Source organism: Callorhinchus milii, unplaced genomic scaffold, assembly GCF_018977255.1.
Source record: "Callorhinchus milii isolate IMCB2004 unplaced genomic scaffold, IMCB_Cmil_1.0 Scaffold7, whole genome shotgun sequence".
Lineage (NCBI taxonomy): Eukaryota > Metazoa > Chordata > Chondrichthyes > Chimaeriformes > Callorhinchidae > Callorhinchus > Callorhinchus milii.
The window spans coordinates 6,004,069-6,064,335 of record NW_024704748.1 but is presented as its reverse complement, the minus strand read 5'-3'; the positions used below and the strand labels follow the sequence as shown (position 1 = coordinate 6,064,335).

Below are 60,267 nucleotides of genomic sequence, written 5' to 3'. Positions count from 1 at the left end.
ACCTCGCAGGCGCGAGGCCCCCGGTTCGTTTCAACGGCAACAACAACAACAACAACAACAACTTGGATTTACACAGCGCCCTCCACGCCGGACTGCGACTCAGAGCGCTTTTCGGTCACGGATCCCGGGGGGAGGAGTGGGGGGGGGAGAGGAAGGTGACCAAAGGCGCGGACGAAAAGAAAGGTCTTCAGCAGAGACCTGAAAGTGGGAAGGGAGGGAGCGAGGCGAAGGGAGTGAGGAAGGCAGTTCCAGAGCCTCGGGGCATAGTGGCTGAAGGCACGGCCGCCGAGGGTGGAGCAGAGGACTCGGGGGACGAGGAGGAGGCCAGACCCGGAGGAACGAAGGTAACGGGTACTGTTTTGAGGAGAGAGGAGGTCAGAGAGGTAGTGGGGTGCAGAGGAGTGCAGGGACTTGAATACGAGGGTGAGGATCTTGAAATCAATCCTCTCTGGGATGGGCAGCCGGTGCAGTCTGGCAAGGCCTGGGGTGATCGGGGAGCGGAGCTTCGTGCGGGTGAGAATGCGGGCGGCAGAGTTCTGAATGAGTTGGATTTTATGGATGGTAGTGGATGGGAGACCGGCGAGGAGGGCGTTAAGAGTAGTCCAGGCGAGAGGTGACAAAGGCATGGACCAGAGTTTCAGCGGCTTTTGGGGAGAGGTATTGGCGGAGACGGGTGATGTGTCGGAGTGGAAGAAAACGGTGCTGGTGAGGGACCGGATGTGGGGGAGGAAGGATAATTGGGGGTCGAACCTGACGCCTAGGTTGCGTATGGGTTCAGAGAGTTTTAGAGGGGGGTCGAGTAGGTGGAGGAGGTGAGAGCCGTGAGATTTTAGACGTTGATGAGAGCCAAGGATTATGGCTTCCATCTTGTCAACGTTCAGCTGAAGGAAGTTTGTGCTCATCCAGCCCCTGAGATCTGACAGAACATCAGGGGACTGGGGGTCGCAAAGAGAGGTGGAAAAATAGAGTTGGGTGTCATGTGCATACATGTGAAAATGTAACCCATGTCGATGACATCCCCAAGAGGGGGCATGTAGATCAGAAAGAGGAGGAGGCCAAGGATGGATGGGTGAGAGCGGGAGGAGAAGCCATTTGTGCAGATGTACTGCTGGCGGTTTGTGAGGTAGGACTGGAACCAGGCGAGTGCGGTCCCACTGAGGTGGATGACGGAGGAAAGGCGGTGGAGGAGGATGGCGTGATCGACTGTGTCGAACTAGGCGGAGAGGTCCAGGAGGACAAGGAGGCAGAGGGAGCCCTGGTCACAGATAGAGAGGATGTTGTTTGTGACTTTCACAAGCGCAGTCTCTGTACTGTGGGCGGAAACGGGACTGGAGGGGTTCGAAGAGGGAGTGGGAGGAGAGGTGTGCGCAGAGTTGGTTGGCAACAACGCGTTCTAGAACTTTTGAGAGGAAGGGCAGGTTAGAAATAGGGCGGTAATGGCTGGGGTTTGAGGGATCTAGGGAGGGTTTTTTCAGGAGGGGGGTGATGACAGCAGTTTTGAGGGGGCAGGGACTGATCCGGAGGAGAGGGACTGGTTGATGATGTCGGCCAGTAGTGGGCAGAGGATGGGGAGCTGGGTGACCAGTAAGTTGGTGGGGAGGGGGTCGAGGCAGCAGGTGGTGGGTTTCATGGAGGTGATGATGGGTGAGAGGGAGGAGGGAGAGATGGGAGGAAGGAATGTAGAATGGGGGTGGTGGTAGGAGCAGATGATAAGGAAGGTGAGGGGGACAGAGAGGGCATCATGGTAGGTGACAAGGGGCAGGTGGATGAAGTGCCTGGCGGATGTTGAGTATTTTAGATGAAAAGGAGTCCATGACCTCCTTCTCTGCCCATTTCCTGGGCAGGGCGAAACCTTAGGCAAGTTTCCTTACTCCACACTCCACTGTTTACCCAGCATTAAGTAGGAACCCGGTTGTTAGCAACATTTGATTGCTTTAATCCCTCCAAAAAAATGGGGTCATTCAATCCACGACTGTTTGTGGAACACTGCTGTGTGCAATTGTCTACTGTGTTTTGGCCTGAAAATCCGCAGTCAATCTACAATTTACAATATATTCTGTGAAGCGCTTTGAGACATCTCAACAAGGCGATAAGCCACTATATCAAATGCAAGGGTTATTATTCTAACAATCCCCCAAACAACCTTGGTCATTTACTTCATGACTGTCTGAAGGACTGTTGCATTCGATTACAAATACATAGTCACTATATTTCATGATAAAATCTCATGAAGTGCTTTGAAGTATACTCTTGATGTGAAAGGTGCTTTATCAAATGTAAGGATTATTGTTATTAATTGCCTGTTGGCACTGTTGATATTGACTTGACATCAACACATGGAAGAGCTTATGAACATTTCTGAAGACGTCTAGTTGCACTAGGAGATGACTTCTCTTCGGTGAGGTTTGACTTCAGTAGTATTGGATTATCAAACTCCAGGAATAATTTATAAGAACATCTTGCAATCAGGGGCAATCAGCTACAAGAAGCAATAAAATTGGGTTATGAAATGTATAAATCGGACTATGCAATGTAATTAAATTAGCCAGTGAAATTTTCTAAAAATTAGACCGTAAAATCAAATAAAACTCAGCTACAAGAAGTAATGAAAACCAGGTAGTGAAATGTATTAAAAACTGCCTATAAATAAAATCTGGCAGTGAGAATTAATGCAATCAAGCTGAGAAAGATAAGAAAATGTTCACGAAATAAAATGACATTACCCTTTTCCAAATAAAAATGAGCCAGATCAGGAGATTAAAAAACTCTCTGCGAATTTAAGATAATAAAATAAATGCGAGAGTATTATTATCTGGTACCAATTGCTGTCGGATGACTGCTTGGCTCATTTGGTAGCGCTGTCGCCTCTGGGGCAATTGGTTATGCATTCAAGCCCCACGTCTGATCTTTGAACTCACAGTGTAGGTTGACATTCCCGTGCAGCGCTGGGGGTGTGCTGCACGGTTGGAGGTGCTGTCCTCAAAGACATTAAACCGAGGTCCCATCTGCTTGTTCAGGTGGACGTTAAAGATCCCATGGTATTGTTCAAAAAAAGAAGGGCATTTCTCCCTCTGTCTCAACCAACGATCCCCAGATAAAACTAGTCATTCGCTTCACAATGTCCTCCCGACATGAAAGACACTGTACAAATGTAATTTTATATTGTATTTTGCATTGTATCGGCATCTGCACTGAGAACAGATTTGCTGTAACGGTTTAGTATAATACATGACCTTTATATTAAGTCAGTGTCAGGATAATATATTCATTCATTATTATCATTTGATAAACTCATTTGGGAATTATTACTGCTTTAACCATTCTTGGTGTCATCATGAGAACAACAATTTACATTTATATAAGACGTTTTACATTGGGAGGACATATAGTCTACAAAGTACACAGTCACTACACTTCCCAGTATATCCTATGAAGCACTTTGAGATGTCCTTCCAAGTTAAAAGGCACTAAAACAAATGAAAGGATTATTATTAATCCTGACTAGGAACCTGAGCTGAGAAGGGGAGAGTTGGGGCGTGGGGGGAAGTGATTATGCACAGATGAAACGCACAACAATTTAGAAACCTTTCCAAGTAATCTGTGTAGAATTGCCACTATAGTCAGGTATCTGTCCTCCCTCCAGGGCTGTGAAACTACTTTGGCTAACAAAGGGCTAGTTCACTAATAAGAGGATAATGCCAACACCAGATGCTCAGATTCCAGCTCTGGGTCCCAAGTATAACTTGGGGGTGTGAGATTAATAGATGCGTTTACCAATCAATATTTATGTCAAGTTGTATCATCATCTCAATCTTTCTTAATGACTGCGGTCACACAAAAATCAAAGAACAGCAGATGGGCATTTTGAGAAGAGTTTTTACAGTGTTAGAGACTTATGAATAACAATAGAAAAATTGGTGAGTGAAATTTGCATACAAATACGGCGATAATTCACCGAAGAAGTAACATCCAATTAATTTTTGCAGTGAAGCCGCTGGAAAGTTTTCAGAAAAGAAGTGCCTTCCAGCAACAGAGGGTTAATATCTGAGAGTGAATCCCAGATTCCAAGATCACATATAAAAGCAGAATTAGCTACTACATATATTCACAACGTGGCGCTATAAATGCTTGACTCCAGTGCTGGAGGAAGTGCTGCATTGTCAGAGGTGCCGCGCTTCAGATTTGAGAATAAATCGATGATCCGCCTGTCTGTTCAGTTGAATGATAAAGACCCCATCACACCATTCAAAAAGAGAATGGAGTTTCTCCCAGTGTCGTGGCCAACAATGTCCCGAGATAAAATTCGTCATTCACTTCATAGCTGTTTGTGGGACATTGCTGTCTGCAAATTGTCTGCCGAATTGGCACAAGACAGGAAGATTAGAGGATTTTTTTTTACACAGAATTGTTAGGATGTGGAATGCCCTGTTGGGTACATTGGTCGAAGCAGGATCCACATTAGCTTTCAAGAGGGAACTAGCTAGATTATAATAATAATAATCCTTGCATTTGATATAGCGCCTTATCACATCTTGAAGACGTTACAAGTCATTTCACAGAATATACTGTAAAGTGAATTGAGTGTATATTTTGTGGGGGAAACAGATATTTGAAAAGGAGTCATTTGCAGGGTGTAGGGAAAAAGGCAGCTAGATGGGACTGGATGGATTGCTCATTCAAAGAGCCAGCACAGATACAATGGACCAAATGCTCTTGCCCTTTGCTGAAATCTCTGCGGTCCTAAATGGCACTTGTCACATAATAATAATAATCCTTGCATTTGATATAGCGCTTTTCACGTCGGGAGGACGTCCCAAAGCGCATCACAGAACACACTGTAACGTGAATTGACTACATTTGTGGGCGAACGCGGCAGCCAATTGCGCACAACAATGTCCCACAAACAGTCGTGGATTGAAAAGGACCAATTTATTATTGTTTTTGGTTTTGGAGGGATTATTATTAGGGCTGTGTGTGGAGTAAGGAAACTTGCCCAAGGTTTCGCCCTATGCCTGGAATTGAACTCGGGTCTCTCGCTTGCAAAGCGAGTGCTCTAACCACTGAGCTACAGGACTCGTAATTCAACAAGCACTCTTTGATATTCAGAGATGTAATTCAGGATGACGTTTGCTCTGAAAAGAAAATGTTATTTTTTCCCCCGTAGAATTGTGAAGGTCTTAATATTCTTGAAAGCAACACCGGTGGGAGGCAGTGGCAGTGACTGGGAAAAAAAGTGTAAACACTTATATCTGGGACTGACTGGTGATCCCGCTCGACACAACAACGAGCATGGCTTGGCTAACACTGCACGTTACACCGCTATATTGAGAACGTGGCAAAAGTTGGTCTCTCAGCAGAGCTTCTGTATGATGTTGACAAACTGTTAATTAGTGCACAAAGGTATCAATTTGAAGGGATTAATTAAAACTAATGAATGAGTATGCAGAGCTTTAGCGTTCTTAACAATTAAAAACATCAGACAGAATGATAGGTACCAGTGGGAAACAAGACATTTGAGGTCACCTCTCTTGCTTTGGGATGAATATTTTTGCAGTCTTTTGTGTCATGGCTGTTTGTGGGACATTGCAGTGCACAAGTTGGCTGTGTACAATGGTAACAACAACAACAAATTGTATTTATATTGCGCATTTCATGTCAGGAGGACATCCCGAGGTGCTGGCCAGTCGAGGGGTTGTACCCGAGCTGGGAGGGGTGGGGGCCATGGTGAGATAGGGCTGGGAAGATGACTGAAGGCTTGGTCAAAGAGGAAGGTCATGAGATGGACCTTGAAGTAGGCAATGGAAGGGCCGAGGAGGAGAGACTCTGGGATGGAGCTCCTGAAGGTTGGGGCAGAAAGACTGAAGCCTGACTGCCAATGGTGGGGTGGGAGGGCAGGGAACGTAAAGCAGATCATTGCCTGCAAAGCGGAGGGAGTTGGTTGGTGGGTTGTGTTACAAATACACAATCATTGGACATAACAGAAATTATATTAATATTATCTTTGCATCTGATGTAGCACTTTATCGTATCAAAGTACCCTTCGAAGCGTTTCATAGGTTTACTGCAAAGTGTAGTGACTGTGTACTTGTAGATGGAGGAAGCAGGCAATTTGAGCACAGCAATCTCCCTCAAACAGCGGTGAAGTAAATAATCAATTTATTTATCTGGGATATTGTTGGCCAGACACCGGGAGAACCTATCTCTCTTTTCTTTTCAAATCATACAATGAGATCTTTAACTTGCACCTGGAGAGGCCAACCGTAGACATCAGGCTTTGCGAGCCAGTCTATGGTCAGTGACCATTTAACTTGGAGAGTATAATATTTTACACTTGCAGTCCCTCCTCTATGGGTCTGATTAACATGAACGCCTACTATTAACCTTTTTGATCGCCATATATTTCCAAATTTGCCCAAATTGAGTGTAGCCTCCTCATTTGTAATATCTGTAATATTGTAATAATTGCTTATAATCGCAATCGAAACATCTTAAAATTCGATCTGCATTTCTGATATTCATAAGCTCTTCCCGGACACCATTTCACACGAAAGAGACTTGTTTGCACAAAATATTTTGCACTTGCAATAATTGTATTTGTTCATACAATCCACAGTACATCAAATCCGGGACGAGAGCCAACTTCCTCCAGCTGGCAAGACAGGGGGCCCTCCTGCTTGGCTCCCGACATCGCCTCCTCGTCTCAGCCGCTGACCCTTTCCACACCTCCTCAACATTGCCCGCCTCCGCCACTGCCTCTCACCGCAGGCTGCCGAGACCCTGATCCACACTTTCATTACGTCCCGGCTTGACTACGCCAACTGCCTGCTCACTGGACTTTCCAACGCTCACGTTCTCTCCCGCACCAGGCTCCGGGAACCTATCACCCCCCCCGCCCCCACCCCGGGACTCGCCCGGCTTCACCGGCTCCCCGTTCCTCAGAGAATCGAGCCCAAAACCTTTGCTCTTACTTTCAAGACCCTCCACGGTCGTGCTCCCCAGGACCTCTCTGATCTCATAACCCCATATCAGCCTGTCCGCGCTCTCCGCTCGGCGGACACCGGCCTTATTCAGGTCCCCCGCCCTTTCTGCTCCACCATTGGCGGTCGGGCATTCAGCATCTCTGTCCCCACGCTCTGGAACTCCATCCCTCAATCCCTCCGCCTCACTCCCGGTCTCTCGCCTCCTTTAAGTCCCATCTGAAGACCTTCGTCTTCGATCGTGCCTTCAATCTACACTCACTTTTTACGATGAGATATTTTGGGGACACTCCTACTGTGTGATTTATTCTATCCCGGTCTATCCCCTGTGGGCTACGGGGAGCGAGGAGGGGTTGGGGGGGGGGGGGGGGGTGAGGGGTCACAGACTGAGAAGCACTTTTCTCAGACACGACACGATGGGCCGAATGGCCTCCTTCTGTGCCGTATGATGCTATGATTGTAGAAGGGAGTTTCTCTCTGCCGGTGTCCTGGCCGACAATCCCTTTGAATGAAATTGGTCACTCGCTCCAGGAGCGTTGGTGGGACACAAACTGTGCGCAGATTGGCTGCTGCTGCTTTCACCCGCAAATACTCTACAATGGCCGGGGCCGGGCTGTGGGGGGCGCTGTGCTGTGCTGTGGCCGGGGCCGGGCTGTGGGGGGCGCTGTGCTGTGGCCGGGGCCGGGCTGTGGGGGGCGCTGTGCTGTGGCCGGGGCCGGGGCCGGGCTGTGGGGGGCGCTGTGCTGTGCTGTGGTCGGGGCCGGGCTGTAGGGGGCGCTGTGGCCGGGGCCGGGCTGTGGGGGGCGCTGTGCTGTGCTGTGGCCGGGGCCGGGCTGCGGGGGGCGCTGTGCTGTGCTGTGGTCGGGGCCGGGCTGTAGGGGGCGCTGTGCTGTGGCCGGGGCCGGGCTGTAGGGGGCGCTGTGCTGTGGCCGGGGCCGGGCTGTAGGGGGCGCTGTGGTCGGGTGCGGAGGGTGTGTTGGGGCCGCAGTGCGGAACCAGCGACACAACAGCAGAAGCCGCAGTCACGAGCAGCGGAACAATGGCCGCACTCCTCATCGCAGCACTTTGTATCAGCGCAGGTACAGGAGGGCCTGTGTGTGTGTGTGTGTACAGCAGTGGTGGTGGTGTGTGTGTGTGTGTGTGTACAGCAGAGGGCTGTGTGTGTGTGTGTACAGCAGAGGGCTGTGTGTGTGTGTGTACAGCAGAGGGCTGTGTGTGTGTGTACAGCAGTGGCTGTGTGTGTACAGGAGGGCTGTGTGTGTGTGTACAGCAGAGGGCTGTGTGTGTGTACAGCAGAGGGCTGTGTGTATGTGTGTGTGTACAGCAGAGGGCTGTGTGTGTGTACAGCAGAGGGCTGTGTGTATGTGTGTACAGCAGAGGGCTGTGTGTGTGTGTACAGCAGTGGCTGTGTGTGTACAGGAGGGCTGTGTGTGTGTGTACAGCAGAGGGCTGTATGTGTGTACAGCAGAGGGCTGTGTGTGTGTGTACAGCAGAGGGCTGTGTGTGTGTACAGCAGAGGGCTGTGTGTGTGTGTGTACAGCAGAGGGCTGTGTGTGTGTACAGCAGAGGGCTGTGTGTGTGTGTGTGTGTACAGCAGAGGGCTGTGTGTGTGTGTGTACAGCAGAGGGCTGTGTGTGTGTACAACAGAGGGCTGTGTGTGTGTACAGCAGAGGGCTGTGTGTGTGTGTGTACAGCAGAGGGCTGTGTGTGTGTGTGTACAGCAGAGGGCTGTGTGTGTGTGTGTGTGTACAGCAGAGGGCTGTGTGTGTGTGTGTGTGTACAGCAGAGGGCTGTGTGTGTGTGTGTACAGCAGTGGCTGTGTGTGTGTGTACAGCAGAGGCTGTGTGTGTGTGTACAGCAGAGGGCTGTGTGTGTGTGTGTACAGCAGAGGGCTGTGTTGTGTGTACAACAGAGGGTGTGTGTGTGTGTACAGCAGAGGGCTGTGTGTGTGTGTGTACAGCAGAGGGCTGTGTGTGTGTGTGTACAGCAGAGGGCTGTGTGTGTGTGTGTGTACAGCAGAGGGCTGTGTGTATGTGTGTGTGTACAGCAGTGGCTGTGTGTGTGTGTGTACAGCAGTGGCTGTGTGTGTGTGTGGTGTGTGTGTGTGTACAGCAGTGGCTGTGTGTGTGTACAGCAGTGGCTGTGTGTGTGTGTACAGCAGAGGGCTGTGTGTGTGTGTGTGTGTACAGCAGGGGCTGTGTGTGTGTGTGTGTGTACAACAGAGGGCTGTGTGTGTGTGTACAGCAGAGGGCTGTGTGTGTGTGTACAGCAGTGGGCTGTGTGTGTGTGTGTGTGCAACACATGTACTTTTACCCTTATTGTGCGCTCCTCAAATGAGCGTCTCTACCCTTTACTCTTGTGCCCTTTTTTTTGAAAAAATAATAATGATCCGCTTTGCAGTTTCTCTTTGCCCCGAAACCTGTCTGAATGAATAATCACTTTCGGGATCAGGAAGGTCACCCCTCCGCGGGCGACGTGGGGGCCTTCAGTCAGAGAAGAGAAACGGTCTGTAAGGAAGTTGTGGTTTGGTCGTGGATCAGTGACCTCGACAACATGTTTGTTTTTTGGGCTGTGCCTCTAAACCGAGCTGAGGCCGGGCCTGGAACGCTAAAGCCAATAGCTTTGACTATCGCTTCCCCTGGGGGTAAAAGCAAGGCCGTGGGGGGGGGGGTGGGGGTTAAATGACGCAGGTAGTTGATCTCGTTTGGTCTACGCGCGATCTTAGGGAAGGGGGAAAATCAACCAGGTTCCCCGCTCTTCGTCCCTATCCAGAAACCCATGTGGTTCCCCGACCCCCCTCCCCCCCCTCCATCGCTCAATCCACGAGGGTTTGTGCGGACACTTCTGTGAAGCGTTTCCAGATGCCTTAACGGTGTGATGAGGCGCTACGTCAAACGCAAGGATTATTGTGGTTATGCCGAGCCTGTGGAGAGGGCGTTGGCGCTGAACCTGCGTGGGCGGGTGAGAGGGTCAGTGAGTGGGTGTCAGCAATGCTGGAATCTCGCTTCTCATTTTCACGTTGAATGCGGAGCTGATACTGATACTGAACCGATTCCTCCGGAAGGCGACCCATCGCTCAGAGATGAGCACTTTCACTTCCACCTGAGAGCTAAGAAGTTATTGAACCGCTGTACTGAGCTCCTTGAGCCAGTCACCCCCATCCTTGTTCCCACCTTTAAAGCCCTCCATGGCCTTGCTCCTCCCCGTATCCGCGATCTAGTAAAACTTCACCAACCTGTCCGCTTCCTCCGCTCTGCAGGCACCGGTCTGCTTTATGTTCCCTGTCCTGCCCACCCCACTACCGGCGATCGGGTGTTCAGCTTTTCTATCCCCGTTAATATGTCTATGGCAATCCTTGTATTTGATGTAGCCCCTTAGCACATTGGCAAGACATCGCAAAGCGTTGCACAGGATATACTATAACATGTAGTGACTGGGTATTTGTAGGCGAATGCGGCAGCCAATTTGCACACAGCGACAGCGCAAAACGGCCATGAAGTGAATGGCCAATTTTATCGGGGAGATTGTTGGCCAGGACACCGGGAGAGAGAAACTCCCTTCTCTTTTCGAATAGCGCTGCAGGAACGCGATCGTTTCAACATTCGGAGAAAAGGAGATAATGGGTTAATTCTGCACCTCCGTCGCGGTTCTCCAGAAGATCCACATAATAAGAGCGAGGGCAAAGATTGCGAGAGCTGCGGGAACCTACGGAGGACCGTACCAGGATAGCGAAGTGGTTATAAAAGGGCAAAACTGAGATGAAGAATCCATTTAACAAATTTAGAGGAGGGAGGAACATTGAGGGGTGGGGTGGGGGCAGCGTGGAGCCCGGTGTAGTATTCCAGAGCTCGTGTGACTGCGTTCCCAGGGCAGTGCTGCTGAGCAGAATTCAGTGCTGAGATCCGCTCGGCTGGTGCGATCATATGAAAACTGAGTCACCGGCATGTGACTGCACTGCAGCGTCTAAGCCGAGCTGCAGAAAGCTGGGCCGGACGGCCTTCCAGAATTCTCCCTCGGGAACGTGTTTGGTGTGTCTACTCAGTGCCGAAAATAGCCCGTGCCCGAGGGGACAGGGTGGGAGGAGAGAGAGGCAGGAAATGAACGTTTAATCTTTTTAAACATAACAATCTTTTAAACATAGGAGTGGCCTTAGATTTTAACTAATGCAGGAGATGCACTGGCAAGACCCCAGGGTAATAATTCCTTGCCGTTTCACGTCAGGAGGATAGGATTTACTGCCAATTGCACCCAGCAATGTCCCACAAGTAGACGTGAAGTGACTGTCTGATTTTATCTGGGGTATTGGTGGCCAGGACACCGGGAGAGAGAGACTCCTTTTTCCGAATAGTGCCATAAATCAATAAATATTCAAATCAAGGAAGAACTGAAAACGCACGTACCAATTATACACGGACTTATCTTTATCTCCTTTTTGTTTCACCCATAAAACAGTCAATTCACTTTACACTCTACCCTGAAGTGCTTTGAGATATCTCAAAAGACCTGATAAGGTGCTATATCAAAGGCAAGGATTATTAATATTATTGTTACTTGCAAAGCACATTGCTGGACATGACAAATGTATGTCTCAGAGACTCTCAGGTGTTCTGTTCTGATAAACCGTGAGTTCTAACGTTTAGGTTTGTGTGGCGTCAATGAGTTGCGTCAATGTTACGTATCCCCAGCCATACCCACTCCACCAACGGCGGGTGGGCCTTCAGCCTCTCTGCCCCCAACCTTTTGGAACTGCATCCCACAGTCCCTTCACCTCGCCTTCTTCATGGCCCGTCTCATGATCTTTCTCTTCGACCGCACCTTTGGTCAACCCCCCCCCCCACCCGCCCTCCACCCCTCCTGATCCCAACCCCCAGCTCGGGTGCAAATCAACGACTGTCCAGCGCCTTGGGATGCCCTCTCGGCATGAAAAGTGCTATACAAATGTAATTTGTTTTTGTTGTTATGTGTTTGGGGGGGTGGGATAGAGAGAAAGAGAGACCAACACGCAGTCATGTCACTAAGGAGGGTGCGCGGGGGGGGGGGGGGGGGGAGGGTGTAGCAGGTTTCAGCCGCTCTGTTTTTGCACCGTTAGCCTTCACGTGTGGAATAGGAAACAGGAGCCTCGTGACATAGAGTAAGGTTCAGTGTCCCAGTAATGGTGAAGCTCACAGAGAGCACCCAAATCCCCCTCCTGCCCCACCTCATAACTGTGTCTCTCCTTTCCAGCGATCGCCAGCCCTCTCTTAGACCTGACCCCATGTGCTGAAGGCCCGACCTTCTGGTGTCAGAACATCAGGAGAGCCTCGGAGTGCGGTGCGGTGCAGCACTGTGTACAGACAGCCTGGAAGCAGCCCACAGTGGTAAGTCCCTGGAAGCCTTGGGCTGTGCTGATATCCTAACCGAGGCTGCATTGGTAATAACTCATTCCTTCTCTGTCAGGCACACAGTCCTTTCAAAGCCAGGCAAACTTGCAATATCCTGGACACAATCTCTGGGAATGGTACATACAGACGCCGAGAACCTAGAGGAGGTGGACTTGATGGAGAGAGGGGGGGAGAGAGAGAGAGAAAGCACACTGAAGCAAACAGGAGGGGAAAAGGGACTGTGTTGGGTAATTCAGTCTTTTGCATCAGGTTTTACACCCTGGTCCCTGACTAAGTATTTCTCTGGCAATGCACCTTTCTTGCTGATTGAAAGCAGGATGATATACTGAGGCAGGATGGTGAGTAGGCCTGTTGGTGATTTGAGGGATTATTGTCGCAGCAGTGAGGGTTCAGGGGCAAAGGGCAACTGCAAAACTGTGTCCTGAGCAAGGTCTCCGTGTCAAACGTTATTGCAGTGACTTCAGTCTGGTTTCTGCCAACCTGCGCCTAATACTCCCCGGAATTAGGTAAGCAGCATGCGTCCCTCCAGGGAGGGAGTGCGCATTCCATCCCAATAATCTGTCTCTGGAATTTCCATGTGTGGATGGGATGCGTGGAATTCTCAACTTGGTTCGGATACACTTTAAGCATTGTGATGGGTTTCCGCACGTGTCAGACACCCAACTGACCAAAAATATTGCTGCCAATTTAGAGGCTGCCCTGTATTTGTTTGATGGAGAGATCAGGAAGTCCTCCAACTCTTTATATTGTGTGAAGAGCAAAGTTTCGAAATCTGGTGTAGACCGCAACCACTGACTGTGTCCATATTTATATTACAGAAAGGTCCAGTGTGTGACCTGTGCAAAGATGTCATCGGTGTGGTGGGCAGTCTCTTGAAGGAAAATGCTACAGAGGTAACATTCGTATCTATGGCTTAGCACAGGACTTACAGTTAAATAAGAACTAACATTAGGTGCCCAGTAGCCCCAGTGTGTGAGGGTTTGCGTAGTCAGATTCCTGTTCTGTTCTGACTTGTACTTAGAATTATATAACCTTACAGCAAAGAAGGAGGCCATTCATTCCATCTTGCCTGTGCTGGCTCTTTGAAAGAGCTGCCAACTAGTCCCACTGCCCTGCTCTAAATCCACAGCCCTGCAAATGTTTCCTTTTCAAGTATATATCCAGTTCCCTTTTGAAAGCTATTGTCGAATCTGCTTCCACCAGCTTTTCGGGGAGTGCATTCCAGATCGTAACAACTTCTGGGTTTAAAAAAANTGATTTTGTCTCCCTTCTGGTTCTTTTGCCAATTATCTTAAATCTGTGTCCCGTGGTTAGCAACCCACCTGCCAGAGGAAACCGCACCTGCCTACTTTGCTTCCCTCCAATTCGTCTCTGCTTCTCCCTCGTATGTGTTAGATCCCCTCTTAAATATGTTTTATCTTTTGTTGCAACCACAGTTTCCTCCAGTTATTTCCTCGTCCTCAGCCCACTCTGGGTATTAGTTCCCCTAACTTTCAGCGAGGGAGAGGAAGATACTTTGTTCCCACTACTGGCTATTTATCTATGAGGAGCAATAGTGGTTCGTTCGGGCCATTGAGCCCACTCTGGCCCAACTTACATTTATATAGCGCTCTTCACGTGAAGCAGCGTCTCGGAGCACTTAACAGTGGCGGAGCCTGACGCCGAACTGGGGGAGGGAGGAAGTGACTAAGCATGGTCGAAGAGGAAGGTCTTCAGGCCCGACCTGAAAGAGGGGAAGGAGGGGGCAAGACAGAATGACTGAGGGAGAGGGTTCCAAAACTTCGGGTCGTAGTGGCTGAAAGCGCGGCCGCAGATAGTGAAGCGGAGGGGAGGAGGGACAAGCAGGAGGTCAGAACCAGCCGAGGAATTTTCAGGTCAGAGCCGCAGGAGAGAAGATGTTGACGGGAGCCAAGGGCTATGGCTTCTATCTTGTCAACGAATCTTGAATTGTCGTGGAGAGGATGGGAGAGACTGTAGCCCAGGGCAAGCCCTCAGCTGCTGCAAGGAGTCAGTGAATGAACCTCCAGCCACAGCACAGGGGGTAAACAGTGGAGGCAGATGGGGTGCAAATGAATGCAATCAATATTATAGTTACAATATTTCCTGTGATCTTTAAATATAAAGAGTGAGATATCCTGGACACATGTAAACTGCCAAAACATCCAATCTCATTGTCGGAAATCAATGTTGGATGAGAGAAGGTGCTGAGCAAAGGCGTCAGATTAGCCTCATCACCTGCAGAGTTAGGGGGAGGTTAGAAAATACACCCTCAATCCAGGACTGTTTATGAGACACAGCTGTGTGCAATTGGCTGCTGCATTTGCCCACAAAATATGCAGTCAATTCATTTTACACAGTGTAGTGTATCTGTGAATCTCTTTGAGACGTCTCAATGACGTGATAAGGCACTAAATCAAATGCAAGGATTATTATTTACCGGTTCCTTTCCTGTGACAGAAAGAGATGCTGGATTACCTGGACAAAGCCTGCAAAATGCTTCCAAGTCCCGACTTGACCAAAGAATGCGAGGCACTGGTCGATGACTATCTGCCCGTCATCCTGAATATCCTCAAGGGAGAACTGGTAAGTTGGATGTCCTCCGTTACTTGCCGCTCTCAGTTTAAGGCAGACAGCCTCGCCTGTTATGGCTAGCGCCCGTATTCAACCCCATCTTAATAACAGAAAGTATCTGGCCTCTGTTTATCGCAGCATACTTGAGCCCAATTCCAGTTTGCACTTGTGTAGTGCTTTGCAGCCAGAAGAATGTCTCAAAGCGCGTTAGAAAGACTGAGTGATATCCTGAGCAGGGAGAGGCGGGAGGTGGCCAATATTTGACAATGCCTTGCCGTCTTGAGAATAAATTTTTGCCCACAAATTATATAGTCAATCCACTTTACAATATATTCTGTGAAGCGCTTTGAGACGTCTCGAAAGCGTGATAAGGCACTATATCAAATGCAAGGACTGTTATTCTATTAGATAGGTTTTGGAATGGAAGGGGGTTTCCACCGAGGAGGGGCAATGTTGAGACCTCTCGAAACACTTCACTGGATTTAATGTAAAGTGTAGTGACTGTGTATTTTGTGGGCCTGAATTGAACTCGGGTCTTCTTGCTTGCAAGGCAAGTGCTCTAACCGCTATGCTTTGGGACTCCACTCCATTTCTCCTGAGTCTTTGAATCCTTGTGTGGTGTGCCTCAATCTCCATCGTGTTCCTCTCCAGGAGAACCCTGAGGTGGTGTGTAGCGCCTTGGGTCTCTGCAAATCCCTGCAGAAGGAGCTCCATCACAAAGAAATCCTCTCCAACGAGATTCCCGAGGTGGCCCTACCCGCCGAGGTGGACATGGCCAAGTTGACCGCTCCTTTCATTGCCAACATTCCTCTTCTCCTGTATCCACAGGAGAACATCAAACCCAAGGTAAGGCTGACTGTTCCTGCTCTGCCTCTTTGTGGACTGTATGTATCGGTTTACATGGAGGTGGACGGGCTGATTACAAAACAAGAACACATTACATTTACACAGCTCCTTTCACGTCAGAACGACATCCCAAGGCGCTGGACAGTCAAGGATTTGCACCCGAGCTGGGGGTTGGGATCAGGTGGGGTGGAGGGGACGGAGGGTGGGGATAGGAGGATGACCGAAGGCACGGTCGAAGAGCAGAGTTCTTGAGACATGCCTTGAAGGAGGCAAGGGAGGGAGCAAGGTGAAGACACTGTGGGATGGAGTTCCAGAGGGTGGGGTTAGAAAAGCTGAAGGCCTGACTGCCTATGGTGGGGCGGGCCGGGCAGGGGACATGAAGCAAGCCAGGGTCTGCTGAGCGTAGGGAGCAGACAGGCCGGTATGCGGTTAACAGGTCACTGAGATAGGAAAGAGCAAGGCCGTGCAGGGTATTAACTGAAGAATGGCCTTTGTTATATTTCCACAATGTGAGCGAGTCCGGTAAACTATTAAAAACTTTGTCCTGTGGTGTGGAGTTTTTGGTAAGCACAGAATGACCTTGTGGGCTGTTATGTTTCAGCACTTGCTTTAGATAAGGAAATTTGATTCTAATCTCGCCTTTCTATATAAACTGTCTGGTGGCAAGGAATCCTCCCACTCAGCTCTTGTTAACCCTACAAGCCAAAGCCCTAACGGTTAGGGTAGTCCTAGCTGGACAAGCAGCGGGAAAGCTTGCCAGACAGCGATATCGTTGGCAAGCTATCCGGTTTTAGCTGTGTTTTTTGAAGGGCACTATACTGGCTGAATCAAAGTCCTTCTCGGTCTATATGAGATGTTCAAACTGCCCATGCCATGTAGACGTTTACACATTTCAACTTAGCGACAAAAACTTTCACAAACGCGATGAAAGACATCTGTAATCGCTGCATACGCTCTACCAATGTCTTCCTTTTTAAAAACAAAACAGAATTAATTAAAATCTATGAATAAGGACTGCTGATTCACCCTGTATAAATGTAAATTTATATTGGCCCTTTGTTCTCTTTGTCCTACCCCTGCTCTCTGGCAAAATCCCTTTGCCTTGTGCTTACTCACACCCATCTTAAACCCTCTTAAAAGGCCGTTGTTCCTTTGTTCAACTCTCAAACTGCCCCTTTTTTGCTTTCTGCTCTGTGACGCATTGTCTTTGCGGCTTAGATATTCATCCTGCGTGCAACATTCTTTATAAGCACAAGTTGTTGTTTAGCTGCTTATAGAAATGCACGCAGGCTCTGACACAGTTTGCCTATGGCCTGGCCTCAGGCCCGCTTGTGTAATCTGATTAAATGCAGCGTAAAGCATTTCTCTCGTGGCAGTGACTCTGCCTTCATGTGACGCTGTGTTGTACTGTCTGCAGGGCCTCAGGTGCAGCTCTGTTGAGTCGGCACTTTTCCTTGCATCTGGGTCATAACGCACAGAAACTGAGGCTTCATCACAATGTGTCAGCTCGTGTTCCGCAATAACCTTGTTAATCATATTAAAACTGCCTGTTTTATCGCTGATCTGGCCTCTCGTTCTCTTGGAGGGAGAGTCACACAGAGGCTTAGGAAATGAATACTCTGCTCTTTGGCCCAGTTTTCAGTGAGCTGGGAACTCCCACAGGGAATCTGCAGTGGTTGATAACAACAGCTTGCACTTACGCAGCACCCTTCACTGGAGTCCTGCAGCGTAGTGGTTAACGCACTCGCCTCGCAAGCGAGAGGACCCGGGTTCAATTCACAGGCAGGGCGAAACCTTAGGCAAATTTCATTACTCCACACGGCTATGTTTACCCAGCAGTAAGTAGCAACCCGATTGTTTGTCGAGTGGTGGATTGTTTTCCAGGGGTAATAATCCCTCCAAAAAAATAATAATTTGGTCAATCAGTCCACAACTGTTTGTGGGACACTGCTGTGCGCAATTAGCTACTGCATTTTCCCCAGAAAATACACAGTCAAACCACTTTACAGTATATTCTGTGAAGCGTTTTGAGACGTCTCAATGATGTGATCAGGCGCTATATCAAATGCAAGGATTATTATCATAGTATCATAGTAAGAAATAAGCCCAAGAAGGCTAGGATAGTTTTCACTGCTAATTTTGGGAAGCACATCCTGCTCTGTAATGCTGCCTAAATTAGCAGTGGCAATTACTCCAGCTTTCCTTGGCTTTCCTTATCCCTTGTCCCTGACTGAGGCCGTGCCTGTCGGGGTTTCTGACTATAATGGCCATTAGTTATGGGGGGGGGATTTTAGACTGCTTGTGATGCCCTGAGACTGCCCTCAACACTGTTTGATCTGATTAGGCATTTTTTAGAACTCACATGACGCTGGCTTGTGCGTCTTCATGTGACAGCGATACTGAAGCAATTAATATCCTTCCCCAATAAGCAATGAGACAGATCCCAGCTTTCCTCAGGCTTACTATAAGTGCAGTGGGATTGGTTCTGGTCGGCAACTCCCCTCCCCCATTCCTCCCCCCTGTGCCAGGCAGACCCACACTGTGCCAGGCACAGCACTTCCTTGTCCTTCCTGACAGGTTGAAGTGCAACCTTACCATTGTGCATTAGTTGCTGATAAACTCCCAGTTGAATGTTGTATCCACTGAATGACTTGTATCGTTGCTTGGGAGGCACAAATTTGATAACACAATTGTGTGCAGAGGAGTTTAACCTTCCATAACCCTGTCTGTCGATGTAAGTGGCTGTGACTACTAGTCATGTCAATTATACTATACAATACTGTTGAGAGTTCAGTTGGGAGATTGCTGAGACTCTGTTATAAAAGACAAGAATTTATGTCAGCGGGTGTACAGTATTTTGTAGATATAATAATCCTTGCATTTGATATAGCCCCTTATCACGATATAGCCCCTTATCACGCAGTCTCAGAGCACTTCGCAGAATGTTGTAAAGTGGATAGACTGTATATTTTGTGGGCGAAACGTGGCAGCCAATTGCGCCCAGAGGTTGCCCACAAACTGTCATGGATTCAGCAAGAGTTACAGGGAGAGGCATAGAGACCGACAGAACGTTAGAGGGAGTCAGAGAGATAAAAATGGTGGTGGGGGTGTTTCTGTAAAACATGGCCACCAGTGTCTTCAGTGGTGGTTTCGATCGGGGTCCAACCTTTGGCCAGTACCATTCCCAGGCAGAGCCTGAATCCGTGATTATTGTCTCCTGATTGGATCGGGGTCTGCGTCCTGCCTGTATTTGCTCATCGGACAATGAAGTTGGAAATTGTTCGGGGACCGCCAGTTGGACCACCCTGGTGTAGATTAAGCCGCTTGGTGGGGGGTTATTCAGGAGCGAGGGGGACGGTGTGGGAAGCAGGTAAGGAGAGAGTGACCTTACTCAGCAAGCTCTATTTCCCCTCCCATCTTTTTTTCAGAGCAGTGACGACTTGTGCCATGACTGCATCGACTTTGTCACCAAGGTTCAGGTCGCGGTGAAACTCAACCGATCTGTAGCGGACGACATAATCAACGAAATCAGCAAACAGTGCAGCACCCTGGGCACTGAGCTCCGCGATCTGGTGAGTGTTTGGTGCTGTTGAGAGTCACGTCTCTGTCACATGGTGAGCCCGATGCATCATCAGGCCTGTGCGCAACTCGTCACGTGACTCGCCAGTACAGCCAATAGGTCCTTTTTTTTTGTTTCCTCTCGTTTCAGCCCATGACCGTGATCAGCCGCGTGTCTGATACACGGGAAACCCATCACCATGCTTAAGAGTATCCAAACCAAACAGAGTTCCATGCATCCCACCTGCACGTGGCAATTTCCGAGATATTTATCGGAATGGAATGTGCACTCTCTCCCTGCTTACCTAATTCGGCCTGTTTAGTAACTGGGGTTAAATGCACCGCTGTCTCCCATCGTTTGACCTGTGTCTGTCTCATTTCAGTGCAAGGAGTACATCTCCATGTACGCTCCAGAGGTCCTTCGTGCCCTGATGCAGATGGTAAGCTTCGTTGCGGGAGTCTCATACAGCACTTTGTAAATCAAGGAATCGGACTGGGTTTGGATATTCTGTAAAAAACACTGAAATGCTCTACTGTGTCCTCCAGCTCCTGTGTTGGAATCCAACCCAGGCTGGAGGAGGGGTAGGGTGGGTTTGTGCCGCTGGACATTGCGAATAGAGTGAATCTCAACCCACACAACAGGGTTAACACAAAGCCCACAGGGAATTGAGACTTTCAATGGAACCGGGCAATGGGAGGGTCGCAGCAGAGCGGAGGCAGCTGAGGTCTGTGTCTGATGGGCAGCATTTGTTACTGACACCAGACACACAAGGAAGTCTCTGTTCCGGAGTCATATTGGGCAAGACAAAACCTGTCCCCTCCCAAACACAGACACTGAGGCCACACTGCAGTTCCAGCTGATGCTGTGACGAGCAGTAAATCAGCATGAACCTGCACCTCTCCAGTCCCCATTACCTGGTGTTGCGGCAGGAGATCTCGGGGTGAGTGCTGAGCCCCCGCACTGCCCTGTATGAGGATTGTCTGCCCGCAGTAATACAGCTTCCTTATGTCTTAACTTCATCTGATTAAAAGTGACGAGTAAATCTCTACTGCTTTGAGCAACTCCCTAACCCTGAGTTTCGCATCTTCTTCCCTCCTAAATCACAGCGACAGGTATGTATGTATGTACAGGCGTGTCTCACTGCCCAAGATGATGTGCTGTGGTGTTGTGCATATTGTGTTCACATCTGTGCCTGAAGCAACACTTCAGGACTGCCCAAAACCTGTGTTAGTGTTAGTAAGTCCCTGACCAGTCGCTATGTTATTGTTAGGGTGTCCCTGACCAGTAATAGTGTCAGTGTGTCCCTGACCAGTAGTAGTGTCAGTGTGTCCCTGACCAGTAGTAGTGTCAGTGAGTCCCTGACCAGTAGTGGTGTCAGTGTGTCCCTGACCAGTCGCTTTGTTACTGTTAGTGTGTCCCTGACCAGTCGCTGTGTTAGTGTGTCCTTGACCAGTTGCTGTGTTGATAGTTACAATGTGTAAAGGACAGCTGCTGCATTAACTGCTGTTGTGAAGCTACTAACAGCTAATACACTGGAGCAGGATGGTCCAACCTTCTGGCCGCTAAGGGCTGGATGCCAGATTTGAGAAACGGTGCATAGCAATATTTTATCCCTATTGTCCAGTCCCGTTAGCGGACAGAGCCTGAGCCTCCGGTGACCAAGTCCTGATTGGCTTGGAGTAAATACAGGCAAAAAATATAGCCTGATGCCTTTATTTGCTCATCGGATAATGAAGTTGAAAATGGTTCGCGGGACAGATGAAACATCTCCTGGGCCAGATTCGGCCCGCGGGCCGCTAGTTGGACCACCCTGAGTTAGAGCATTGGTTATCAAGGAGTCTTCCAGACAAGACCCTCTTCCCCCACCATCCCCACCCCACCAGCAGGTTCTCACTCTCTCTGAGCACCTGTGAGCTGCTCGTGCTATTTTCGTGTCACTTTCGTTTCCTCTTTCGCTAGATTTCACAATTTTCTTATCACTTCCTCCAGGAGCCCAAGAATATCTGTGAGAAATGTGGCTTCTGCGAGGAACCAGCCACCGTGCCAATGCTGCTGCTGCAGAAAGCCAAGGTCCTGCAGCCCGTCCGGGTCAGTATCATCCCGCCCCTCCCTCACCCACATGACTATTCCTCAGGCTTCTTGAACCATGTTTGCCAAACACTGCCTGACCACGGCTGAACCTGGGTTAAAGTTCTATCGAAAGGTCTATGATGAGCTGTCATTAGGCCCCTCCCTATGACTGGAGCTGCACTGTACTACTGTATATGTGAATGGGGAGGTGGGGGTGGTGTATGTATGTGTGTGTGTGGGGATGGGGGTTGGGTGTGTGCGGGGAACGGGGTGGGGGCGGGGTGGTGCTCGGGGGTGACGCATGCTAGGGCAGTGCTGCGCGCGCTCGTGTGTGTATGTTCACAGTGTATGTGTCTGTCTTCATTGACTGTATGTTAATGGACTCTGTCCTCAGACGAACATGATGCAGCCAAAGTTGTCACCGCAGTGTGCAATTTGCGAGTTTGCACTCCGAGAGCTCGGCAGCTTCCTGGACCAGAACAAGACTGAGGTGAGGAGCTATTTGTACTGAAAGCCCCTCAAAGTAGGGAGCAATGGGGGGCGGGGGGGGTTGCAAGGGAGAGAAAGAGTAGTGTGAGGAGCTGGCTGTCCAGCCAGCTCAAACCTGCTTCCTCTGGGGGCGGGGGAGAGAGAAGCCAGGTCTTCTTGGGGCTGAACTGGCTTCATGGTGACATGTTCGGCAACAAAATGTTGGAATCGATCCAGTCCTCTGTGATGGTCTCTAGTCCGGTTCCTGAGCCAGGCAGGTCCGCAGTATTCCAGGGCACTATGGAACACAGCACACCCAGCCTGGCTCATCAGAAGGACTTGGAAGGGCAGACCATTCCCTAAGGGCAGAGAATCCTCCTGCAGATCCTGTTAACCCTGCAAAAGCGGGAACGCTTGCCAGGCAGTAGTGCTATCAATGGCAAGCTCTGTGGTTTTAGTTGGTTAAAATCCAGCAGTTACCCCAACATACATCCTCTTGTCAACCTGTACCTATGCTTAGTACTTGAGAATTCAAATGGGACAAAACAAACTGCACTAAATAATCTTATTTAGCTTATTCCAAAGGAATCTACTGTACTTACATTTTTCATCTCTGCTAAGATTTGGAGTTTTTGTCAGAAGGACTCGATAAGGCACTGTATCAAATGCAAGGATTATTATTATGATTATTAATTGGATGGATTGGTTGAATGGTGTCTTTTCCCCCCTACAGGAAGCTATAACTAAAGGAGTGGAGGTGGTGTGCAGCCTGTTGCCTGCCACACTGAAAGCTGAGTGCCAGGCCTTTGTTGACCAGTATGGCAAGGCTGTGATCCAGCTGATCATGGAGGAGATGAGCCCGGATTTGGTGTGCACTTTCCTGGGCCTCTGTCTGGGCTCCGATCATAATGTTGTTGGTACGTGTGGAGAGTCTCCCTCACTTCTGCCAGAGGTGGTGTCCACAGTTGGCTTTAGACAGGCAGGGCTCAGCTTTCTGTGCTAAAATCAGTTGTGACGGCAAAACAACAACAAATTACATTTGCACAGCGCCTTTCACATCGGGAGGATGTCCCAAGGCCTTACACAATCAAGGATTTCGACCTGAGTTTGGGGTTGGGATCAGGAGGGATGGAGGGCAGGAAGGGTGGGGAGGATATAATGATGACAAGAATTCCCACAAGTGTGGTTACAACTCCTGCTATTATCAGCTTCCAGCCAGGTGGGGGCGGAAAAATGGAGAGTCTCAAGACCTTCCTCTTTCATCAGGCTTTCGGCCACCCTCCCACTCCCCCCCCCCCGCCCTCCACCCCTCCTGATCCAAACCCCCAGCTCGGGTCCAAATCCTTGACTGTCCAGCGCGTTGGGATGTCCTCTACATGAAATGTGCAGTGTAAACGTACGGCATTGTTGTTGTTGATGTCTCCACCTCAACATTTCTTTCCCCGTTTCTTGTCCCTACAGAAAAAATTAACCCGAAGGAGTTGGAGGCAGGCCCTCTGTGTGAGGTGTGTAAGATAGTGATGCAAGATATAATCAACCTGCTGGAGACCAACGCAACCGAGGCCGAGATCGAGGCCGCCCTCGACAAAGTCTGTAACCTGCTCCCCGAGGGAATACGGGACGAGGTGAGAATTCCCTCCCATTGACCATGTGAGAAACCGCAACCACCCGCTCTGCCTTCCCCCACCTCCGCAATATTGCCCAACTCCGCCACTACCTTGGGCCACCGAAAACCTCACACGTGCCTTCATTACATCCAGGCTCGACTACACCAACGCCCTGCTTGTTGGCCTTCCCTCCACAAGCTCATGTCCTCTCCCGTACCAGGTTCCATGACTCCATCACCCCCCACCCTCACCCGGCTCCCCATCCCTCAGAGGATCGAGTGCAAAACTCTCATCCTCACCTTCAAGGACCTCCATGGCTTTGCCTCGCCAACCTGTTCGCTCAGCAGATTGCGGCCTGCTCCATCTCCCCCCCCCCCCGCCCCCACTGGCCCGCCCCAACATCAGCGGTCGTGCCTTCAGCCTCTCTGCCCCCACCCTCTGGAACTCCATCCCACATTCCATTTGCGTCGCTCCCTCGCCTCCTGCAAGGCACGGAACAAGACCCTCTTCTTTGACCGTGCCTTCGGCCACCCTCTCTGCCCTCCACCCTGCCTGATCACCCTCCCCACTCGGGTCCTAATCCCTAACTGTTCAGTACCTTGGGACTTCCGACGTGAAAGGCACTTTACAAATGTAATTTTGGGTTATATTATTGCCAAACACGCGAGTCTGATCTAAAGGCAATAACATGGGCTGAAGGTTGGACTGTGCAGACCAGCCACTCACCCGCTCCGTGTGCTGAGCGGATGAGCAGATCTCAGTCCCCTTGATTTCCAGCCTGAGTTTCCCCACGCAGTGAGTTACCCTGTGACTGGCTTTGTTTTGCAGTGTAACCAGCTTGTGGCTCAGTACGGTTCGGCAATTCTTCAGATGCTGATGCAGGTTTTTGACCCCGACTTTGTCTGTATTGTGAGTATATCAATCCCTCTCCTCCTCTGAGCGAGTCTCTTGTCTCTCCTGCTGTTTGCTCTGGTGGATGTTGGATCGTCAAATGCAGTTACACATAATAATCCTCACATTTGACACAGCGCTTTCCACACCAGGATGCTGTCTCAGAGAACTTGGCAGGATTTATGTAAAGTGCGGTTACTGTGTTTTGTAGGTGAACCCAGCAGTCAGTTTTGCATAGTGACATCCCACAAACAGCCACAAAGTGAATGACTGATTTTACCTGGGAGATTCTTGGTCAGGAGAGCGAGAGAGAGAAACTACCATCTCTTTTTGTGTAGTGTTCTGGGGTCTTTAACGTCTACCCGAACAGGGTCAGACGTGGTCTCGGGTTCATGTCTCTTCCAAAGGACGGCACCACCGGCAAAGTTGCGTTCCCCCAGCACCGCCCTGGAGCGGAGGCCTGGACTATGCGCTCCAAATCCCGACGTGAGGCTTGAACCAAACGCAAACAAGCAAAATTACATTTACACAGCGCTTTTCACATCAGCAGGACATCCCAAAGCGCTGGACAGTGAGGGGTCTACACCCAAGCTTGGGGTTGGAATCAAGAAGGGAGGTGGGGGTGGGAGGGTAACCAAAGGCATGGTTGAAAAAGGAAGGTCTTCAGACTGGCCTTGAAGGAGGCGACCAGAGGGGCTCTGGGATGGAGTTATAGAGGGTGGTGACAGAACCCATAACCTTTTGACTCTGAGGTGAGCAAGCTACCGTCTGAGCCAGGCCAACACAGGTCAGGTGAGCCAAGACGGGGGGGGTTTTGCCTCTGAGTGAGGAGCAAACTCCTGTGTTCTGATCCTCGCTGCCACCTGGCAATCGCACGTTCCACACACACCATTGCTGAGGTAGAGAAGCCAAAGTGCTGGCAGCTTTTATGTACAATGTAAGGAATTCTGACACCCAGTCTGATGAGGATCTTTTTCCGTGAACAGAAAATTGGGGTTTGCGAAACTGGGAAGCCGAGGCTGTTGGGGCAGGAGCACTGTGTCTGGGGTCCCAGCTACTGGTGTAAAGACATGGAGTCCGCTCGTGAGTGCAACGTGAGTACAGCATCACATCCAGCCTTTGCTTATCGTGAGGGGTGTTATTTTGGCCAGTGTGGAGTCTAAAATCACGTAGCTTGCCCTTGAAAGCTTCCCGCTTCTTGTCCAACTAGGACCACCCTACCCGTTAGGGCTTTGGCTTGCAGGGTTAACAGGAGCTGAGTCTCTTTGTTCTCCGTACTTGTTTCAATAACTCAAAACAGAACTTCAACTTTATTTTGAACAGGTTAATATTTTCAGATAGCTTAAGTTCATATAGTGATCCGCTGATGACAGCCATGACTGTAAAGGGAGGAGCTGACAGAAGCTGAGTGGAAAGATTCCCTGCCCCCAACCAGTTTTTGGGGGGTCAGCCGGGTGTCTGATACATGGGGAAACCCATCACCGTGCTTAAGAGTATCCAAACCAAGCTAAGAATTCCATGCATCCCACCTACACATGGAAACTCCAGCGATAGATTGTTAGAATGGATTGTGCAGTCTTCCCCTGAGAGGGACACAACCTGCTTACCTAATTCTGGAGAGTTTTAGGTACAGGTTGGCAAGAGCCAAGGTTTGGGGACCCCAGACTATGGCTTGGCTACTCTTGATGGGTTTAACATTGGACATCCACACTCTCTCCCTCTGCTGTTGCTCCCAGCTTCTCTCATTCTGTAACCCTCTTTGCTGTTTCTGATTCACCCTTAGCACATCGCTGAGATAAAATCATAAGAGTTGTACAGCACAGAAGGAAGCCATTTGGCCCATCGTGCCTGTGCCAGCTCTTTGAAAAAGCTCTCCAATTAGTCCCACTCCTCCGCTTTTATCCCAATAGCCCTGCAAATGTTTCCTTTTCAAGTAACTATCCAATTCCGTTTTAAAACATCCCCCTTTTGAAGCATCTCAAAGTGCTTCACAGAATATACTGTAAAGTGGTGCGACGGTGCATTTTTGTGTCTTATGCCTCTGTGTGATCAGTCTCCGAGGACACCCACTCTTTCCTCTCCCAACAGGCGGTGGAACACTGCACTCGCCACGTCTGGAACTAAGTGCTGCCCTCCGGGGGACAACTGCAGGAGTGTTCCTTTTTTTTGGTCTGGTTTATAAATGGGAATTTCCTTCGTAGCTCTTAAATTGTACTGTGTGTTTCTCGAGTTGACCTGTGGAGCGCAACCATCGCTTTCGGGGAAATCTTTGTGTTAATGTTTTTCTGACTTCTTGTAGTGGGGAGGTGGTTTTGGGGTGGGGGGCGGTGGGGTAGGAGGAGGAGAGAGGGTTGGGGGCTGCGTGGGTAGGGTGGAGGAGGGGTGAATGTTGTATTGGACTTGCAACTCTTTGCCCTCCAGTCTGCCAGCTCACTCTGTTGTGGGCATTAACTGGGCAGCTGCAGGAGGTCGGCACTGTTAGGGTAAATCGAATGTAGACTTCCTACACTGGTGGTTAAGTGCCACAGTTGTATGATTTCTCCCCCCCCCCCCCCAACCCACGTTTGAAAATAATGTGTGTCTCTGTGAACCGCTTGGTGCCAGTTAACCGCTTGAAGCATTAACGCAACGCGGCCCTTTCCTCTTCCTCCCCCTCGCTTTCCGAGATTGGTTGTTGTTTTTCTATTGTTGAGCCGGGTTTTGGAGCTTGTCGCTGATTGAGCTTGAAGTGTCTTGTGCCCAGATCAGAGCTGCTCGGGTACCTCTCAGTCTAACTCTTCTAATACAGTTTAAAAATCTCTGTGAATTGCACTAAATCCAGTTGATCAATAAAATCTGAATTAAACCCGACCTGGTTACAAAACTGGTCTCTTGTGTTGGTCATTTTCTTGGCACAAAGGTTTCCAGGAATCTGCTTACTGTTTCACTCACACAGGGTTTCTGACCTGCCTGTTCTATACCCTGTCTAACACTGCCTCTGGACTTGCTGATGGTCAGGCCTCAGGGATAAGAATAATCTTTGAATTTGATGTAGTGTCTTATCGCATCGTTGAGACGTCTCAAAGCGCTTCACAGAATATACTGGGAAGTGGATTGACTGTATTTTGTAGGCGAAACGACCTGGTTACAGCTCCTTCCACCCCGGCTCTTGACTGTGAGTTTCAACTGGTTCAGGTTGAATCAAGAGTCTATATGAGATGTTCAAACTGCCATGTAGACATTTACACATATCAACTTGGTGACAAAACTTTCACGAATGGGATGAAAGACATCTCTTGTAATAGCTGTACACACTCTATGTGGAGTCTTGTACTGTGGTTAGACCACTCGCCTTGCAAGCGAGAGAACCCAGGTTTGATTCTTGGGCATGCAAAACTTTACGACAAATTTCCTTACTCCACTCACTTCTGTTTACCTAGCAGTAAGTAGAAACCCAATTGTTAATCGATTGGCGGATCGCTTTCCAGGGGTAATAATCCCTTCAAAAAAATAAATAATAATTTAGTTAATCAATCCACAACTGTTTGTGTGACACTGCTATACGCAATTGGCTTGCTGTGTTTTTCCCACAAAATATACAGTCAATTCACTTTACAGTCAATTCATTTTCATTTTGTGAAGCCCTTTGAGATATCTTACCAATGTGATGAGGGGCTATCTCAAACCCAAGGATTATTATCAATATTATGAATATTTTTTAAAAAAACATCATTAAGAACTCTATGAATAAAGACTTATTCACCCTGTATATGGGTTTGCCATTGTCAAAATGCCAAAGCCACTGCACTATTATTATTACTAAGTGGAGTGAATTGGAAAATGTGGGGGTCATTCACACCAACAAGGTCCCACAAACAGCTGGGAAATGAGTAACCATTTTATCTTGGGGGAATTGTCTGCTGTGACACTGGGAGAATCTTCCCTTCACTTTTCCAATAGTGTTGTGGGATCTTTAAAGCTCGCCTGAACAGACAGGGACAGGAGTCAGGTTTAACTTCCCATCTGAAAGCTGGTGCCTCTGACAATGAGGATTCCCCCTTCGACACTGCGCTGGACAGTGAGCTCAAGTCCCAACATCCACCCTCCCATGCCTCTGCCATCTCCAATACCAAATGCGAGGAGATGATGGATTTCCTTGAGTCCAAAGTCGAGGGGATCGGCTCTGGCGCCTCTAACCCCTCTACCACCACCCCATCCACACCTCTCGCTCCCTCATCCCTCCCTCCACACTTTTGACCCTGTCCCATCCTCCTTGCTCACTTCCTTTCACAAGGTTGAAATCTTGGGCAAGTTTCCTTACTCCACACGCCTAATAATAATCCCTCCAAAAACAATAATAAATTGGTCATTTTCAATCCACGACTGTTTGTGGGGCACTGCTGTGCGCAATTGGCTGCCGCGTTTCGCCCACAAATATACGGTCAATTCACTTTACAGTCTATTCTGTGAAGTGCTTTGAGACGTCGAGAAGACATGAAAAGCGTTATATCAAATGCAAGGATTATTATAGGGTTTGTTTTTTGACCTGTCGGGTGTCTTGACACCTGTGGTAGCCCATCATCATGCTTAAGAGTATCCGAATCAAACAGAATTCCATGCATCCCACCTACACGTGGAAATCCTAGCGATAGATTGTTGGAATAGAATGCATACTCACTCCTTGGAGGGATGCATCCTGCTTACCTAATTCCGGACAATATTAGGAGCAGGTTGGCAAGAGCCAAAGCTTGGGGACCCTAGAGCGTGCATTGGGGTAACTGCTGGAATCTAACCAACTAACACCGCTAGGTGTTCGTTTGACATCCGAACAAGGGGAGAGATATATAAGGTATGGGGGTCGGGGGGTGAAGGGAGGTAAGCAAATGGAACTGAATGGATTGAATGGAATGGAGAACTAGTACAGGCGTGATGGGCTGAATGACCTTCTGTGCTGTAAATGGCTGATTCTAACCCCCAAAAGCAAGCCAGGACGAGAGTCAGGCTGACACTCAGTGGGGCGGGCGGTTCATGTGACTTTCCACGTGTCAAGATACCCGTTTAATCAAAACAATCAACTGGGACATGTCACGGTGTGGTCATGGGGTGGCACTGTGATACTCAAGTTACTGAAGCAAGAAGGTAACACTCACTGAGTTACTCTCTGCTTCCCCCTATTGCCTATGGTAAACCTGATTTCTTGTGAAGACCTGAGAGATTCTTTATCCCATTTCCCTTTGTGAGCAAAGCTCCCTCTACACTGTCCTTCCACACTCCCAGCTCAGCCACTCAGCCACTCTGTTAGAGACAGAGTAAAGCTCCCTGTCCACTGTCCTCGGTTAGTGGTGGTGTTGGTGAGGAGAGGGGCCGGGACATGGAGATGGAAGTTTCTGTGCCATTGGCAGCCGGCACAGCCCTGTGTTATGGAGGCGGAGGAAGCAGTGAGGTATGCAGCAGGTGCTCACTTGTAGTTTTTCTTGCGATAGCAGGATGTGAGCAGAGTTTGAGAACAGGCAACAATACAGTAACTTAGTTTTGTACAAATGTAATTTGTTGTTGTAATTATTGACTTTCTTCGTCTCTGCGTAATATAGTACGTACCTTGAAGTGGGTGTGTCTGCGTGTGTTTCTCGCTGGGTGTGTGTCAGTGTGTGTGTCTCTCTCTGGGTGGGTGTGTCTCTGGGTGTGTGTCTGTGTATGTCTCTCGGTGGCGGGAAGGTGTCTGTGTGTGTGTGTGTCTCTGTCTGTGTGTCTCTGTATGAACCCGGAGAGTGAAGGGAAGATCTGAGTCACATCTCCAGGAGGTCAGCCCAGGGCAGAGGCAGCTGGAGTGCAGGAGCCGTGTCCAGCAGCAATACAGTTTGCCTTAGTGTCCCCGAAAACATATTGTGATGCAGACAGTATCGATGAATTTGTACACGTTCTGGATTTCACATCACGTATTAAGTGTGAGAAAACTCTGGGAGAAATGCTAAAGCAGATGATACAGAATCACCTGGTGGAATCAACATTTCCGAAGGTGGTCGTTGCTCTTTGTACGTTCGCAACACGACCAGTCACCGTCTGTGACAGTCTGGCTGTGTGCGCAGCTCGAGCCTGTGAGGCTGTCAGTGTTACCGCTCGTTGAGCTGTGCTGAAAGCTGATCACATCTGCTTGCCGAGATGGTGCACATCCCCTGCCCCCCCCCTCTCGCTCACCACCCCCCACCCGCCTGTGGCTCCTCTCATTCGCCACTGGCTGCCTTGAGCCGCTATCGCTGGCTGTAAGCACATTAGAGTAAAGCTGAGCGAGCTCCCGTGCTCATGTTAGCTGCAGTCAGCGTCTCTGTCTGTGCGGACGCCTCGCTCCTCACGCCTTCGCCCTGTGTTGATCGGCCGTGCTCCGGCCATGGGTAAGTGACCGACCGACCAGCGATCGGCGTCAAGATGCGCAATCTGGTGTCCGATCCCTTCCCAAGTCATCACCGGCTCCCGGGTCTCTCCCCCACTCCCCCCAGCACCACCCCCTTCCCCATCTCCATCTCCCCCACCTCACCGAGCACCAAGCTCCCATTTGCATCCTTGAAACCGAATCTTTTGAAATTCTAAATTGTAACTATCTGGTCACAGAGAAAGAGAGAGAGGGAGCGCGGAACGGGGAGACATACAGAGAGAAAGAGATAGAGAGAACCGGGAGGGAGAGGGACAGACAGAGAAAGAGACAGAGTTACATGGGAGAGAGAAAGGGAACAGGAGATAAAGAGAGACAGACAAATAGAGCGTGGGAGAGAGAGACCAGACGATAGAGAGAGAGGAAGAGAAATACAGAGAGAGAGAGCCAGGGAGAGATTGACAGAAAGAGAAGCAAAAAGAGAGACACACATGTACACACAGACACAGAAAGAGAGAATTGCAGAGAGGCAGAGACTGGGAGAGAAAGATGGAGACAGAGAGAGAGAGACAGTGACACACACACACACACACAGTCAGACGTGTGGAGAGGATGTGGGCTCGAGGACTAATCCAGTCTGTCAGTCTGTAGTGGCAATTAATACCAGTCCAGATTACAGAGTTCACAATAGGTGCTCTTCCTGCTCTCCCACCCCCCCACACTCTCTAACCACCCCCCTCCCCCCCCACCCACATCTCACCTCCTAGGGGTCTTCAAGTCCCACCTAAAAATCTACCTCTTCCATGATGCCTATGGTTACCTCCTCTTCCCTCTCACATGGCATCTGACCCTGTCTTTGGGAAGCGCTCAGAGAGGTTACCCTGTGTGAAAGGCGCTGTATAAAATGAAAGCTGTAACTACGTTTAGTGTGCCCTTTAGGCCTGAGTGTGCTGTGTACAGTCTGCAATTAACCGGCATGTGATGCTATGTAGTTAGTCCACATCTATCTCAACTATTGTATACTACTAGCGCAGTGATAGCGCTCTCGCCTCTGGGGCTTTGAATCACATAGTCTAAACGGACACTCCAATACAGTGCCTGGGGTTGTGTTGGAATTGTTCAAAGCACCGTCATTCAAATGAGTCATTGAAATCGAGGCTGTAAAGTACCTCGAGTCTGAGATTGGGAGATTCAGACAAAAAAATGTATCTTGATGGAGATTGGGTCCCTTTAAGAGTGAGCGTTCTCTGCAGAGATAATGATATTCTCAGCAACAGATCTGTCAGCGCTGTTGAGTCAATGACTGGATAATGAAAGGCTGGAGGAGTGGGTTTCCCCGAGCTCCAACTGCGCTGGAGAACAAGGCACTGGGAGAGGCTGTCTGCTATCCTCCTTGGTGGGGGAGGGTCTCCTTGGACCTGTACTAGCTCCAAAGTGACATGTTTGGCAATGGAATTTCGGAATCAGACCAGTCCTCAGCGTCGGTCTCCAGTCCGGTTCCTGAGCCAAGCAGGTTCGCAGCATTCCCAGGCAATGCTGATGACAGCACAGCCCAGCCTGTCTCACTAGCAGAACTTGGAAGGACAGACCAGTCACTGAGGCAGGGAATCCTCCCACTTAACTCTTCTTAATCCTGCTATCGGATAGGGTAGTCCTAGCTGGACAAGCAGTGGGAAAGCTGGGCAAGCAGTAGGAAAACTTGCTAGACAGCGCTCCCAATGGCAAGCTGTGAGGTTTCAGCTGGTTAGACTCCAGCAGTTACCCCAATGCACACTCTGGGGTCCCAAGCCTTTGCAATTGCCAACCTGTACCTAATACTTTCTGGAATTAGGTAAACAGGATGCATCCCTCCAGGGAGAGACTCTTAAGCACAGTGATGGGTTTCATAATAAGTCAAACAACCGGCTGCCTGCCACCAAAAAGAAAAAGTACCTGCAAAATTGTTGCCACGTTCACCCACAAACACAAAGTTATTGCACCTTACAGCAATTCCATGTGAAGATGGTTGAGATGTTTCGATGTTCTGGGCACTGTATTGAATGGAAGGAACATTGTTAAACTAATCCTTAACAATCCCTGCATTTGGTGTAGAGCCTTTCCGTCAGGAGGATGTCTCAAAGCGCTTCACGGGTTTACTGTGAAATCGAGTGACTGCGTATTTGTAGGCGAACGCAGCGGACAATGTGCACACAGCAATGTCCCACAAACAGCCATGAAGTGAGTAACTATTATTTGAGGGATTGTTGGCCAGGACACCCGGAGAGACAAATTCCCTTTTCTTTTCAAATAGCACTATGGGATCTTTAACATCCACCTGAACAGGCAGTCAGGATCTTGGTTTAACGTCTCAGCTTTGACAATGCAACACAGGCCCAGCGCTGCATTGGAGAGTCAGCTTGGTCTATGTGGGTTCAAGTCCTGACGTGAGCTTGAACCCACAACCTCTGACGCAGAGACAAGAGTGCTACCGCTGAGCCAGGCTGACCTTTTGACCATGAGAGTTGTGGTGTTTCCCTGTGACTAACTGTGGCCTTGCTATAGATGCTCTGAATGAGGCTCTGAGCAACCTGCGGGTAACAGCGGAGGGAGGCGAGGACGAGAACATTCTTCACTGCCTGGACACGGTGCTGGGAGCTCTCAGCAAAGACAGTTAAGTATTAGCTTTAACCTAGTTCTGCTCTGAACGGAAAGGTTGTTGGAATAGAATGTGCACTCTCTCCCTGGAGGGACGCAGTCTTCTTTACCTAATTCCAGAAAGTATAAAGGTGCAGGTTGGCAAGAGCCAAGGCATGGGGGCCCCAGAGCGTGCGTTGGGATAGCTCCTGGAGTCTAACCAGCTAAAACCGCAGAGCTTGCCATTGATACCGGTGACTGGCAAGCTATCCCGCTGCTTGGCCACCCCATCTGTTAGGGCTTTGGCTTGCCGGGTTAACAGGAGCTGAGTGGGAAGATTCCCTGCTCCCAGTGACTGGTCTGCCTTTCCAGGTCCTGCTGATGAGCCAGGCTGGGCTGTGCTGTCATCAGCGGTGTCCTGGAAGCTCTAACACTCAGCTGCCCGCGGGGCCTGTACAAAGGATTGTTAAGGAATTGTGCCCCGGGAATTTGATTGGAATCACACACCTCTGTCCGTCTGTCACCGCCCCACACAGTGTGGTTATTTGGGATGGAGCAGGAATTTGCTCCTGGTTGGTGATCTTGCAGATATTCCAACAGAAATGGTCTTGGAATGCTTCCCTTCCATCTGCACACATTAGTTCTTGGCAGTCTGTCCACCCCCATCCCCGGAGTCAGCCGAGGGAGAGAGCTGCTGAGCAATTGAACGCCTGCACTGCCAATTAATGCAAAGCGTTCAGCTTTGACTTTGTTATTTATAACCAAATCAACATCTGCACTAAAGGCTGCAATTTGCCCCGTTGCCACAGAAACCGTGGCACTAATAGCACTCCACACCGACAGCAAAGTCGGGAACCCTCCTGAGTAAGTGATGGCTCAGGGGAGAGAAGGGGAGGGGGCGAAGGACAGAACGATCAGTGGCCCTGCCTGAGCAGGGGGAAGCTGAGCGATCACACGCAATGCTTCACACACACTCCTCTGCCCCAGTGAGACCTTCTCTCTCACCCCCTCAGGGAGCATTGAGGTCAATTGTGGCCCTGACAGAGATAATAATAATCCTTGCATTTGATATACCGCCTTATCACGTCATTGAGACGTGGAGTGAGTGACCAGTTTTATCTGGGGAATTGTTGTTGGCCAGGACACCGGGGTAATAATCCCTCCAAAAAAAATGTGATCACTCAAACCACGACTGTTTGAGGGACGCTGCTGTGAGCAATTGGCTGTCGTGTTTCACCCACAAGTTACTCATTCAATCTAATTTACAGTGTATCCTGTGAAGCACTTTGAGACGTCTCAACGAAGTGATAAGGCACTATATCAAATATAAAGATTATTATTATTATTATTGTTTAACGCTGTGTGTGATCTCTCCCAGGGAAGGCTGTGTCTCAGGCGGTGGTGGACAGTGATGTGCTGCCCAGCCTGTCCACTCTCCTCACCTGGAGCCCCACCTACAGGAGCAAAGCTGCCAACGTCATTGCTGAGCTGGCGAAAAACGGTCAGCATCAGACTCTGCCTGTGTTTGTGTCAGTGTCTCTGCCTGTGTTCGACTGTGTCGGGGCTGTGCTGCTTTGGGGCTGTGCTGGGCTAGGGCTGTGTTGGGACTGGACTGTGTTGAGGCTGTGTTGGGGCTGTGCTGGGCTGCGCTGGGGCTGTGTTTGGGCTGGTTTATGTTGGGGCTGGGTCGTGCTGGGGCTGTGTTGGGACTGGGATGTGTTGGAGCTGGGTTGTGTTGCAGTCCCCTAGATGGCTGAAGCCGTTCCCTGTGTTCTGGCCGCAGACGAGGTGAGGCAGCCGTGTATCGATGCCCAGTTGGTGCCAGCGCTGGTGCTGCTCCTGGACAGTACCGAGCAGGAGGTTCTGCTACACGCTGGCAGAGCCATCGGCCGCATCTGCTTCGAGAATCGTGAGTGCCTCCTCTTTGCTTCCTCTCTCGCCAACTACTCTCTGTTTCTTCTCTCCCCACCTTCTCTCTCTCTCTCTCCATCCTCTCTCACTTCAGCTCTTCTGTGTTGGACTGCTCGGCTGCTCTGGGTTGGGTCAGGCTTGGAGCTGGGCTGGTTTCTGCCAGGCTAGGGGCTAGGTTGTGCCCTGTTGGGTTGGGCTGGGCTGGGTCAGGGGTCTGTAGCTTGGAGTCACTGAGAGCTTGTGTCTTGCAGGCGAGCTGCAGGAGGAGCTGGTGTCAATGGGAGTCATCACGTCCCTGGTGAAAATAATGAGCGAGTCGTCCACCAATGAGGCGCTGGTCAATGTGTGCCTCCTGGCTCTGGGCAACCTGTCAGACATTGGTCAGTGCTGCTCGAGACCCCTCCGCACATATATACACACTCACACACACACATGATAGAACCCACCCACAGAGGTTCCCCCCTCACACACACATACACATGCAGAGCACTGCAATGCCCCCATACACACAAACATCCAGCACTCTGCAGTGTTATTCCCGACGTCCACTGTCTGATAAAGTGACACACTCACATCAGCGGCAGTGTCTCTTGGTTGGGAGAAACGGGGACGTAAGTCAGAGGTTTAGCAGCGTTAAAGAATTGTGGAATCTTACCGGCATAGAAGGGGAAGCCATTGGCGCATTGTGCCTGTGCGGGCTTTTTGAAAGAGCTACCAACCTAGTCCCATTCCCCCGCTCTTACCCCAAAGCCCTCCAGATTGTTTTCTTTTCGAGTAAATATCCAACGTTATTATTCAATCTGTTTCCCTTCCCTTTCAGGCAGTGCCTTCCAGATCGTAATAAGTGGCTTTTTTGGTTGGAATGGGGGTGGGGGTGGTGGAAGAGGATTGAGGTTGACTTTCTGTGCTCCCTGCAGAGGAGGCCAAGGAGCAACTGTGTAAGACTCTGGTGGCCCCGGAGCTGGTCAAGGTGCTGAGGAGAGCCAGGACACACGACCGGCAGGAGACTGTCCTTGAAGTGCTGGCCCTGCTCTCAGAGAACGGTGAGTGACCGACAACACCGACCACAAATTGCATTTGTGAAGCGTCTTTCACATCGGGCGCTGGACAGTCGGGGATTTGCACTCGAGCAGCAGGTTGGGATCAGGAGGGTGAAGGGCAGGGAGGGTGGGGGTAGGAGTGTGGCCTAAGGCGAGGTTGAAGAGACAGGTCTTGAGTCGTGCCTTGAAGGAGGTGAGGGAGGGAGCGAGGCGGAGGGACTGTGGGATGGAGTTACAAAGGGTAGAGGCAGAGAGGCTGAAGACCTGACCGCCGCTGGTGGGATTGGCTGGACAGGTGATGTGGAGCAGGCCAGAGTGGACAGGTTGACATGACGTTAGCAGATCAAGGCCGTGGAGGACTTTGAAGATGAGGAAGAGAATTTTGAACTCTATCCTCTGGAGGGATAGGGAGCCAGGCAAGGGTGGGGTTGATACGGTCATGTAGTTGGTACGGGAGAGTACACAAGCTGCAGATTTCTGGATGATCACTGTCACTTGGTTTTCTCCAGATGTGCTCAAGATGCAGCTGGTGGGGGCAGGGCTCCACGAGGCTCTGGCTGATCTCGTGCAGACGCTGATGGACAGCCCGAGGGGGGAGGACAGGAGCAACCTCAAGGCTGCCTCGGATCTGATTGTCCACCTGCTGCTCGGAGGTGAGATCCCCCTCCCTGACGCTCCGAGACCCTCTCACTCACCAAGACCCCTCCATTTGTCATGTAGGCGTGTCCCTTATATGTGCATACGCAGACATGCTTGCATATACCCCATGCATACCTCGACATACCCTGCACGCAGGATATGTCGGGGTGCACGTGGGGTATATGCAAGCATGTCTGCGTATATCCATATGTGTCCATAATGTGTGAAGGGTGTGTTTGTGTGTGTGGAAGCTATGTTAGTGTGTGTGGGGTGTGTGTGCGGAAGGTGTGTTGGTGTTTGTGGAGGGTGTGCTGGTGTGCGTGGAGGGTGTGTTGGAGTGTGTGGGGGGTGTTTGCTGATGTGTGTGTGGGCATATGTGTTGGTGTGTGGGGGGTACGTGTGCTCCCTCAGGCCTCTCTTCTCTCCCAGACGAGTCGATGCAGAAGTTGTTTGACAACGGCTCTGGTGTTGTCTATCGTACGGTCGTCTCCTGGCTCCAAACCAGCAACAACCAGCTCCAGCTCGCAGGGGCTCTCGCTGTGGCCAACTTCGCTCGTAACGGTCTGTCCCTGGGGAGTGAGGGGTGTGAGTGAGGTGGGGGTTGAAGGGGATGAGGGGGTGAGTGGGTGAGGAGGCAGGGTGCGTGTGTGGGGGAGAGAGTGCGTGTGTGGGGGTGGAGGGTGTGTGTGTAAGTGGGGAGGGTGTGTGTGTGGGGGAGAGGGTACATGTGTGGGTGGGAGGGTGTGTGTGTAAGTGGGGAGGGGGTGTGTGTGAAAGAGGGTGACAGCCATTCTCTCTCCCCCTTCAGATGGGAACTGTTTGCGAATGGTGTGTGTGAGATGGGGGGAGTGAGGAGGGGAGCGGTGGTCGGTGTGAGGTGGGATGTGACGGACATTCTCTCTCTCCGCTCAGATGGGAACTGTGTGGGGATGGTGGCCCTGGGTGTGGTTCATCATCTGCTGGACCTGCTGGAGCAGCACCTGGACAACGGCAACGCGACCGTCCAGCACGCAGCCCTCAGTGCCCTGCGTAACCTCGCCATCCCAGGTCAGCACAGGCCAGGCCGACCCCCACTCCATCCCATGCTGCCCACCCCCTCCACCCCCTCCAGGGCCAGCCTGCAACCCCCCAACCCCATCCCAGGCCATCCCAGGTCAGGACAAGCCAGGCCCACCCCCACCCCCAGGCCAGCTCGCGCACCCCCCACCCCCAACTCCATCTCAGGCCATCCCAGGCCATCCGGGAGTCCTGTAGCTTAGTGGTTAAAGCACTCACCTCGCAAGTGAGAGACCTGGTTTCAATTCCCAGGCAGGGCAAAATGTTGGGTAAGTTTCCTTACTCCACACGCCTCTGTTTACCTGGCAGTAAGTAGGAGCTTGGTTGTTAGTCAACGACAGATCGCTTTTCCAGGGGTAATAATTCCTTCAAAAAGATTGTTCTAAATAATAGTAAATTGGTCACTCAATCCACGACTGTTTGAAACACGGTCGTAGTTGCTTTCCCTTAGTAATAATCCCTCAAAAGGTCACTCAATCCACGAGTGTTTGTGGGACACTCACTGCTGTGTGAAATTGGCTGCTGAGTTTCACCCACAAAATACACAGGCAATCCAATTTACAGTGTATTCTGTGAAGCTCTTTGAGATGTCTCAACGACATGATAAGGTGCCATATCAAATGCAAGGATCATTATTTTTATGATTACTGGCAGTCAGTGTCACTGTCACACTGACCGTGTCTCTGTATTTCACACTGACTCCGACTTGTGCTGCCTTTCAGTTGCTAACAAGGTGCGGATGCTGGAGGAGGGGGTGGTGGAGCGGGTTCAAAGCCTCCTCACCTCAGACAGGCCCCCCGTCCAGTTCAAGCTGCTGGGGACCCTCCGCATGCTGGTGGACGGACAAGGTAACATCTCAATGACAACAACATCAAATTATATTTGCACAGCGACTTTCACGTCGGAAGGACGTCCCAAGGCGCTGGCCGGGATGTGCACCTGAGCTGGGGATTGGGATAAGGAGGGGTGGAGGGCAGTGGGGGGGTTACCCTCGTGTCTATAGATTTTTCCTCTCCTGGCGTTTTTTTCATGGAGGGGTGGGGGGGAATAAAATGGGGGACATGCCCTCAGACACCTGATTCAATCCATTAATTGCCGCAGAGTGTGAGAGTCAGCAGGCAATTGTATTGTGGGTGTTACCTACCTCAGGGTCTGGGTTCATCAGATAAATATACCCGGCTGGAGAGGTATTCCAAGCTGTGTCGTGTCCATGCCAGCCTTTTCCAGGCACAAGGCTGATTCCCAGATGACCAGACTGGGTAATGAGATACTGACCTGTCCACTCCCTCCGCTCAGCAGTATCCTGGGCAGAGACTGATTCTATAAGAGCTGCCGTGTGGTGACTGTGATCTCTCTGTGACTTCTCCCTCCCGCGCGGTGCCTGTGATCGCTGCTCTAACCTCTCTTCCCCGTTGCTGTTTCCCCAGCGGAGGCGGCTGACCTCTTGGGGCAGGAGCGGGGTTTGCTGCAGAGGCTGGTGCAGTGGTGCGAAGCCAAAGACCACGCCGGTGTCCGCGGGGAAGCCAACCGTCTCCTGGCCTCTCTCATCCGGCACAGCAAGTCCCAGGTCAGTGCCCACACATTCCCCAATAGCCACGCAAACACTCACTGGATGAGCAGAGATATTTTGCTTACAAGACAACGGTGGCGTGATCCCAGAAATTCAGGCCCTTTCCCAAGTCCGGCACCCTGCAATAATAATAAAACTAATCCTTGCATTTGCTACAGCTCCTTATCACGTCATTGAGATATCTCATGGGAACATAGGTACATGCGTAAGCCATTCAGCTGCTCAAGCCTGACTCCGCCATTCTATAAGATCATGGCAGATTTGTACCTCAACTACAATTAACCAAAATTAAATATATAAAGAAGTATAGCAAAGCGCTTCACAAGATATACTGTAAAGTGTTCACCCGATAAAGTGGATTCTAAATACACTTAACTGTAAATTACTACTTGAGCAGAGAGCCCAAGGGAGTAGATAATTATTTGGGGAGGACAAGTTTGCAGGGCTACGGAGAGAGGGCGGGGGAGTGGGATTGATTTGGATAGCACTTTTTAAAGAGCCGGCACAGACACAATGAGCCAAATGGCCTCCTTCTGTACTGTATAATTTTTTGATTCTATGAATATATAAATTAATTAAAAGTATAAAAATACACTGTAAAGTTTAGTGACTATATTTATAGGCAAACACAGCAGCCTATTGCACAAACAGTCATGGAGTGATAATAATAATCCTTGCATTTGATATAGCGCTTTTCACGTCGGGAGGACGTCCCAAAGCGCTTCACAGAACACACTGTAAAGTGAATTGACTGTATATTTGTGGGCGAACGCGGCAGCCAATTGCGCACAGCAATGTCCCACAAACAGTCGTAGATTGAAAATGACCAATTTATTATTGTTTTTGATTTTGGAGGGATTATTATTAGGCTCTGTGTGGAGTAAGGAAACTTGCCCAAGGTTTCGCCCTCTGCCTGGAATTGAACTCAGGTCTCTCACTTGCAAAGCGAGTGCTCTAACCACTGAGCTGCAGGACTCCATTTGAATTTTGTTTGTGCGATTGTTGGCCCTGGGGAGGAACTCCCTTCTCTTTTCGAAATGTGCCACAAGATCTTTAACATCTACCTGAACAGGCGCACGGGACCTGTGAAGCACTTTGAGACATCCGAACGACCTGATAAGGCGCTATATTATTTTTATTAATCAAATAAGATTTGTTATTATTATTATTGTTCACTGAGCCATTTCTTAAGTAAACCTCTACTCCTTCCCGCTGGGAACCCCTTGCCCCTTGACCACTCTCCCCCCCCTCCCCCCCCCCCACTGTGAGTTGGCACCAGCTTCACAGCGGGCACAGCTGTTGGCCAAGACCCCTCCCATGAGGAGCTGGATTAAGCAGCTGGTGCTCAGTTGGCCTGGTAGCATTGCTGTAGCATTGGATTTGCACCTCCAGAACATCAAGTGTCTGGCACGTCACAAGCTGTCCTGCGACAGTCCGTCCACCGCGCTGAAGGCAGATGTGCGGTGGCTCTGTGTAAGTGTGCGCTGCTGTGGAAGGCTCTGCGTAAGGGTGAGCTGTGACACACGTGTCGACCCCATGTTGGACAGGACGTGGTGGGAGCCGTGGTGCAGTCGGGGGGAGTGAAGCACCTGATCTCCATGGCCATCAGTGAACACGTGATCATGCAGAACGAGGCTCTCATCGCTCTGGCTCTGGCATCAGCCCTGAATTTAGGTAAGAACACGTGACCCTCACAACGACGACGACGACAACTTGCCGTTGGCACTCGTATAAACTAGCGACGGGGGAATCTAAAGGATAATTTAGGAGGAGCTACTTCACGCAGACGGTAGTGAGGTTGTGGAACTCGCTGCCTGAAGTGGTGGTTGAATCAGACAGTGTAGATGCAATCAAGAGAAAGCTAGAGCTTCACATGAGGGAGAGGGGGACAGAAGGGTGTGGGAAGGAGGGCGGAGCCGGGGTGGGCGTGGGGGGGTTTGCGGGGGAGGCTCTGTGGAGTATAAACACCGGCACGGACTGGCTGGGCTGAATGGTTTGTTTCCGTGCTGTACGTTCTGTGTAAATCTTATACGCGTGGAGTGTCTGGGAGCACTTAACCGGTTCTGAGACCTTAAAGCTTGGGCGGGTGTTGGTGGGGGGGGAAACCTACACGTCCATGGTTTAAGCTCAACTGATGAGCATTGAGGTCCAAGTGGGATTGTACCAGGTAAAAGGCATGAACCTGTGAGGAGCTCCCGGTAACTTGTGTGATGACCGGCTCCTGATAACTGCGTGACGAGAAGCTCCTGGCGTAACCGTGTGGTGTGTGTTGGGCACAGACGCGGTGGCTGGTGTGTACCTGGAGGCCGGGCTGGTGCCGGCTCTGCAGCAGCTCCTGGAGAGCGAGGTGTCGGCGGAGGAGGTGAAGTACAATTCCATGGCGTTGCTCTGCAGCCTCACCAACTCAGGTCAGGAGCCGGCGAAAGCCACATCGCGGGTGTCTGTGTCTCTGGCGCTCCCCGTCCCGGCCGCCCAGCTCCACACGGTCACAAAAAAAGTGTCGCCCGATCCATACACTTGCACTCAAACCCTGATTCATATGATCTAACCACTATCCTGCAGAGCCCCGTAGCGTAGTGGTTAGCATGCTCGCCTCGCAAGTGAGAGAACCCGGGTGCGATTTCCAGGCGGGGCGCAATCTTAGGCTAAGTTTTCTTACTCCACACCCCTCTGTTTACCTAGCCGTTAGTAGGAACCTGGTTGTTACGTCGATTGGTGGATCGCTTTCTGGGGGGCAAAAACCCCTCGAAAAGGCCCATCTCAAGACCTTCCTCTTCTCCTTTGGGCTCTTCCCAATCCCACCCCACCTTGTCCCCCATCCCTCCTGACTCCGGTCCGCAGCTCGGGTGCAAACCCCTCACTGTCCAGCGCCTAGGGACGTCCTCTCGATGTGAAAGGCGCTGCGTAGATCTGCCGTTTTCCTTGGCGAGGGATTGACCGCTCGTCTCTCGCAGGGGACCTGAGGCAGCAGATCGACGACAAGAACGTGAAGGAGTCCCTGGAGCGCCTGTGTGAGCACACCAACCCCCGGGTGTCTGAGCAAGCCTGCCTGGCCCTGCAGGTGCTGTGTGGGGGGAGCTGAGGGTCTGCCCACCTCGCTCGCTCGCACCCTCCCTCCCTCTAGCCGTCTCGTAGTCTCAGTCCTGCCTGTTAGTACGTTTTGAATCCAGCCCTAGGGCCTCTCTCACCTGGCGTTCTGTGCCGTCTGCACTGTAGACAGTCTGACTGCCATCTGTGCCACTGTATCAGACTATATATCACTAGGTGTTTATAGATTACACTGGAGAAAGCCCGTCCGAATGTCCCACTGGAGTGTGACTGAATGACACACCGTGTGCCAGGGTCTGTCCGCCTGTTCAGGTGGACGTTAAAAGATCCCGTGGCGCTATTCGAAAAGAGAAGAAAGTTTCTCTCTCTCACGATATCCTGGCCAACAATCTCCCAAAATAATAAATTTGGTTACTTACTCCACGGCTGTTTGTGAAACGTTGCTGTGCCCAATTGGCTGCAGCGTTTCGAGCACAATTTACACAGTCACCACATGTCACAATATATCCTGTGAAGTGCTTTGAGATGGCTCAACGATGACGTGATAATGAGCTACATCAAATTCAAGGATTATTATCATTAGTATTAAGTGTCCTATTTGTGGTTGCTGGTGTTTGGCTGAGCATTGCCGAGCAGCAGACGGGGCAGGGCAGCTGGAGGCACTGACACACAGGTAGTCAGGGTTGGGAGGTGGTGTGAGGATCAGTAAAGTAGGCAGACTATGGGATGTTTGGTAGGCAATAATAAGATCCCGAGAAGAGGGCACTTAGGTTCAAATCCCATTGCGACTCACCACCCCCCACCCCCCACCCACCACCACCTCACCCCAGTGAGCACTGTGGAGCTCTTTCCCCTCTAAAAGAAACAAGAGGGTAACCTTCCAAAAGGTAAATGGGATTGAACAGAGATAAGGCGCTATATCAAATGCAAGTATTATTATTATTATTATTATTATTGCGTGTGTGTAGGGGGGAGTCTGGAGCGTGTGTGGAGTCACAATGGCTGGATTTCCCGGCTGGGAGTCAGTCAGCCCTGACCTCACTGCTCAGCCTCAAGTCCACATACCAATAGAGTGTACAGTGTGTGTGTACAGAGCGTGTGAGCTCCGTGTAGTGTCTGAGCTGCACGTAGAGAGTGTGAGCGCACGGTGTGTACAGTGTGAGCACAGTGAGTGTGAGCGTACAGTTTGTGAGCACACAGTGTGCACAGTTCGAGTGTGAGCACACCGCTGTTTGAAGCCTCACCGGACACGTGGTTTATCAGCAGTTGTTACAGGAACAGACAGAGTCACAGACGCAGAGTAATAAAATAGAGTAAGACATTTTAAATTACAAAAAAAACAATAAAAATTACTCTTTGGTGATTTTTGCAGAAATCTTCCAGCTAACAGCAGACAGGCAGTCAATGGCAGTAGTCTTTACAGTATGGGACTGTGTGGAGGGAGCGAGAGAGAGAGGGAAGGAGGGGGAGGGCAGAGGGGTGGGGGGAGAGAGGTAAGGAGAGAGGAAAGGTCCCCAAATAACCCACCATGTAGGGTAAAGCTTGAATCTCTATGGTGGGAGGGACATTACCCATTCACTTGGCTTTACACCCTCATCACAGCCCATAAAACACACACACATATATATATAATATACACACACGCACAAAATTCAATCCTTATTGTCACTTCTCGAGAGTAAAAAATATATTTTGATTTTTGTTATAAAAAGTACGAAAAAGAATGATTTAGTGGTTGGTTCTTGGGTGTCCGACACCCTCACTCCCACCCCCACCCCACCCTCCTCTCGCTCCCAGATTAATAATTCACTGTGATTAACACAAACAGATTCAGAGAATTTTTTCTCGGAATTCGCCCCGTTCTGGGCCTGTACGTCCCCTTCAACAACAACAACAACTTGCATTTATATACTGCCCTCAGGCAAGCATCCCAGATTGCTTGACATTAACATGAGACAGAATTGCGTCAATTCAATCGCAAACCACAGACAGGTTTTCAGCACAGACGGCTCAACCCATCCGCATTGTACTAAAAGGTATTGGGTGCGGCAGCAAGCACCATGAGGCAGGGAGAGCCTGGTCGGAGGGTCTCAGAGCACTCCCCCATCCCCCCACTCTGATCCAGGGATCGCTGGGGAGGCTGAGTGGGGAGCACACACCTCTCTCTCTCAGCATCCAGCTGCTATCAGTGGTTCCTTCCCTTTAAACCGAGAGCTAAGAGCAGGCCCTCTCCCTCAGCGACACCTCCTCCCTGGGACGAGAGGGGCAGCGAGCGTTGGGAAATTAGTACAGCGCAACTCGGGCAGCGACATACCATACCGTCACAGTCTCACACACACAAACACATACACAACACTGCCACAGGCTCACACACGCATACATTCACACACAAATACACGTGTGCACACGTATATACGTGCGTTTGCACTAATATGCACATCAGCATTTACACATGCACACTGACCGTACAGGCAGACAGAAGCGGGGCAGACAACAACTTACATTTATATACAGTAGCGCCCTTCACGGGAGGCAGACAGGCAGATGTTAATCTCCACCTGGATTGTGTCTTTGACACACAAGGCAATGTTGCTTTTGTTTAATGTGACTCTGATCTTGTGACAGAAGCTCTGAGGCCACAGCTTCCTCTTGCTGATCTCAATGACGCCATGTCGACTGTACCCTTTGAATGTCACTGATGAGGGAGCGGGCGAGGTAGATACTGAACATCTATAGAGAGACAGAGACACACACAAAGAAACAGAGAGAGAAACACACACACAGAAACAGGAGAGAGACACACCCACAGAAACAGAAACAAACACACGCACAGAAACAGACACACACACAATCAGAGAGACACACACAAAAACACAGAGAGTCACACACAGACAGAAACAGAGACAGACAGGAGTCACACACCAGAAACAGACCCAGAAAAAGAGGAGAGATACGCACACATTCACACACACAAACAGAGGCAGACACAGAGAGAAACAGAAACAGACACACAGAAACAGAGACACACACACATACACACACACACACACATGCAGACACACGAGACAGACAGAAAGGGAGAGAGAGAGACAGAAAAATAAGCTTTGGTTAGCTCAGGTAGTGGCCAAGTGATAAAAGATTTGATTTTATTTGAACAGGATACACCTTTAAACTGAAGGTCACTGTGCCTCAGAGATTACACCACAGTACATCCCCACCTGAAGCGACATGATTAAAAGAAACACGCTCTTCCTGTGTTTGTCTTAAATTTCCATCGGTTTAAAACAGCCATCAATGTTATTTCCTGGGATGTTGTTTTGGGATTCTATTATTCTGGGTCACGTTTCACTGTTTAAGCCAAACGGTGACTCAAAAAGGAGCGAGAGGGTAGCAAGGCGAAGGGTTTGAAGAAGAATGCTCCAGAGTTTTGGGGCAGAGTGGCTGAAAGCGCGACCTCTGATGGTGGGGTGGAGGGTGTGAGGGTTATCACCTGGGAACAGGAGGCCGGTGCCAGTCGAGGAGAGGCGCTGGGTGGTGGATTGGGGAGTGAGGAGGTCGGAGAGGTAGGGAGGTGCCGGAGAGTGAAGAGATTTGAACACAAGTGTGAGGGGAGGAAGGACAGCTGGGGGTCGAACCGGATGCCTAGGTCGCGCACTGGTTCGATGAGTCTGAGGGAGAGCCCAGGGAGGTTAAGGAGTTCAGATCTGCACGAGTGAAGACGTTGACGGGAGCCAAGGAGTGTGGCTTCCGTCTTGTCCACATTCAGCTGCAGGAAGTTTACACTCATCCGGGCCCTGACGTCTGCCAGATAAGCCGATAGAACATCGGCGGACCTGGAGTCGATACTGGAAGAGGCAAAGTAGATTTGTGTGTCATTCGCATAGATGTGGAAGTTTACCCCGTGTCTGTGGATGAAATCGCTCAGAGGGAGCATATAGGAAAAGAAGATGGCCAAGGAAGGAGCCCTGGGGTACTCTGCAGGTGACCGGGCGGGGGCAGGAAGAGAAACCATTTGCCGAGATGAACTGGAGGCAGTTGGTTAAGTAGGACTTGAACCATGCGAGTGCGGTCCCACCAAGGTGAATGAGGGAGGAGAGGCGGTGAAGGAGGATGGCTTGGTTGACTGTGTCAAATGTGGCAGAGAGATCCAGGAGGACGAGGAGACAAAGGGAGCCCTGCTCACAGACTTTGACAAGCGCTGTCTCTGTACTGCGGGCAGGGCAAAAACCAGACTCCAGGGGCTTGAGGAGGGAGTGGAGGGAGAGATGTGACCGAAAGGTGATACAGCACAGAAACAACCCACTCATCCAAACCAGCCCGAGTTTATACCCCACGCCAGCCCCCAAACCTCCATCCCCCCTATTCCTTTCTCCCTCGGGTGGGTATGGCATGTTCTTATCAATACACTGATTTGGGGAGATTTATTTAGTGTAAGGTGTCACATACTATCTCCGGGAGGAGGGGGGGGTGGGGGAGTTTGACAACTGAGTATAGGAATTGACCCAGCCCTCTGTGACGGTCCCTCAGTTTTCCAGAGCACTGTTGATGACAGCACAGCTTGGCTCATCGGAAGGACCTGAAGGACAGACCAGTCAATGGGGGCAGGGAATCCTCCCGCTCAGCTCCCGTTGACCCTGCAAGCTAAAGCCGTAACAAGTAGGGTGATCCTAGCTGGACAAGTAGCAGGAAAACTTGCCAGGCAGTTCTCTCAATGTCAAGCTATGTGGTTTTAGCTGGTTAGATTCCAGCAGTTACTCCAACGCCTACTCTGGGGTCCCCAAGCCTGGGGCGCTTACCAACCTGTGCCCTTATACTTTCTGGAATTAGGTAAGCAGGATGTGTCTCTCCGGGGAGAGAATGCGCAATGCATTTCCAAGAATCTATCCCTGGGATTTCCATGCATAGGTTGGATGCATGGAAATCTCAATTTTGGTTTAGGTAATCTTTGAGCATGGTGATGTGTTGCAGGCAAATTGTTTCAATCATATTAAATCCGATTTCATCAATAATTTACAAAATGTGTGTGCGAAATTCAATGCAGCCGGTAAGTGTGCATGTGGTGATGGGGTGGGGGGGGCAGCGAGCGAGCGAGCGGTGCTGACCTGCAAGCAGGCGATGCCCAGGAAGATACCAGCCACGAGGTAGATGTTCGGCGGAATCCAGTCCTCAAACGCTTGAATGCAGCCCTTCAAGAAGATAACGCTTTCCTGCTCTTTCTGAAACCATTCCAGCACAGAGCACTGTTACTGACTGTTACACACACACACACAGCACTTACTGACTGATACACACACACACATATTATTGACTGTCACACTCACACACAGCAGTGTTACTGACTGTTCATAATAACAATCCTTGCATATGATATAGCGCCTTATCGTGTCACTGAGACGTCTCAAAGCGTTTCACGGAATATACTGTAAAGTGGCTTCACTGTATATTTTGGGAGCGAAACTCGGCAGCCCAGTGCACACAGCAGTGTCCTGCAAACAGTCGTGGAGTGAGTGACCCCAATTTTTTTTGGAGGGTGTATTACCCCCAGAAAGTGATCCGACATTCGACTAACAAGCGGGTTGCTACTTACTGCTATGTAAACAGAGGCACGTGGAGTAAGGAAACTTGCCTAAGGTTTTGTCCTGCTGGGAATCGAACCCGGGTCCTCTCGCTTGCGAGGCGAGTGCTCTAACCCCTATGCTGCAGGACTCTACTTTATTACACTTAGCTGGAAATTCCAGCTCGCCAAATCCGCCCACTCATTAGTCCAGCCAGCCGGGGTTTAGTGCAACCACAACTCTCGCCATCGAGAGGAGTGAGGGGAGGGGAGGGGAGGGAGAGTTGGACATTGACCCATTTCTGTTCCTCACCTTCTTCATGTTGCGGATATCGTAGCCGCACTGTGTGTTCACCACCATTTGCTGTAAGAGAAAGAGAAACCATGTCACAGTGTCACAGTGTCAGTGTAACTCCCCTGGGACTGCTCTCTGCCAGGCTGTGCTGTGCCAGGCTGTGCTGTGCCACTCACCGCAGGGTCGGGATGGCAGCAGGAGAAGGGCACACCGCAGCGCTCCCGGCTCAGGTTGGTGGTCGAGCAGTTGAAGTAAATGTTGTTGTTCCAGTCTTCAGGGTCGATGGCTCCACAGCATTGCATCTGCAGGTTAGAGATCAGAGGTCGTCATCAAGGGGGCAGTGGGCAGTGAGGGGCAGGGGGCAGTGAGGGGGGCAGTGAGGGGCAGGGATCAATGAAGGGGAGGGGTCAGTGAGCAAACGTACATATCTCTGGACAGTGTCGATGAGGTTCTGCAGGTCGATGTCGTCTCTGTAAGCCTGGATGTTGTCCTTGATAAATGACTGCACTTTGCTCTTCAACCAATCCTGGAACACGAAGCCCAGCAACCCAGCTGCCAGCTCCACCATCAGGATCCCACTGATCACCACTGAGAACTGTAACACACACACACTGATAATCACTGAGAACTGTAACACACACACACTGATAATCACTGAGAACTGTGACACACACACACTGATAATCACTGAGAACTGTGACACACACACACTGATAATCACTGAGAACTGTAACACACACACACTGATAATCACTGAGAACTGTAACACACACACACTGATAATCACTGAGAACTGTGACACACACACACTGATAATCACTGAGAACTGTAACACACACACACTGATAATCACTGAGAACTGTAACACACACACTGATAATCACTGAGAACTGTAACACACACACACTGATAATCACTGAGAACTGTAACACACACACACTGATAATCACTGAGAACTGTAACACACACACTGATAATCACTGAGAACTGTAACACACACACACTGATAATCACTGAGAACTGTAACACACACACACTGATAATCACTGAGAACTGTAACACACACACACTGATAATCACTGAGAACTGTAACACACACACACTGATAATCACTGAGAACTGTAACACACACACACTGATAATCACTGAGAACTGTAACACACACACACTGATAATCACTGAGAACTGTAACACACACACACTGATAATCACTGAGAACTGTAACACACACTGATAATCACTGAGAACTGTAACAGTCACACACTGATAATCACTGAGAACTGTAACACACACACACTGATAATCACTGAGAACTGTAACACACACACACTGATAATCACTGAGAACTGTAACACACACACACTGATAATCACTGAGAACTGTAACACACACACACTGATAATCACTGAGAACTGTAACACACACACACTGATAATCACTGAGAACTGTAACACACACACACTGATAATCACTGAGAACTGTAACACACACACACTGATAATCACTGAGAACTGTAACACACACACACTGATAATCACTGAGAACTGTAACACACACACACTGATAATCACTGAGAACTGTAACACACACACACTGATAATCACTGAGAACTGTAACACACACACACTGATAATCACTGAGAACTGTAACACACACACACTGATAATCACTGAGAACTGTAACACACACACACTGATAATCACTGAGAACTGTAACACACACACACTGATAATCACTGAGAACTGTAACACACACACACTGATAATCACTGAGAACTGTAACACACACACACTGATAATCACTGAGAACTGTAACACACACACACTGATAATCACTGAGAACTGTAACACACACACACTGATAATCACTGAGAACTGTAACACACACACACTGATAATCACTGAGAACTGTAACAGTCACACACTGATAATCACTGAGAACTGTAACACACACACACTGATAATCACTGAGAACTGTAACAGACACACACTGATAATCACTGAGAACTGTGACACACACACACTGATAATCACTGAGAACTGTAACACACACACACTGATAATCACTGAGAACTGTAACACACACACACTGATAATCACTGAGAACTGTAACAGTCACACACTGATAATCACTGAGAACTGTAACACACACACACTGATAATCACTGAGAACTGTAACAGTCACACACTGATAATCACTGAGAACTGTAACACACACACACTGATAATCACTGAGAACTGTAACACACACACACTGATAATCACTGAGAACTGTAACACACACACACTGATAATCACTGAGAACTGTAACACACACACCCTGATAATCACTGAGAACTGTAACACACACACACTGATAATCACTGAGAACTGTAACACACACACACTGATAATCACTGAGAACTGTAACAGTCACACACTGATAATCACTGAGAACTGTAACACACACACACTGATAATCACTGAGAACTGTAACACACACACACTGATAATCACTGAGAACTGTAACACACACACACTGATAATCACTGAGAACTGTAACACACACACACTGATAATCACTGAGAACTGTAACACACACACACTGATAATCACTGAGAACTGTAACACACACACACTGATAATCACTGAGAACTGTAACACACACACACTGATAATCACTGAGAACTGTAACACACACACACTGATAATCACTGAGAACTGTAACACACACACACTGATAATCACTGAGAACTGTAACACACACACACTGATAATCACTGAGAACTGTAACAGTCACACACTGATAATCACTGAGAACTGTAACACACACACACTGATAATCACTGAGAACTGTAACACACACACACTGATAATCACTGAGAACTGTAACACACACACTGATAATCACTGAGAACTGTAACACACACACTGATAATCACTGAGAACTGTAACACACACACACTGATAATCACTGAAAACTGTAACACACACACACACTGATAATCACTGAGAACTGTAACACACACACACTGATAATCACTGAGAACTGTAACACACACACACTGATAATCACTGAGAACTGTAACACACACACACTGATAATCACTGAGAACTGTAACACACACACACTGATAATCACTGAGAACTGTAACACACACACACTGATAATCACTGAGAACTGTAACACACACACACTGATAATCACTGAGAACTGTAACACACACACACTGATAATCACTGAGAACTGTAACACACACACACTGATAATCACTGAGAACTGTAACACACACACTGATAATCACTGAGAACTGTAACACACACACACTGATAATCACTGAGAACTGTAACACACACACACTGATAATCACTGAGAACTGTAACACACACACACTGATAATCACTGAGAACTGTAACACACACACACTGATAATCACTGAGAACTGTAACACACACACACTGATAATCACTGAGAACTGTAACACACACACACTGATAATCACTGAGAACTGTAACACACACACACTGATAATCACTGAGAACTGTAACAGTCACACACTGATAATCACTGAGAACTGTAACACACACACACTGATAATCACTGAGAACTGTAACACACACACACTGATAATCACTGAGAACTGTAACACACACACACTGATAATCACTGAGAACTGTAACACACACACACTGATAATCACTGAGAACTGTAACAGTCACACACTGATAATCACTGAGAACTGTAACACACACACACTGATAATCACTGAGAACTGTAACACACACACACTGATAATCACTGAGAACTGTAACACACACACACTGATAATCACTGAGAACTGTAACACACACACACTGATAATCACTGAGAACTGTAACACACACACACTGATAATCACTGAGAACTGTAACACACACACACTGATAATCACTGAGAACTGTAACACACACACACTGATAATCACTGAGAACTGTAAGTCACACACACTGATAATCACAGAACTAACACACAAACACACACAGTGTGAGCTCACTCACACAATGATAATCACTGAGAACTGTAACACACACGGTGCCCCCCCTCCCCCCCGCAAACCGACTTGGGGTGACTTACAAACTTGAGCAGACAGATGTTCTCCCGCAGTGCCCCGATACAGCCGGTACAGCCCAGGATGAAGCACATGATTCCCACCACCAGCAAGATCCACACTGGGTCAAAGCCATTCAGATCACTGATTGACTGAATGTTCAGCACTCCCTATCACAAACACAGACACAGCACTGTTACTGACTGTCACACACACAGCGTCAGGCACTAAGCTCTGCACAGCCCATCACACTCAAACGGCTTCATAACATCCACTGTAAAGTCCAGCGACCAGGTTTCGTGGGTGAACACAGAAGCCAATTTGCGCACGAAGGTGTAATAATCATAATCCTTGAATTCGTTACCAGCACCTTAACGGCTCATTGAGCCGCCTCAAAGCGCTTCACAGGATATATTGTGAAATAGAGTGACTAGTGTATTTGTAGGCAAAAATTCGTCAATGCAATTGTGCACAACAAATAGTCATGGAGTGAGTGACCACTTTTATTTGGGGGATTGTTGGCCTCGGTTTAACGTCTCATCCGAAGGACGGCACCTCCGACAATGCAACATGTCCTCCAGTACTGCACTGGAGTGTCACCCTAGATTGTGTGATTCCAGAGCCTGACGTAGAGCTTGAAACCACAGCCTTATGAGGTTGAAACTCTCTTCTCTTTTCGAATAGTGCCTTGGGATCTTTAATGTTCACCTGAGAGGGGCAAACCTTACCCCCCTGACAACAGTTATTACCTTCTCACTCCAAGCCCAAAAGGTGACACCCAGGAGTGCGATTCCCACCAGCTGTGTGTGAGAGAGAGAGAGAGAGAGAGTTATATTCTTAGCCTCCCCCAATCTTTAGCCCCTCCACCCGCCCCAAACCTACTGTGATGATATAATACTGAGTACAGATGATTTGGAAAGAATCATGATGCCAAAGAGTAGCCTCTGAACAATGTTCATTTCTAAAGCTCCCTCTATACTGTCCGTCCACACTCCCAGGTCAGTGAGAGCACGGGTTAGAGAGTAAAGCTCCCTCGCCACTGTCCCTCTACACTACACCTCTGGACAATGCAACGCTCCCCCCCCCCCCCCCCCTCAGCACTGAACTGGAGCGACAACTTGGACTCTGAAACTTGAACCCACAATCTTCTTGACCTGGAGTCGTTAGGGCGAGAGGCTTAACCCCAGTTTGACGCACTAAGCCCAGTGTGCAGTCAATGTGTGCGTGTAACGGGAAGGGCGTCAACCAACAAAACAGCTGCTGTGACTCCCTCCACCCTGTCCGAGGCATGAACTGTGAGAGAGGGGAAACCTCGGTTTGGCAAAGCAAGCTCTCGCTCTCCAGCAGCTCAGGGCGGGGACTCTCACTCTCATGCTCCCTATCAGGAAGGGTGTATTTGGCTCAGGGGGCGCTTTTGACATCTCAAATTTGTTTCACAGAATATATCGTAAAGTAGATTGACTGTGTATTTTGTGGATGAAACTGGCATTTTTACATCAAAACCGGTGCAGTCCCTGAACAGTTCAACGCCTTGGGACGTCCTCCCGACGTGACAGACACTGCATAAATGTAAATTTGTATTGTAAAGTATCACTGCAAAGTTCTCAAAGCGGTTCGATGTACTGTAAAGTGTAGCGACTGTGTTTTGCGGGCAAACTCGGCAGCCAGTTGCACACGGCAATGTCCCACAAGCGGCCAGGAAGGGAGTGACTGATTTTATGTGGGGGGGGGGATTTGTTGGCCAGGACACCAGAAAAGAGAGAGACTCTCTTCTCTTCTCCAATCGCGGTGCGTGAATGGCAGGAGGGAAAGGAAAGGGAAAGTGGTCAGTGGAGAGACTGGATAGTGGCGATGTGGGAATGCTGGCCATGTGTCTATCTGGGACAAGGAATATCCACAGGGCTTTGTCCAGGGAGATGGGAGTGAGTGGCTCTGTGCTCCGTGCTTCTGATCTTCATTTCCACTGTGTATCAGCCTTTCCACAGGCTGTTCCTGGGAAAACTCTCACTCTGATCGCTGGAGCCAGACTCTGATCTGTCTCGGAACACATCCTTTGTTTGGATTTTTACTGTGGACCATTGATGTCAGGAAAAACAATAAATCTGCAGATCAGTCGGAACCTTAGGTCACGGAGATTGTCATAACATGAACAACAATCCTCCCACGCCTTATCACGTCTTGAAGCACTTCACTGTAGTGACTGAGTATTTTGTGGGCGAAACACAGCAGCCAGTTTGCGCACAGGGACAACCCCAAAACAGTCGCGGATTGAGTGACCAAATTATTTTTTTTTTGAAGAAAGAAATCAACTAAGGAAACTTGCCTAAGGTTTTGCCCCATCTGGGAATCGAACTCGGGTCCTCTTGCTTGCGAGGCGAGTGCACTGACAAATATGCTACAAGATTACACGGAAATTCCAGAGATAGATTGTTGGAATGTAATGCGCACTCTCTCCCTGGAGGGACCCATCTTGCTTACCTAATTCCGGATAATTTTAGGTGCAGGTAGGCAAGAGCTATGCGGTTTTAGCTGGTTAGACTCCAGCAGTTACCCCCAACGAACACTCTGTGGTCCCCAAGCCTTGGCTCTTGCCAACATGCGCCTAAGGCTCTCCAGGGAGAGAGTGCACGTTCCATTCCAACAAAAGTAAACTGGCTGCTGGGTTTCGCCCGCAAAATACACAGTCAATCCACTTTAGAATATATCCTGTGAAGCACTTTGAGACGTCTTAACGACATGAAAAGGCGCTTTATCAAGTGCAATGATTATTATATCGTAGAGGGTTTACAGAGTGAATCAGTGTCTGGACCTGTGCTGGGCTCACACCGCCATTGCGCAAACCTACATTCTGACAAGCTTCATAGCTCCAACTGAATGTGTCTGTAGCTGCCTCCAGCAAGGCATTCTGAGTGCCTCGCCTGCACCACGCCCAGCTGCTCATGTCTGCCTGAGGAGCTGGAGCACAGAGATAACAGGAGCTCCCAGCCTTGACCACCACCAGAGGTTTTCAGCCACTTAATACAAGCGTCACTGTCACTGACATGGGGTGTGGACGGACAGTGTAGAGGGAGCTTTACTCTCGTCTGTACCCCGTGCTTTGGCTGTCCTGGGAGTGTGGACGGACAGTGTAAAGGGAGCTTCACTCGGTCTCTAACCCCTGCTATGGCTGACCTGGGAATGTGGATAGATAGTGTATTGAAGGATGTGGGGGGAGTGAATGGGAAAGATTGGGTGGGTCAATTGGAAAAGTCAGCCTGTTGTTTTGCTGAAAGCTGTAAGGTTCTGTGTGGGCAGGAAGTGTAAGATAATGTCACTATTTCCTTTTTCCTTCTCTCTCTGACCCTCCCCCAACAGCGTCTCTTTATTGAGTGCATAAGCAGAAGGAGTTCATAGCTCAATGATAACACCAGTAACATCAAACCGCTTCACAGGGAGTTACTGTTAAGTTTAGTGGCTGTATATTTTGCAGGCAAACACACCAGCCAATTTGTCACTGCACGGTTTAGAGACAGAGTAAAGCTCCCTCTGCACTATCCGTCCACACTCCCAGGTCAGCTAAAGCTTTGCCTTGTAAGAGCAGTATAAGTCAATGTAGGGTGGGTGGGGGATGAATTTTTAGGGTGGACCTGTGTGTGTGTGGGGTGGGCCAGTGGGCAGATATTGCCTTAATTTCCTACTATTTAGAAAGAAAGAAAATTCATTTTTAAACTCCTTAAAAAGTGAAATGCCTCACAGTGATTCACAGGAAGTGCTGCCAGGTGTAGTTACTGTTTTGCAACAACAACAACTTGCACTTACATAGCACTCTCCACTCAGGGTAGCGCCTCAGAGCGCTTAACAGTGGCGGAGCCTGACTCCGAGCCGGGGGTGTAAGCATGGACGAACAGGAGAGTTTGCAGGCGGGACTTGAAACAGGGGAGAGGGAGGGCAAGGCGGAGGGATTGAGGGAGAGTGTTCCAGAGTTTTGGGGCGTAGTGGCTGAAAGCGCGACCTCCGATGGTGGGGTGGATGGTGCGAGGGATGAGCAGGAGGTCTCCTTTATGAGCAGCAGCCAGTGTGCAGAGCGTCAGCCTGGACTGTGCACTCAGCTCACAATGTGGGGTTTGAACCCACAAGCCTCTGGAGCCAGAGGAGAGATCACAAGTGACTGAGCTGACATCTGGCTGTACTATCCTGTCATCACCCAGGATTGCTAAATTGCTTTGTGGTTTTGCCACGAACAGGAAATGACTGCGGTACAGGTCAGAGAGTTTGAAAGAGGATCAGGTAATTATCTCAGCAGAAAGAACTCACAAAAAGTGAAAGAGTGGGAAAGAGTGGGAAAAGACAGAGATAAGAGTGGAGTAGCCGGCACCGGGCACAGCATTTAACAGGTTGAAACTCTTGACATCCAGTCAGCCCCGCAACCAGAGAAAGACAGAGAGCGAGAGAGAGATACACAGGAGAGTGTCTATGTTAATAACATACAACAACAACAACAAGAAATTACATTTGTATAGCGCCTTTCACGTCGAGAGGACGTCCCAAGGCGCTGAAACATAGAGGCACAGCTCAATACAGAGACACAGACATGTATGAAGGAGTGTATTACGGTGTTAATGACACACAGTACTTATATTTATGTAGAGTACAGAGAGACACAAATATGTACACAGGAGAGTCTCACGTTGTTTATGATGTACAAAGACACACAGACATCGAGATATTCACAGGAGAATGTCAGTGTTAATGGCAGGCAGAGAGTGCCAGCTGATGTGAGTGGCAGGCGGGCAGTGCGAGTGGCAGGCGGGCGGTGCGAGTGGTAGGCGGGTGGTGTGAGTGGCAGGAGGTCGGTGTGTGAGTGGCAGGCTGGCGGTGCGAGTGGCAGGTTGGTGGTGCGAGTGGCATGTGGTCAGTGTGTGAGTGGCAGGCTGGGCAGTGTGTGAGTGGCAGGCTGGCAGTGTGAGTGGCATGTGGGCAGTGTGAGTGGCATGTGGGCAGTGTGAGTGGCATGTGGGCAGTGTGAGTGGCATGTGGGCAGTGTGAGTGGCATGTGGGCAGTGTGAGTGGCGTGTGGGCAGTGTGTGAGTGGCATGTGGGCAGTGTGAGTGGCAGTGACTTACCCAGAACAAGATGTTGAAGATGAAGAGGGTGTATTTGAGCAGCAAACTGACCTGCAGCCCCGTGTACTTGTGATACGGCATCACCGCTCACAGCGGCTCAGACAGTCACAGACACAGCGGCTCAGACAGTCACAGACACAGCGGCTCAGACACAGTCACAGACACAGCGGCTCAGACAGTCACAGACACAGCGGCTCAGACAGTCACAGACACAGCGGCTCAGACAGTCACAGACACAGCGGCTCAGACAGTCACAGACACAGCGGCTCAGACAGTCACAGACACAGCGGCTCAGACACAGTCACAGACACAACTCTGTACTGTCTCAGCGAAGTTGGTATCGATTCACAGTCCCAGTGTTAGTCTCCAGTCTCTGTTCGTCCGTCTGCCTCTCCCCCCGTGTGTCTGCTGTCTCCCCTGTGTCTGTCTCTCTCTCTCTCTCTCCCCTGTGTCTGTCTCTCTCCCTCTCCCCTGTGTCTCTCTCCCCTGTGTCTGTCTGTATGTCTCTCTCTCTGCCCCTCTGTCTGTGTTCCTCTCTCTCTCTCTCTCTCGCCGTCTGTTGCATCCGTTCCGGCACCAGAGGGAGGAGTTGCGACAGGAAACAACCAAACCCACCCTCCAGTTCACACGATAACCCCAGAGACAGACAGACAGACACCCAGAGAGAGACAGACAGACACCCAGACAGACAGACAGGCACCCAGAGAGAGAGAGACAGACACCCAGAGAGAGACAGACACCCAGAGAGAGAGAGACAGACACCCAGAGAGACATTCACACAGACACCCAGAGAGACATTCACACAGACACCCAGAGAGACATTCACACAGACACCCAGAGAGAGACACACAGACACCCAGAGAGACACAGACACCCAGAGAGAGAGACACAGACACCCAGAGAGACAGTCAGACACACAGACACCCAGAGAGACAGTCAGACACCCAGAGAGAGACAGTCAGACACCCAGAGAGACAGTCAGACACCCAGAGAGACACTCACCCACACAGACACCCAGAGAGAGACAGTCAGACACCCAGAGAGAGACAGTCAGACACCCAGAGAGAGACAGACAGACACCCAGAGAGACAGACAGACACCCAGAGAGAGAGAGACAGACACCCAGACAGACAGACAGACACCCAGAGAGAGACAGACACCCAGACAGACAGACAGGCACCCAGAGAGAGACAGACACCCAGAGAGAGAGAGACAGACACCCAGAGAGAGACAGACAGACACCCAGAGAGAGACAGTCAGACACCCAGAGAGAGACAGACACCCAGAGAGAGACAGACAGACACCCAGAGAGAGACAGTCAGACACCCAGAGAGAGACAGACACCCAGAGAGAGACAGACAGACACCCAGAGAGAGACAGTCAGACACCCAGAGAGAGACAGTCAGACACCCAGAGAGAGACAGACACCCAGACAGACAGACAGACACCCAGAGAGAGACAGACAGACACCCAGAGTGATTGATATAAGCAGTGAGACAGGATGTGCTATTGAGATTGTCTCTACATTTGAACCCCCACAACCTCTCTGACCCCAAGACTACAGCCTGAGCCAAACTGACACACAGCTGCACACTGACTGGGGACACCAGAGTGGTTAGCGCACTCGCCTCACAAGAGAGGTTTGATTCCAAGTTGGCGCGAAACCTTAGATAAGTTGTCTTACTCCGCATGCCTCTGTTTCCCTAACAGTGAGCAGGACTTACTAAATAAGTAAATAAGCACTCAACAACAACAACAAGATTCCATTTATAAAGCGCCTTTCACGTCAGGAGGACGTCCCACTCGGTAAGTAAGTAGGAACCGGTTGCTTGCCGATTGGCAAATCCCTTTCCAAGGATAATAATCCCTTAAGGAAACAAAATACTTGCGTTTGGCACAGCACTTTTATCACTTCTTTGAAATGTCTCAAAGGACTTCACAGAATATACTGTAATGTGGATTGACTGGATTTTTCTGGGAAAAATGCAGCAGCCAATTGCAAAATATCCTGATTTACGTTGCTCACTTCCCTAATAATTTGGTTACTCAATCCACAACTGTCTGTGGGACACTGCCGTGCCCATTTCACCCACAAAATATACAGTCGGTTCACTTTTACAGTATATTCTGTGAAACGCTTTGACACATCTCGAAGACGTGATAAGGCGCCATATCAAATGCAACAGTTATGCATATTCCCGTCGGCCAACTCACCACATTGCCCAAGCTGCTTTGCCTGCGAACCCAAAATGTAAAACACATTCAGATTGTAATGCAAAGTGCATGGGTAGATACTGCAGAATTGCTGGTGAGGCTCAGTGGAAGTATTTGGCGCTGGTATTAACCTGGCGAGGGTGTGTAGGTGTGTCGGCCTGGCGCAGTGGTAGCGCTCTTGCCTCCGAGTCAGAAGGTTGTGGGTTCAAACCCCATATCAGGACTTGGGAGTCGCACAGTCTAAGCTGAAGCTCCAGTGCAGCACGGGGGGGTGGGAGGGGGATGTTTCATTGTCAGAGGTGCCGTCCTTCGGATGAGACGTTAAACCGAGGTCCCGTCTGCCTGTTCAGGTGCATGTTAAAGATTCTGTGGCGCTATTGGAAAAGAGTGAGTTTCTCTCTCCCCGCATCCTGGTTACATTCCCCCCAAATAGAAACGGTCAC

At 49.7% G+C, this 60,267-nt stretch overlaps 3 protein-coding genes across 3 annotated transcripts; 2 read left to right on the top strand and 1 right to left on the bottom strand.

Moving 5' to 3' along the window:
• The first annotated feature begins 7,906 nt into the window (after positions 1-7,906).
• On the top strand, positions 7,907-27,233 carry LOC103185881 (prosaposin). Its single transcript, XM_007904624.2, has 14 exons — positions 7,907-8,056; positions 12,201-12,334; positions 13,177-13,251; positions 14,816-14,941; positions 15,581-15,775; positions 19,204-19,347; positions 19,717-19,773; positions 21,324-21,422; positions 21,799-21,894; positions 22,606-22,789; positions 23,334-23,497; positions 24,308-24,388; positions 25,357-25,464; positions 26,459-27,233. Exons 1-14 carry the CDS (start codon positions 8,017-8,019, stop codon positions 26,492-26,494), a joined length of 1,539 nt encoding a protein of 512 aa, XP_007902815.2. The 5' UTR covers positions 7,907-8,016; the 3' UTR covers positions 26,495-27,233.
• A 6,646-nt stretch (positions 27,234-33,879) lies between these two features.
• Positions 33,880-42,627, top strand: LOC103185880 (rap1 GTPase-GDP dissociation stimulator 1-like). Its single transcript, XM_042336808.1, has 13 exons — positions 33,880-33,901; positions 34,708-34,830; positions 35,113-35,238; positions 35,492-35,620; positions 36,158-36,283; positions 36,790-36,933; positions 37,349-37,480; positions 37,832-37,966; positions 38,698-38,823; positions 39,403-39,542; positions 41,093-41,219; positions 41,825-41,953; positions 42,500-42,627. Exons 1-13 carry the CDS (start codon positions 33,880-33,882, stop codon positions 42,625-42,627), a joined length of 1,587 nt encoding a protein of 528 aa, XP_042192742.1.
• A 1,241-nt stretch (positions 42,628-43,868) lies between these two features.
• LOC103185848 (tetraspanin-5) lies at positions 43,869-57,738 on the bottom strand. Its single transcript, XM_042337003.1, has 8 exons — positions 57,611-57,738; positions 53,258-53,308; positions 52,535-52,678; positions 48,867-49,037; positions 48,619-48,744; positions 48,461-48,511; positions 47,696-47,809; positions 43,869-45,323 (listed from the first exon to the last, which is right to left on the bottom strand). Exons 1-8 carry the CDS (start codon positions 57,689-57,691, stop codon positions 45,252-45,254), a joined length of 810 nt encoding a protein of 269 aa, XP_042192937.1. The 5' UTR covers positions 57,692-57,738; the 3' UTR covers positions 43,869-45,251.
• Between the last annotated feature and the right edge of the window lie 2,529 nt (positions 57,739-60,267).

What these genes read in the sequence shown, in the direction of transcription:
- LOC103185881 (XM_007904624.2), top strand. Translation starts at nt 8,017, where the DNA reads ATGGCCGCACTCCTCATCGCAGCACTTTGTATCAGCGCAG. An exon ending in CCTGGAAGCAGCCCACAGTG is followed by an intron (nt 12,335 to 13,176) that starts GTAAGTCCCTGG and finishes TTTATATTACAG; the next exon opens with AAAGGTCCAGTGTGTGACCT. An exon ending in ATATCCTCAAGGGAGAACTG is followed by an intron (nt 14,942 to 15,580) that starts GTAAGTTGGATG and finishes GTTCCTCTCCAG; the next exon opens with GAGAACCCTGAGGTGGTGTG.
- LOC103185880 (XM_042336808.1), top strand. Translation starts at nt 33,880, where the DNA reads ATGGAGCAGGAATTTGCTCCTG. An exon ending in TGTCCACCTGCTGCTCGGAG is followed by an intron (nt 36,934 to 37,348) that starts GTGAGATCCCCC and finishes CTTCTCTCCCAG; the next exon opens with ACGAGTCGATGCAGAAGTTG. An exon ending in GGCATCAGCCCTGAATTTAG is followed by an intron (nt 41,220 to 41,824) that starts GTAAGAACACGT and finishes TGTTGGGCACAG; the next exon opens with ACGCGGTGGCTGGTGTGTAC.
- LOC103185848 (XM_042337003.1), bottom strand. Translation starts at nt 57,691, where the DNA reads ATGCCGTATCACAAGTACACGGGGCTGCAGGTCAGTTTGCTGCTCAAA. An exon ending in ACATCTGTCTGCTCAAGTTT is followed by an intron (nt 49,038 to 52,534) that starts GTAAGTCACCCC and finishes TGTGTGTTACAG; the next exon opens with TTCTCAGTGGTGATCAGTGG. An exon ending in TCGACACTGTCCAGAGATAT is followed by an intron (nt 48,745 to 48,866) that starts GTACGTTTGCTC and finishes TCTAACCTGCAG; the next exon opens with ATGCAATGCTGTGGAGCCAT.